The sequence below is a fragment of the Papaver somniferum genome, chromosome 2, assembly GCF_003573695.1.
Source record: "Papaver somniferum cultivar HN1 chromosome 2, ASM357369v1, whole genome shotgun sequence".
In the NCBI taxonomy this organism is placed as follows: domain Eukaryota; kingdom Viridiplantae; phylum Streptophyta; class Magnoliopsida; order Ranunculales; family Papaveraceae; genus Papaver; species Papaver somniferum.
Window position 1 is genome coordinate 215,369,478 of NC_039359.1, and position 72,089 is coordinate 215,441,566.

Genomic DNA, 72,089 nt, shown 5'->3' on the forward strand with positions numbered 1-72,089 from the left:
ATAGTGAAACTACCACCACCAGCGACGCCACCACCTCCAACACCAGCACCACTGCAACCATCACCACCATGCCCGCCACCATCGGGCCACCATTCCACAACCATAAGTTGGGATTCTTGAGCTTGAAATATAAATTTTATAAAATTACTCTTCACAGGATTCGACCTTGAGACCTATTACACCTGACTATAACTCTTGAACCACTATTCCATGCTTTATTTTTGGTTAATGTTATCCATATAAAATATTTATCCTCATTAAACAATAAACTATCGACCTCCACCACAACCTTCGTTGTCACCGCCCACCTACAACACAATATATTGTAGTATTTCTACATATCATACCACTTGTTTATTATTTTTATTAGATTTGAGTTTCTATTAAACCTGAGATAACCATCCATGATCTAGTGCGCAAAATTGAATCAACAAGTAACTTGTGTCGGTCTAGAGGTAGGTAATCCTTTTGAAATGATTCCAGATAACTAGTTATGTGGAAAAATAGTAACAGTTGTTTTATAGAAATGTCATGATAAGGTCAACTATAGTGACATATTAAATCTGTTACAGTAACATTGGTATATGATAACTGTTGGTATAAAAAATGTTACGATAATTTCAACTACGGTGACATATTAAATGTGTTACAGTATCATGGGTATATAGTAACAGTTTTTCTAAATAAATGTCACGATAATGTCAACTATGGTAACATATTAAATCTGTTACAGTATCATGGGTATATGTAACACTTATTATAAAAACTGTTACAATATACAACCTAGAAAACATTATGTAACAGTTCTTACAAAAACTGTTACCATTATTTAACAACCTAATATTTAGTAACAGGTAATTTACGAACTGTTACCTTATGAAAGCTTGAACTGTTACTAAATGTCACTTTTCTACAAGTGGTTGTTCATAAGATATGCAATGAATAACAATCCCAATAACGCCTGGCGGTTTCCTTTTCGATTCACAAACCAAGTTCATGAACTTACTTCCTTAAAACACATGTAAAACATTGTTTCCTAGGATGGAATCCTCACCTTATACACATACATAATCACAATAGCATTCAAACGATTATGTCGATGTCTTATCTACAAAGTTTAATGGTTAAGTAATAAACCTCGTATTGTATTCCTTAATAATTTGTCTATCTAGAGTGTTCATGCTTTGCAGTTTTGTTTTCAATATGCACGACTTGAAAGATACGTTAGGGAATGGAACAGTTCAAGTCAAATATCACTAACCTCAAGTGGAAGGATGATGTTGTGGTTGTATCTCCTTAATTCTTCATTTCTTCAAGTTTTCGCATTACTTGTAATGTCTCATATCCTAATACTTTCAAGCTAACCTATACGAAGTTGACTCTAGTACATTTAATCAAGCGACTCTTAAATGAGTTTTGGTTCATTAAAATATGACAAACAAACTTGACATACCAACGCTTGGTGGGTTCAATCAAGCTATGCTCTAACAATCTCCCCCTTTGTCAATTTTAGTGACAAAACTCTACATCAATGGATAAACAAATTACAAGAATTCATTAAACATACGCTTGATTCCCGAATTCAACAACACATAACCTGTATACATTCAATCCTTAAAAATGCAACAGCGGCATTATAATAACAAAGCTAATACTCCCCCTAAAGGTGAGATAGGTAGATTTTAAATCCTCAGGTCTTTGTTATACCAAATCATATGCTATGTTACTCCCCCTTAGTCTATGCTTTTCCTCTTTCGTTAGATAAACGTTCAAGCACCAATGTCCTTCTTCCCTAGTGACACCAATCAATATAAAATTGACACCAGCATCACTTGTTTGCTCCATATATTTCTCCCCCTTTTTGTCACAAAATGACAAAGAAACGAAAAAATAAAGGACAACACGAAAAGGATCTTACAAATCTCAAAATAGACTTGCAACCTGTTGAGTCAAGCGCGAGGGTTCCACACATCATTTTTGATAACCAATATCAAAACTGAAACTACAAAGTAATTATGTTTTGATATGTTATCATGGAAATAATTGCCCGAAGCAATTTTTCCAAATAGTTTAGAAAACCAAAAATCAACTAATCACATTAGTTCCTTTGCTAAACCGATTGTCAAATATAATCACTTCATTCGATAAGACCAAAATAAATATAACTCTATTTTTCTCATCAGGTTCTAATAACTTAGACCTTTAAGTTTTAAACAAGCCAAATACTGGGTTAGTTAACTAGCATTTCTTGTTAAGGCATTTGATTAGACTTGAATAACCGAAACCTCCACTTGGATAAGTCTAACTAAGATCAGAATTAACTTAGTTTCTCTTATCCGGAATCGAATTGGACTAAACAATTCATCCCGTAAACATATTATTTTGTCAAGCCATAAATAATTCTTACAAACCAAAACAAATCAACTTGCATAATTATTCACCTCAACCGGAAGCAATTGAAACAACATAAACATTAAAGCACTGCAATTGAACCGAAAATTTTGTAAGCCTAAACAATTGATACCATACAACAAAGTAAGATAACAATAGTTTTTCTTAACCGGAACCAATTGAATCGTACACACATCCATACACACATAATGGAATAAAACATCAATTGTACCTAAATTTTGTTAAGCAAAAACAAAAAGATATAAGCAATAAAATTAGGCTTTTCTTAAACTGGAAAACAATTAACTAACAAGATTGTACCTCAATTTCGCATCCACTTCTCCAATATGATCGCATCTTCTTCTTACAGGGAGAATTGATATCGAAATACCATTATGTTGTCATCCTTATGCAAAACAAAAGAATAACAACAACCAACCTTTACCAGAGAAAGGTTGAAAACCAGTTTTTAACTATTGCAAGCAAAAGTTGAAAACCCACGAAACACATATGCTTTTATGTTAAACCAAAACCGATTCAACATATTGTGACTTTTTCACATATTGTTTCTATCAGAACCCCTCATGATCCTTTGAAAAAGCCTACCAACATGGGCTAGAACTTAATCCTGCTAAATCAAAAAGTCACCCAAACCATAAGGGTTCACAACATTATGAGATCGAATATCAAGGTAATAAAACCGAAATCAAACATTTCAGAAACATACATAGCAATAAATAAAGCATTCAAGCACAGGCTATGTAAATCAAAAACTATCACAAGAAAAATTATAAATCAAATAACTTTATTCATAATAGTTTTTTATTCATAATATACTTAATACAATTAATGAAATAAATCAAAAATAGTAGTCTATTTACTTATATTAAATATTACATCATATAACTTAATCTCTATTGGTGCTCTTGTTGTTCACTGAGGTTTCTTCAGTGTTCAAACTGTTAAAGCATGTCTCAAGAGACTTGTCTGTAACCACTTCTTGTTTTTCAAGATCTTCAATTAAAACCTTAAGTTCAGCAAGAGTTCCTTTCGACCCTTCGATCTTTTCTTTTAACCAATCTTGATGTCGAACAGTCATAACAAGATTGGTTTCTAGTTCCTTGTAATATTTTTGGTTTCTCGGTTTTCGGTCCGAAAGTTGTTCCTTTTTGTAAAAGGGAAACTATTTCTTACCTGTATTCTGATACCCTGATCAATCCTTTATATATTTATATATATAACCGAGCATGCCTCCAATAACTCTCAGTATCTCAAAGACTAATAAGGAGGAAGCCCAAAAGGTTAGAGATTGTCAAGGAATCGATAGAGAAAGGAAGAAGAGAAATATATCAAAAATAATGTCTGATTATGATTCTGATAGTTCAGTAGGATCACAAGATGACTCATGTCTGTTGGCTTACAACAAGCAAGATCCAACCAAAATCAAGTGGATTCGTTCGGATAGTATGTCTCAATATATCCAAGAACGCTATGAAACGTTAGATTGTTTATATCTAATGGTTTATATCATTGTTTACGTGTTGATTTTGCAGACTTAATATTGTGTTTGGCAGAATTGAAAAATTCTAGGGAAGAAATTTCAACTTCAAATAAAGTGTCTCCATAACGATTTTGCAATATTTCTGCTTCCAAATTTTGATTGATTTTTGAGATTTTTTTCTTCATTTTGGGTTAAGGTTAGATAAAATCTATTTTTCATATGAATGTACTGAAGCTTCTAATGGTTTTCTTTAGATCAAGAGGAAATTGAATTTTGATTTGTTGATGTGCTATAAATCAAACGAGTTTGATTCATTTATCTGTTTCTTTTTAGGAACAAAGTTTGTGAATATTAATCATCATCGATCTTCATATATTAATTACCCACTCCGGATCTGGCATGATAATGGTGATTCACCATTTTTCGTATTTGAAAAGTAGTCCCTCTTAAACCTATTATTTGGAAGACGAAATGAATTGTTCTTGATTTTCATTAGTAGGAGAAGAAACATTGCTATCACCATCTCAAGAAAAAATGTAATTATGAATTTATGATTGCAACAATAAAAGAACGATTAGAGAGATTATTTTTAACCTTAGTCTTCAAGGAAAAAAGAAAAGAAAAAAGAGATGAGTTTAAACCCTGTACAAGTACGAGAGGATGGAACTGGCAAAGACGAATGACATAAATACCAATAAAGAAATGATTTTTCTATAGACAGAAAGCTGATTATGGTGGTGAGCGTGATGGTCATATAGATGATGAGATCAGTATGTACTAAATTTCATTATATCCTTAAGATTTTGCATCTCCTGGTCTCAGAACAGATATAAACCAAACATGGAATAACGGTAGTTAGACGCCACGTCGGTTGAATTTTTCATCCGTTCGATTAATCACATCTAATGGTTAAAATTTTTTGTCAAATGTTTTTGTCGAACCATTTTGTTACAGGATCCCGACCCTTCAATAAAAGTACAACAAAAAACAATAATTGAATAACAGAATAAAAAATTCACAACTAAGTCATAACAAAATTTCAATCTTATTTATACAATACTCTTAATCCAATACAAAGACACTCCACCAATGAAATCAATATTAAAAGCAGACAAAAATTATTTTATTTCAAGCTAACCCAATCACTAAATTCAACAACAACAAATCTTTAACCATGAAAACGTTTCAAATTTGTACCTATATCCAGAGAATGTGTGTAACTAGAGCTAATAATTGGGGGACTATGATTTTAGAAGATTAACGTCAAGAAAACGAGAGATTGTAAAAGAAGAATGGATTACATATAAAGATGAAAAGAAACAAGTATGATATAAAAAGTGGTGCACAATAAGAGAGATATAAAACATTTGATGGCTTTATTGTTGAAGAATTAACACTAACATGCATTATTTGAGAAATGCTTTGACCAGAGCACCTAATTGACTAACTCGTCAATGACCCCTTCTCAAAACTGGACAAAATTATAACCAAAACACTAAATCATACCAAAATTTACAACCCAAAGACAAATAGAAAACAATATATACGTGGATATACTAATTAATTACTACTTTTACATAACACTAATTATTTTATTAATTTGAGTTTCTAACATTATCTTAATATCAACTAGGTATGGGCCAGTTACTGTAGGGGAAAACAAAATTTTTATTTGGCATGCCAGGTGGGCTGAAAAACTATATGCACCACTATGGAAAAAGTGTGGAGTAATAGACATGCTAACAACGATTCAAAAGCAATCCCTAGCGATAGAGTCTTCATCGCTAGCATTAGAGTCTATGTTACTCGACATAATTTATATCGCCAACGGTGGTGTAGATTCAAGTCATGGTGGTGTCCTTTCAAGTTATGATGGTTAAATTCAGTGAAGTTTGAGAAGTCGTGGAAGTCATGGAAGTCAAAGAAGTCGTGGTTCTCCTCCAAATATAGTGATAAATACTCAACTAGAAACATATGATAAATTCATTGACATAGAAACAACTAGCGGGTATTTGTTTAACCAATATTTTACTATCACTTTGATTCTCGATTGTGGGTTGAACATTGAAGCAGGTCGGAAATCTACTCTTTATACCCTAATTGCCTCAACCAAATCAGCGCATTTCGCCAATTTTAAGAATACTATTGTGTTCTCCTCCGCACAAATGATCCCCTCAGGTTACTTTTCAAGGGTTTGGAGATGATTCTCTTGATGAGGCTGTTTGTACCCTAAATCATTTTTAGGAACAAACACGAGATTTGACGATGATTATTGTGATTTAGGATAAAATTAGGATTTGAAACGAATTGAAGGAAAACATGAAAGACAAAGAATTTAACGTGGTTCGGCATTGTTCCTACGTCCACGGATCAATCTCCCTAAGGACAATTATTTTATTGATTTGATTACAAGGGTTTCAGGTTTTTCTTGGTCTCCCCTCTTCCCTATTAGGGTTAAGATTCCCTGTATTTATACAATAATCTGGATGTTCTAGAACTTTTTTCTAGGGTTTTAGATGGAAACGGGCCTGTAGAAATGGGTCAGCAAACTGCACCGATCTTTACTGGCTACTAGGCTTGGGCCGACAAACATTTCCCGCTAATAGTGATGTACTTAGCCCGTATCGATACCCGAATATTATGGTACAAATAGAGGCTCAACCAAATGAAACTCAAAATAGTGAGTTCTCTGCTATATTGAACACCACTCTTGATCCAGAAAACCTGACGGGATGTATCTTTAATACTTAGGGAAATCGGTAGTTTATGGATGGAATTTAATTTTGATCTTTCTGATTATGAATGAAAATTATCTTAAAATTAATGTTCAAACCCAAACTTGTTTTACATGTTATTAGGTTTTAATTATACCAAACATTTAATTAAAAAACGAAATCGCATTATATAACAATTATTACATAACATATAATCAACATTAAATCCTTGCACATGTATCTTATTGAGTTCCTAGAATTCGAAAAGGAGAGGATAACTAGTACACCACTAACTTATTCGTTCGGGAACCTATATGAACATTCCTTGTACAAACTATATTTGGTTGCGAAATTGTATTTAAGATTGTTTTAACAAGGTAAACCTAATATATACCCAAACTATTAACGCACCGAGTTCCAACAAGAACAAGTCTTGTAATCTATATTTCAAGATAAGAATTCAGCAAGAATGATTCTTCTAGGTTCTTCACAGTTGAGTTAATAGTACTATTTAGGTTTAAATACATACAATCTGTGATATTTCAATTATAATGATAGAACACTATAATGCGGAAAATAAATAACACGGACACAAAAAACTTTGCTAATGAGGAAAACTATAATTTTGTAGAAAAACTCAGGGACCTAGATTGAACACACTGATTTAAATCGTTACACCAATTACTTACTACCAGGTTTCCGACTAGATATAATACTTGCTTTAGTTGTATCCGTACACCTCTAAAATTCCTATCAAAACACTGATTCTCATTAGGAATTACTCTTGTAAATCTTCTAATAGAACTACAATTCTCTTTTGAAGATACTCTTGAAAATTTTCTAGCAGAATGTTAATTTTATTTTGGAAGATGCTCCTCAAAAATTAGGTTTTACCGTTCCGTCACTTAATTGATTTTTTCTCACAAGATCACCTAGAAATAATCAAGAGATATCTTGATCTAACAAATATAGGGTTTGTGAGAAACACCTAGAAACATGTTTCATAACTATTAAAGAATATAGCCCCCCCGCGCTTTACGATCCCAAGGTAAAGTCTTTTGGAATCTCACTCTTGTTCGTGAAGGACAAAGATATCGAAAATAACCTTATGCAACAAATACATAATTTTTCAATGGATGGTTTGCGTGGTTACATGAAATATCTATTTATAATGAATGATCAAACTAAGTTTCTTGGAAACAATGCTACCTTGTTTAGGAAAGGAAACACCAAGTATTTGACTAAAATAAGCCTTTAGTCACGTACACATGGTTTTAGTTCGCGAACTGTTGCCAAAAGTTAATGTACAAATTCTATTCACAAAATCAATAATTATCCACACATATAAGTGTTGCTTTAATAAATCACTCATAACTTCTTCGTTATAACTCGAAATTGAGTGATTTTTAGATTGTTGGATTTGTATACTCATCACTATAACATAAGGACCTTTTTAGGAACAAAGGTCATTCTCAAAAAAGTATTGGTATCACATATCCTTGAGAGTATACATAAATGTATCTTTACCATCATAAGAATTATTCCAGAGAGTGAGAACTTGTTTCAACAGATAGAAACGCAAAGTAAACAAGATAATCAAGTGTTTGTTACTAACCTTTAATGAGGACCTCCAAGATGTCTTTGTATAGTCTTCAATCTCCATTATTAAAGGATAACTTTGATTCCATACTCTACTACTTGAACCTAATCCACTTCGAAACTGACTTTAGTAAAATAAATTAAAAATGTTATTTGGCATCTAAATTTGACAACTGAATTGGCATACTAACGCTAGTGGTTTCAACCAAGCAGTGCTTAGACCCTCTTCTGTTGGCTTCAACAAATTTGGAATAAGCTCTTTTTGAAAAATAGATAAATAATTAGTTATCAGATTATAAGAAAATAAAACTGAGTTGTTAAAAAAAGGTTATTAAATGCTTACTAGTACGTCGATAGACAGTTCAAGATGACCCCCCTTTACCATCCACAATATTCTCGCATAATTTCCCACTTTCTTAGTGGTAAAGGAAAATTCATTTTGAAGGCTCTTATTTGTTTTCTTAAATTTTCATTACAGGTTAACACCTTAAACATTTGAAACACACTGTCCCATAAATTAAAAGTGGTTACATTGAAATTTCCGTCGCTTGCAACTAATATCCATGATAGAATAACAGCAACATCTTCTTCTCGAGTGAAGCGATCACTGGCCATTTCAGTGTAGAGGTGGTTTAAGTTGAATTGTATGAGATTTGATATTTATAGAGGATTGGGAACTACACGTTGGATGATGAACTACTAAGCAACGAACATAACATCGAGCGGCATATACAAAGTCTCCGGCGTTATAATGACCATCGGGCGGTATAGTGACCACAAAGAAATAAGTCTCTATAGCTCGGCAGGGACTATGTTGTACCTGGATAAGTGATATGTGTTGGAGAAAATGATTTTATTGTTTTTTTTTATAGTCTTGGTGGGAATGGAACTTGGGTCTCTAAGGGCACTTACTCATTTTCATATGAGTGAATGAAAGTCCCACATTGGGTATAACTAGATAGTTAGTCCACTATATAGCTATTCCATTATGGATAGTTAGTAAAACAATGTGGGTGGAACGGGTGGGGCGAAATATTTTCGTCGCCACTAAGGCATGGGCGTATGGCTCGGGCTCGGGCCTCCGTCACTGACTGGTCAACCAAGACTTATCATTTTTGGACATAATTAATTTGAATTATTTCCTAAAACGTTTTGAAAATTAAAATAAATTATTTCTTAAATGTGGGGGGCGTGTGACCTGGGAGAATTTATTCTCTTAATGAAAACAAATTTTCTAACGAATTTATTTGCATGGATGTCGACATTTCTTACCGTTTTTTGACTGTTTGATGACCGAATTATGTCGACATCTTGACAACATTATTTCGCATGCAGAATTATTTCGCACATTAATGTGCATTGATTTCACCTCCTCTGTTCGCCTATAAAAAGAACTCTTCTTCTTCATTTCTCTTTGTGTCCAGAAGAGCTACTATCCTCTTCTTTTCGTCTCTCTCCCTATGTGTGGTTTTTTTTGTTCTTCCGTGCTTTGCTGTTAAGTTCGTATGAGTGGGCAAGTATTGTAGTGCTAACAATACTTGTATCAGGCAGTTTTATCCTGGATACAACTTGACCACATGGTATAAGCATCACTCATTCTTAAGGCGTACCGGTCAACTATTGTGTTAAGGACAGCGTGTTGAACACGTGACTCTGTCCTCTGTTTGCTGTCCATTTGAGTGTTTATTTACCTTCCAGAAATTTTAATTCTAACATCTTCACATCTTCTTTGAGTGTTTTTTATTGTTACAGCCGCAACAATATATTTGCCACTTAGCCAATTATTCTTGCCACTTTAATGTACCCATAGTCATTTTACTATATGTCCGTAGTGGGTGCAATAAGACAAACTGCATGTTTTTATATATCCGTAGGAATCGGCCTTATGCTCGAGTCATTTATGTGCTAAAGTAACATGCTGTAACAGTTAATGACCATAGATTATGCAACATCAATAACTATTGCAATACTTACATAGGTGCACTGGTTGCGGATATGAACGTTACATGCAAATGACAGGATGATAAAATACATGTACATTTGTTACTTGTTTTTATTTTATATCTTTTAAAATTGTAAAGTTTTTGATTTGTTTGGGTTATGAACTTACATTAACTAAAACTTATGTTTAAGAATAATTTCAAAGAGACAAAATACTTTCACTTTGTCTTCAATTTGGTTGTGTTAGTAAGATAATACTTAAACATGAGATGGAACTACAATTTGACTTAACACTTAATATAATCTTCGTGGCTACAATCAGTAGCGACAATCACACGATAAACATTAACCACTACCGGCAATCGGAAAATACATATAATCACACCCAAATACTTGCATTTGCCACCTCTTAACAACTGATAAATATCAAGAACTCAAATATACCATCGTTCAATTCGATTTCCAATTTATTTAAAGACTGTAGATGTAATACCAGTATACTAGTTCTGCAAATTGCAAACGAACTATGAAGTCTACTTAGCTAAAGATTCAAGATTATTTAAGAACTTGACGCGAAAAAAAAAAAAAAACGATTCTTGCGCGATCGCATTAATGATTTGTATTTCTATTTAGATCTAACAAGATAATTAGTATATAAAGTAATCAGATTCAAAGTAAAAATGGGTCAAACCTTAAAGATCGTCCGAACAGAAGAATAAAAAAATTTGTATTCAACCCTTAGATTATTCATCTTTTGTCCCCGCAATCTAAATAATTCAGCAATATATCTTTGATGTTTTTTGGTTTGTAAGAAGACGCTGAAAAAAGAAGCTTATTTCCACCTGGGCCTTGTTAACCCAAAGTGGGTCTTTTTCTGCTTCCAGATCAAAGCCATCCCCCTAATGCTCAGTTAATTATCAACTTGTGTGAACTCAAGGGCATTTGCATCCGGGTCTCGAGCAAAGATCGCAGGTCTTCCAGATTTACTTAATGTATAGGGAATGCCTGCAGAGAGTAAGTAGCGACTTTAAATGAAAAAATTAAAAAGAAGTAATTAACGATTTAAAGACGTTAAGATTATATATTTCTTACTAGAGAACGACTATAAGTCAGAGTGACCAAGGGAACATGTACAATGAAATTCATTACTTTTCACTATTAGAGGTGAAGAGAAGTACATTACGCTAATAAGTCGGATTTTCAACCCCTAGGGACGACTTTGATTTGGGTATGATGAAAAAGCTAACCTGCTTTATCAAAAACAGCTTTGAGCTTCGATACATCTCGAACTGCGATACATGTATGACGGTCTCTTCCTCCATGTTCAGGACGTCCTGCTAATGGATCGGGATTTGGAAGTTCCATCAAGTGAATCATTTCCGAACCTACCCAGAACCAAACACCTTTATAGGGGAGTTTATCATTTGGCCTTGCTTCATTTATCTCAAGACCTGCATTGATGTGAAAAGTAAAAAAATCTCGGATTTCAAAAAGAGATAAGTTAACTTCAGGGTTTTGAAAGTGGCATACCTAAAAGATTCTGATAAAACTCAAGTGACCTCTCAAGGTTTTCACATAGCAGTCCAACATGGTGGATACTAAGAATGCCAATATCTACAACATTAGCAACAAATAAATATTAACACTTAAAATCTCTCAACAAGAGTTGAACTGTAACGACGTAAAGATGAACATGTGAGAATCCTCATCGAATTAGATGTGAATAGTACTAACCATTACCACTTTTCGCAGCTCCAGATTCTTTAACTATAGTCTCCTCACCAGCAGAAATCTTAGACACTGCACTCAAATGGCGACTTCTTCTTCTACTATTTCTGGCGAGTGCTTTGTAATTCTGAGTTAAAAGTGTATTCGTTGGCATGGCACCAAACCTAACATGATTTGCCTGTAATTTATTAAGAAGTGCTTGTTATCAGAGTTTGAAGTAGTCAAATATTCACAAACTGGTATTACAAACAATTATAGCTAAAAAATTAGTGTGTCATGGTTTCTCATTGCACTTTCAATGAGATGATCACAAAGGCCGCACAATTTAGCAATAAGTAAAGGAGATCGATCCACTGAAGAATGTTGCTAACAGAGAAGGGGAGAAGGACATCATGAACTCGGAGGGGAGGGACCTTAACAACAAGAAAACAAGGGTGTGCATATCCAGATAACATAATTGCATCTAACCTCACCAATCTACTACAGAACGCTTCATAAGCTTCAGGTGGTTATGGTAGCGGCTGCGATGATGATGGTGGTGGTAGCGGTGGTTTCTGGTCGTGATGGTGGTAGTGGCCCCGGAGGTGGTCCCTCTTTTATTTTTTTTTTATTTTTAAAAAAAATATAAGGTTAGGGATATATCAACTTCCGTTGATGATGGTGGTGGCAGTGGCCGCAATGGTGGTCCCTCTTTTACTTTTTTTTTTTTTAAAAATATACAGTTAGGGATAATTCAAACTCCGGTGACCGGCCAAGATGCTCTATATTGATTAAAAATTAACGATTTGGGACATTTCGGCTTTTTCTGCGAAATCGGAGCATTTCTCAAAGTATACCCCTAAAGTTGAGACATTTCAACTCTTGGCCCTTAATGAAATTTCTCAAAGCACCTATCAGTATATAAGAAGTGGATTGAATCGGTTATTTCTACTGAATGGATAGTGAAAACTCTGAATCACCAAAATCTAATACAAAGTTGTGTCATTTCATTATCCAAATCCCAGTTTCATATTTCAATTTTACACCCTCCCCCTTATGACCAAAATCATTAAAAATATGTCTCTGATCATCAATCAATCAATAACCCTTGAAACTAAAGCACATATAGTTCATTCCTAACACAAAATATCACAAACTTTAAAGATCAATTTTTTTTATCAGAAGACATGATTTTCAATTTTCTGCTGAAAATATTATTATGGGTTAGGAGAATATGAGTTACCTGATCATTCAGATGGAGAGAAGGAACAGAGAGTAAGCCTGCTGTGATCAAAGAAGCAGAAGCAGCCATGGAAACAACCCTTCGAGAAAAAAGAAACAACCGTTTGAGAACTCAGGAGAAAAAAAATGTTTACTCTCGGGAAATAAATGATAACCACTGACTACTTGATTAAAAGTACGCGAACAATTCACAATCAACTCTACCGTTTGTTTGTTAGTATCATTGATTCAAATGTCATAGTCATAGTGTTTGTTTTTATCTGATTCGAGGTGTGACTCGGCTCATACGAACTCCGAGCTCTTTTAATCGGCATCACTTTGATCTTGATTCCTAAATACGTATCTGTTTGTATTCAAAAGCTTTTTAATAATTATTATACTCTATTATTTTGTAATTTTGAGTCAGATTCAGACAAACATTTCTTTTGTTTGGGTTTAATTCGTAATTTGAATCTGACTCGGCACGAGTCAGATATCAGAAGGTTTATTTTTTCATTTTTCTGATGTATGTTTGTGCCTGAATAGCTGAGCACATATCTGGCCGGATTCAAAAAGTTTCAATAGCTCCACTAATTAAATTTTTTTGAGTCTCACGTAATGAATCAGATTCAAATGTAACGAGTCAGATCTAGACGAGTCAGGTGCGTCAGAAAAAACAAACACCGATTTTCTTTTGGAAATCTTCTCCTCCCACCAGGAGAATTGAAGAGTCAGCCGCTAGATTTGCTGCATTGGGAAAATTCCAGTAGGTGGTTCAAAAGAACTATTGGCTCTTGATAGGTCGCCAAAAAACCGTACCTTGTATCTCATCTTAGTACTATGTAATTATGTGCTAAGCTTGAACATCCAGAATACGAATTTGCTAATTTACTATGTTGTTGTCCTTGGTTGAACTTTGGATCGATGATCAAAACTTTCGCCATTTAGGGAACAAATTGCAATCATCATTTGGTTCATATGGAAATATAGATGTGAGGTCGTTTTCAGGAAAACGGTTCCGTATCCCTCCTATTTAATTCACCAGATAAAAGCCTTCATCCAGTCTTCAATTATCAAGGAAGAGACCAAATTAAAAGGCATCCGAAAAACGAAGATTATCAAGAAAGAGTGGAACAACTTAAGGTCGGATTGGATAATATTCATTGATGCGTTCTTTAAAAAAGAAAATTTATCCATGGGATATGCCTTCATTCTATACTCGGCAGACCAAGAAGCTTTCCTTCATATTTCAGCAGGCTCAGAGTGGGCGTCCTCAGCGTTACACGCGGAAGCTAAAGTCCTGGTAAATGCTTTAAAGCGGCTAAAAAATAATATCCTTTTTAGCGTCTATATAGTCACAGACTGTAAACTCCTTTGGGAATCTATATCCAAAAAGGATACATGAGCTTCATGAGTTGCGGAGAATACTATTAAAGAAGCAATTCACTTCTTGGACAACCTTCCTCAAGCTTAGGTAAATTTATAAACATGGATTACAATGCTGCGGCAGACTCCATTGCAAAAGAAGCAAGGATCAGAAGACTTAACCACATGTCAACACAGTTGTGCCAACGTGTGCGAAAAGAGAATATTAATTCTAATATTTTTGATGAAAATGAAATTGTAGATCTTCTGTATTACATTGCTTAAGTTAATATATTAACCTTTCCCATCAAATTTTTTTTTTTACTATGTTGTCAGGATGGAAGCATAGAACAAATAAGAAAAACAGAAAGACGCCATGATATACAAACAATACCATTGTTCCATAGATATCTTACGGTAATTATTGCACAATAGAACTACACAGACCAACCTCTTACTTGCGTAGTTATCACAATGAATGGACGAAAGCTTTAGGGATACAGTAAAACAAGAAGGGTGCACGTGAATTTACATTATTGACTATCCAAATGTATCAGCAAATGAAAATTCTGTAATCACCAGCAACTTTGGTTCCAACATTCAAGTAGTTGACATCAAGGACATTGTCTCCCAGATCCTCTGGTTATAAAACAAACAAAAAAAATAAAAATCAATTCACTCAATTTCATAATCCAATACACCCCTGTTAGAATCTTAATAGGATTGAAAGCAAGCTAAATTGCACAAAAAAACACAGTCAAATGCTGACCTTCGTAGATTGTCCTGACGATATGGGCATATTCTGGAATGAGATCTTCGTAAATTATTCCTCCTGGATGGGCATCAAGGACCACCAGCACTCCTATAAATAGGAAAACATATGGTTTCTGTGCTTTAGCGAAATTATATCATCAAAAGCACTTATTGAACGGGAATTTCAACCGTTCCCTCTGCTTTTTGCACACATGAAAAGAGTTAAATTTCATCTAATGTTTAAGTTTCTGTGATTCCCTACAGACGAATAAGTGCAACTCAAACAATTACTTCGACAGTGTTAGTACTTATTTTTTGGAGGTAGAATTTAGCTTGGGTAATGCTCGTTGGTCACCTTAGAGCGGGTTAAACGTAGTTAGTATGTCATACATATCGATAACAATATACACGCTCATCTTATGGGAAATTTAGCTTGGATAATACTCATAATCACTATTAACCAGGGTTAAGAAACTACTTTTTTCTGGATATAGTGGCAGTGTGGAACAATATGCTTGTGGTTGAAAAACTTGAATATAGTTCAGAGACTTACCAGGCGCCAACCAATCTTTGGAGGAAGTACTTGGCAGTGGTGCAAGCCAAAGGATATTCCTAAAATTCATTGATTCGTCGTACACCATATTGGATCCTGAGATGGAAAACCAAAATAACAAGGTTAACACTGCACTTCAGCAGCAAAACAAATATTAGAAAGTCCAAGATGAAATAACATAAGACAGACACCATTCATGAACGTAAGCTGATTCTTTAGCTAACCAACCTTTCTGACAATAGCCCATGTTGTAAGGAAACACTTTATCCAATGCTGGGTGCTCTTTGGCATGAAATCTGGCAATATTAGTAACACCATGTCAGAACCTGCCTAGTGACACGAAATCAAAATTTCTGGCGAATCTGACATCTGTTACAGAAAAAAAAACATTTCGGACACTTGCACACTAACACAAGAATATAAGGTTGAGCAAGTTTCAAGCCCTCATCGGCTGTCATTTGAGTACAAGTCTGCAAGCAGAAGCCTGGTCACATTAAAGACCTGTATAAGGGAAAAGAGCACCAGCTCTGCATTAGCTTCCACTGAATTGATCATTCACAAACCCGGAATAACCTGGGAACATTGGATTCAATTTTTGGCAACTCTCAGAACTACTATTTATTAATTAGCAACCCTCAGAACTACTTTTGTTTATGGCCATTCTAAAGAATACATGACAATCAGTAATGAAGCAGTATTGTTCTAATTCGATACATTGCAATCAACCAAATTCTCCTAAACTTTCACAAGTGTTAACTATATTCATTGATGAGGGATAACATCAGTATACTCACAAGATACCAAGTCTTCCCGAATTGGTCGCAAGAACGAGATGTCCATGAAATAAATCAAAACGGTTTAACGACACATTAAATCCCACCTCCGGACCACGAGAAGCAATAAGCTCGAACAAAAACGCAAAGTACTTATTTATCTCCTGCATATTAACAAATGTAGCTATCTAAAAATCAACAGTACAGTGTCAAGATGGATAATGTCTAAAGCTAAAGTAACACCAAAACCACCATTCCAAACCTCAGCTACAAAGAGTCTCCCATACGGAGTTCGGGTAAGTTCACATCGACACTCTTTCGATCCTTCCACATCAGGTACCTATATACAACTCTTAAGACAATACATTTCAGTAATCTAGCTTAACCGAGTCCTCTGAGTTAACTCGAGCGAGTCGACTCGGCTTAAAGAAATTGAAAGACTTACAGGGATAATTGTTGGATCAAGGGCACGATGAATACAACCAGGATCTCCACCAGAATCAACTGCAATACGAGCTAGTTCCAAGATTGAATCGGGTGGTGACCAAATCAGCCCGTTTTCAATTTCAACTCTTCTTCCTCGACTTTTTCCAGAATCCCATAAACTGAATCGATCATCATCATGATCAAGGTCTCTCCTCTGTTGAATTGGAGAAAAGGGTACGAGAAATTTCAAACAATTTTGAAACTTTCTGGCTTTTTCATTGTTAATGGTGGAAGCTTGTTGTTTACTTCCTAGTAGTGAAATTAAATCTACGGCACATTGTTTACGAGATGAAGATGATGAAATTAATGGGTTTCTAGAGAAGGTTGAAAATGATGAAGTAGAAACTGTGTATGAGAGTGAGATTATTAGCATGAGTTTCGTATACAGAGAAGGATTTCCCATCTGTTTCTCTAATTTGTGGAGGGAGAGAGGTTCTGATTTGGGTATTAGTTGGGCTCGATAAATTAAAATTTAAGTTTGGGCCCACATAGGAATACGGACACGATACGCGAACGCTAGGCGATAGGATACAGGGACACGGCAAAGAAACGGAAAAAAATGCAGGAACTCTCTTGAATAGTCCTGATGCTTTGTGATGAATGTACAAATGAGTGAAGATAAGAAGACTCTCGAAGGGAACCAAGAGCAAGAAAGCTTGTTTTTAAAGAAGGAAGAGCGGTTGAAGACTCATGGGCGCACAAAGGAGGAAAGGTTGTAGACTCTTTGGTGAACAAAGAAGATTGGGGGATAAAATTTTCTCATCACCGAGAAATTGAGCTTGTGACTGTGGGATGCGAGGCGAACAAAACTAGTGAATAGACGACAAGACCGTCGATCGCTATGTTTATTAGCCATAAGTATTACAAGCATAAATCTTATATATTTTAGTGAATTTAAATTGGACTAGGTTTCAGGGTTTTTTTCCTATAGTATTTTTCTCGTTAACAAATCTTTCGTTCCTATGTTTCACGATTCTTTTAAAATATTTTTTTGCGTAACTAAAATTGCATAATTTATAAAGGCGTACCATTCCATATTGAACAAACAGATCCTAACATATCCTAACGGCCAGATGGTACAAATATTTCCCTCCTATTAATGTTGAATTGAACAAAAAGATTTGCTGGCAGGGGCGGAGGCAGTCCAAGACAAGAGTAGGCACTTGCCTACCCTTGAGTGCCCCATTTGCCCAACAGGCTTATAAAATCAAGCCCAAATGCAGGGGAAAAAATGTTTTGCCTACCCTCCTAAAAATAGATTTGCCTACCCTTTCGAAGAGGAACGTATTGAGTCTACTACGCTTGCGAGAAATCTCCTCCCGGTAAGTGATAAAAATTGAGTTATTTCATGATAACATTGAAGGCTTGAATTATTTAGAGCTCTAACAGTATTAAATCTTTATTATTTTTGTTGATCAGTCATTAGTGTCTCATAATTTACATCACAAGGGATATACCTTCTCCTTCGTGGATATTTGAAATATTTTACATGATCGAATCAAAGAATAATACATGATCGAAGAACAAAGAAACTAACATGCCTTTAGTGTTGTATGATTTGTTGCTATTGAACATTAACATGTCTTTAGTGTTGTACGATTCGTTGCTATTGAACATTGTTAGGTCATTACGACACATTCTTTCATGTGCAACGGATTTTTTTCTTTTCTTTTGCACCACCTCTCTCGATATCCTGGCTCCGCCACCGGTTGACATTCGCTCATTTTAAAACCATCAGATTGTGATATGTTAATGTTGTAGGTTTTCTTGCTTTTAGTCAATTTAATCCAGACATTGTGGTTGACTTTTGTTTTCTCTTCTGCAACATGATTCGTAAAGTGATAATCAAACCTACTATATTGCTTTTATAAATCTGAAAAAGCACTAACAAATTTCAACGGTTTTCTTCTTCATATTATGGTTATTGTCTCCATTGTTTCTTAGTTTTTTTTTCCAAATAATTTTTTCCATAAGATTTGTGACGTAATTTTTTAACTTAATCTTCTTCAAGATTTACCTCATTTTCTTTATATACTCTTTCCATTTCTGGATAACAGTTACTATCACGTTCTCAGTTTGGCTTATTTTTAGGTTAAAATAATAAAAAACGATAGTATCTCTTTTCCAGAAATGAAGGTAGTATAAATTAAAGTTTTTAAATTTTAATTCAAATATGAGATAGAATTGATAAATAAAAAGGATCGTAAAGGAAAAAACAAACCTATCAAATCAAATTCAGGTGAAAGTATAAATCCACTCATTAATCATCAGGTACCTTAAACCCAAAAACCCAACAAAATCATAATATATCTCAAAAATATATTTATGTGGCTGACTGATATGGCTCATCATCATTTAGCTATTGCATTTCTTTTTCTCGTTGCTGGTCATATGTAATCAATGGTTTGTGTATATTGGTTCATCAGCATCCTTATATGATACGAAGATCATTATATCTAATATTTCATAGATATTTAAAGATGACTATGGGACTTCATGAAATGAAAGTATCTGTAACTACTTTAATTGTATTTGTTTTTGAAATGACAAGGGTACCGAGTACGACGCAGTTTCGGTATCAACCTATACAGACACACCTTGTCTATATAATCTTGCGTAAATAATAACTGCCAAAATATTATTTCAACAAAGTGTAACTTGGTATATAGTTAAAATTCAAGATCGAACTAACTACGAGGTTTTACCTAGTGGATTAACGTACAAGTATATTTACTTTAATTATAAAGATAAACACTATAATACGGAAGTAAACTAAAAACAACACACAAGGTTTTTTTAACGAGAAACCTGTCTGGCAAGAAAACTCTGGGACGTAGTCCAGTTTTGAATACTCTCATAATTAAGCTTCTGTAATAAATTGACTATGCAACTTCGTATAGTTGAGCCCAAGTAAACACTCCTCCATAACTCACTTCCTTCAATGTCCTTGCTGAAAAAGCGGGGGTCTAACAACCTCACCCAATATTTCGCTTAACAATCTGTATGGACTAACTCCAATATACTTTTAAGATAATCAACTAGACAGTCAGGCTCAATCTTAATAAAAAGTATATCAAAGAGTTATATCTCAATTTCTCGATTCAATCCTCACTCAAACAAATAGAAATCTGGAGCCTGGCTGAATACAAGAGAAATAACTTGAACGATACCAAAGACCAATGTTCAAGGATCAATCAATTTCAATCAACAACCAAAGGTTGGATTTAGCAATTGATCGATACAACACACAACCTGTGATATTTCAATTATATAACAAAATATAATGTGGAAAATAAATAACACACACACCAGAAGTTTTGTTAACGAGGAAACCACAAATGCAGAAAAACCCCGGAACCTAGTCCAGATTGAACACCACACTATATTAAGCTGCTACAGACACTAGCCTACTACAAACTAACTTCGGTCTGGACTGTAGTTGAACCCCAATCAATATCACACTGATTCAAGGTACAGTTGCGCTCCTTAAGTCTCTGATCCCAGCAGGATACTACGTACTTGATTCCCTTAGCTGATCTCACCCACAACTAAGAGTTGATACGACCCAATGTCGAAGACTTTAATAAACAAATCTGTCTCACACAGAAAAGTATACAGGAATAGATAGATCTGCCTCCCACAGAAATACCTACGAGTTTTTGTTCCGTCTTTTGATAAATGAAGGTGAACAGGAACCAATTGATATACCAGACTTATATTCCCGAAGAACAGCCTCAAAATATCAATCACCTCACAATAATCTTAATTGACTAGCGAAACAAGATATTGTGGAATCACAAACGATGAGACGAAGGTGTTTGTGACTACTTTTCTATGTTTCCTATAGGAGATATAAATCTCAAGCCAATCTTACGATTGCACTCAATCACGATAGAAACAGCAAGATCAGACCACACAACTACAGAGAAAATAGTTGGGTCTGGCTTCACAATCCCAATGAAGTCTTCAAGTCGTTAACCTACTGGGTTTTGGAAAAACCAAAGGTTAAAGGAGAATCGACTCTAGTCGCAACTAGTATCACATAGGAGGTGTGGGATCAGGTTTCCCAATTGCTAGAGTTCTCCCTTATATAGTCTTCAAATCAGGGTTTTCAATTAATGTTACCTTGGTAACAAAGCATTCAATAATCACCATTGGATGAAAACCTGATTAGATTCAAGCTAATATCTTTCAAACGTTAGATCGAACTTAGCTTGCTATACACAAATGAAATGTGACTTCATTTAGGTTTGAGTAACCGTACCTAAACGTATACACTTAGTTGGTTCAACAATAGTTAACCAATGGTTCACCATGTGAGCACTTTCATATCAACCTTATTCATCTTCACCATAACTAGTTCAATTGACTCAAATGAACTAGTTAGAGAGTTTTTCAATTACTTAAATCTTATAGAAGCATACAAGACACTACACAAAAATGAAGAATATGTAACATTAAACCGTAACATGCTTCTAATGTTACGACATCAGTAATATTTTCTCGTATCCCGTAACATCTTTAGCTATTACGGTTTCGGATGTTGTTTTAACGGGCTGTAACAGTATAGTACATGTTACGGATTTTAAAATACACTAGCTAGCAAAATTCACAAGATAAAATTCTATCACACACAGTACACTAAGCGTGCTTTTCTGCACTCTCTCTCCACATTCTTTTCAATTTCAGAACATGGTTTCCCTCTTTCTTTTCGATTTTGGCATGAAAATTTCCCTCCCAAAATATTCTCCACTAAGATCGTGGGATGTTTATCACGATCTCAATTACAATTTCTCTTCTGATAAACCTATATATTCAGTTTCCACAGCAAAGTTAGCCCTAGGTTTAGGAAAAACGAATCAGAGAAATTGGTGAAAGCAACCCCTTTGGGTAAGTGAATGATGTTTGGTTCCGATTTTTAATTATTAAGATGTCCAATTTTTTTCTTTTTCCTTATTTTATTTTCGATTTCTATTTCTTTAATGTATTCAATTTGACGATGAAATCATTGAAATTGAACAACATTGAATTATTGAACCCTAAAAAGTTTGGGTTTTCTCATTAGTTGCTACTGATATATGTAATTCATTGGTGTTAATTTCGTGGTTTGATTTTAAAGTCACCCAATTTAGTGTCTATTACAGATTGACTTGTGAGCTGTTTTGATAGATTTAGGGAGATTGGGTGTTGGTAGATGTTGGTATAGGGTTATTTCAAATTATCTGTTTATCTGAAAGACTTACCAGTTTGTTTGATTTGTTATGCTTAAATTGGGATTGATTATTATCTGAAAGACTTACTTTGTCTGTTTCACCTACGAATGTTCCAGCAACATCTTCTGGGAGCTGCGAACTAAGGAATATGAACTTCGAAATAGTTGCTATCGCAACCATATTCACTGATGACACAAAGGGTATTTGCCATGGTTATAAGTTAGATTTAGATCGCGAAACAAAAGTTATTCTAATCAAGATTGTGATGCCTAATACACCAATTTACAAGTCTGGAAAACAAGATGGTGCTAATATATTCGAGGATGTGATGGAAGGTGGATACCTGGTGTGGCCAAAATCGTTGATTACATACTGATGTCGATGTCAAGTGCTTCACTAAAGTTTATGAATTCTAAGTGGTTAATTTCTTAGTTATGTAGTTACCATTAGGTTTTTCAGACTAAAATGCACTTGAACCTTGTTTAAGCGTGTTAACATTGACTTTCTTTAAGTTTGGTTATTTATGTTTCATAGTTTTATTTATAAGACTTCTGTTGTTTAAGTATATATGTTTTTCTATAATTATTATCTATATAATTTGTTATCTGTTAGTGGAAACACTTTTTAACTCCGTCAATGCAAATGCTTATATCATTTCATTGCCGGTCCCAAGCCCGGATAAAGGAGGAGGAGGGAGGAGATTAGTCAGGAAGGATTCAAGTAATTGTGGTTGATGTTGGACCATCCTCAATATCGTCACACGTATAAGAGGTAAAGTTGGTTGGTTGCAAGTTTTCTTAAATTTATTTGTGTTGGTTCAATTTATTAGTTTTAGGGAGCCGTGTTTGTTCAAAGTACACGAGTAGGAAGAACTGTCTGTAGCAACCTAAGGCTATTGGGGTGTCAATCTTGTCCAGGTGTAACAAATGCATTAGGTAATTCTTTATTTCGATTTTAATTTGGAACTTTATGATTCCAGTGATGTTTTTTTACATTGTAGTTTCCTGGTGTAAAATGCCTCATTTCAAGTAATAATTCTCCTCTTGTGAATAATTTCAAAATTAGTTGGTTCAATAAATCGAAATTGCTTAACACTGTGCATTTTGCAGATGATCCTTCAACAAATGGAACTTGAGATACATTATCTTTCATTACAAAACATCAACCTTAGAGTCCAAAGGCGACCTATAATCACTGCTCAAGAAATCAGGTGATTTTGATATTCCCTTATGTTCTCAAGTTTGAATACGGCTATAGTCTGTACCAATACTATCTATTCTAGGGTTTCTTCTGCAAATACAATAATCTAGTTTATGTGAAGATGGAAAAACTAGAGATCATGATTAAGCTTACTTCTGCTCTGCATGTAGACCAGGTAATGAAATTTTTTAAATAACGTAGTTTCTATTTGAAGAATTCGTTGTGCTGCTATGGGTTTTTGATACCTCTCGGCGTGTATTCTCTTTTGAAGCTCTGTTGGAATTCAAGGAATATGCCGCGAAAGTTGGCGTCGATTTTGTCAGAAAAACTATATGTGATACTAGTCAATGTGTCATCAAGTTAGAAAGAGCAGTTGAACGCTGTATAAGTGTTTGCTTGAGATCATAACTATGTCGTTCATGAGGCTATCATTGTCATCAAGGGTATCTTTAGGCGATAATCTAACACGTAAGTTACTGTAGCACATAAAGTTTATGTAATTGATGGTTCACATGTTAAAACACTTATTGGAATGGAGTTCTATTTCCCCGTAGCTATGAATCCGTTATTTCAGCACTTCGTGAGACCGAAGATATGTTAGATGAAAGCAAAGGTACCCACATTCCTGAAGTTAACATTAAATGTCCAGAGTTAGGAGGCTATCATTGTCATCAAGGGTATCTTTAGGCGATAATCTAACACGTAAGTTACTGTAGCACATAAAGTTTATGTAATTGATGGTTCACATGTTAAAACACTTATTGGAATGGAGTTCTATTTCCCTGTAGCTATGAATCCGTCATTTCAGCACTTCGTGAGACCGAAGATATGTTAGATGAAAGCAAAGGTACCCACATTCCTGAAGTTAACATTAAATGTCCAGTGTTGAATCTCTCAGTTTCTAAAATTTATTCTTTAATATGCGATGGTAATTTTGTTTTTTTAGATAAGCATGATCTGGATAATTTGTAAAATACGTTGAACTAACTGACAATGCTAATGCAATCCTGATAGGTTTCTTGGAGAATTTTCTAGAAGATCTTGCTCCGAGCATTTTCAACTTCTCTGTTGCAGGTGGTCTTGAATAATGCTAATGTGGAGACAGACACTCCAGATCTACGTGATTGAGCCTATAATTATTGGGGTCTTCTATCAACAGAACCTGAGGTACAATCCTAGGGTCTTTTTACCCGTAGAAGAAACGATCTTCAGACTATAAAGCTGGTGGATAAAGAGTATTGGCAGGCTTCAGAAAACTAAGCGGACAAAACTTACATGTTAGGGAGGATGTACAAGTTGAAGCTACTCGCAAATACCATTAAAAAATATGGCGACTGAAGGATACATTGACATAATCCTAATGAATTTAGTTGTCTTCTTATTTTTGTAAAGAACAAAACTAATCTTTCTTTTTTTAAAAAAGCGCACAAGTGACGGAACATTTTTGTTTTATTTAAACGTGACTTACAAGAAATAAAGTACATTTTTGTTCCTTATCTTGTAATTGATGTTTGAGAACTGTACCAGTTGCAAATTGTTATAGATGACCTAATATATCGGCTATTTTAGTAACATCCAAATATCCAATTTTGGAACAGTAATATCATGTTACAAGAGAAAACCACTGTAACGCTAGTCAAGTGTTCTAGTCTGTGAAGAAGTGTTACTGCCGGCACAAAATAGTACAGATGGGGGAGGCTATTTAAACGTTACTATTTAAATCCGGAACACTACAGAACTGTGACAGAAAATCTGCCACACCCTCAACAGTAACGTTTATAAATGTTATTAAAGGCATTTGTAACACATATTAGACGTTACAAATGGGCTGATATGGTGTTGTGAGACACAATCAAAGCAAAATCGGTTTTGATTCACTCGAATCGATTCATGAACATTATAGCCACGGTTTGCAAAGATTGCATTCCTTAATACATAAATGTTTTAGTTTATGAACAAACCGATTTTAGAAAGTAACCTACCTAAGTATGCATACGGGTACGCGTACTTAAGTAACCGGATTGAGTTTGGTTTTCACTTTCAAACTCCAGCAGAAATTCACGGACGTGAACTTTCCACCAGTACGCGTACGAGTACGCATACTGTCCCGGATTTCCAACAACCGCCAGTACACGGACGGGTACACATACTTTGGGTTCCCGGTTTTGTACTTTTACACAAATGTGAAAACACACCATGTTTATATCCAAAGATGGTTACATATTCTAAACTCTTATTTAAATCATTGAAACATTCTTAGAGGATGTTATATAGTTGTTATTCACAAACTATTTTTCATCAAAGCGATTTTCAAGATATTGAAATAACCAACATGACTTTCGTTACGAGTAAAGATGAACTTGGCTAAAGCGAAAGCTTACCAACACATATTTCGAGAAATAGATAAGGGAGATAAACTCGGATCAAAACAACAAATGCGTATAATCGAATTCTATATAGCAATACGACTTTTGTCGATGAAGTTCAAGTCTCCACGTACCTTTATCTCCTATAATACGACTTTTTTCAATGAAGTATTGCTAGTTCAAGGATCGAAATAGCAATATGACTCTATCTCCTATAATCAAGATAGGAGATAAAAAAGATATACTTTTGAGTGATAGATAAGTTCAAGTATCCACATACCTTTTTGTCGATGAAGTTCCACCAGTTCCTTGAGTAGTTCTTCGTCTTTCCATGATGAATGGCGTGGAGTCTAGATCTCAACTACACTTACTATCCTAGTCCGAGACTTAGCTATAAGTAGACTAAAAATCAAGACTTATAGTTTTGGCAACTAAACTTGACTAACAAACTTGAGATAGCAGCGCTTGCGAGTTCGACCGAGCAGTGCTCTAACACCTGCACCCACAACCAATCTAGTTTATGCGCATGAATTCCAAGATAAAGTCCACTATCTATAGTTGTTTAAATTGCTGCTAAGACTTCCACTCTCAACTTCTTTGGACCGTAACCCGAAACAACAAAGGATTAAATTTTTCTTAGTAACCAATTCACTTCTCAATATCCCAAATTAATGTTTAGATTAGAGAAAAAAAATAGAATAAAGGATCTCTCATTCAATAAATATAACTTCTTTTGTAAATACCCGCACCTTTAGCATGATGCATGCTCAAAGATGCGTCGTTGAATATATATAGGATGAATCTTTCATATCAAGCTTGTGTTGCGCGTATCGGGCATGTTGGCCCAGGACTGAAACTGCACCATAATGGTGCATTACGCCAGTAAAAGGCCAGCCAATAGCCATAATACACCACCATGGTGCATCACGATAGTGGTATGCTGGCCAAGAGCGAAATTACACCGGTATGGTGCAATTCGGAAGTTGAGCATTAGACGAGAACTAGTTATGCACCACAATAGTGCACCATCCAAAAATCGTTGAGCATTAGGTGAATGTTGTGATATTTCACACCCGATCTAGAAAATGCATACTTTCATATTAAATAGGTTGTGCCTCATTTGCGAAACACCCTTTGGCCTATATATTTTTCTTTTGTTTGGCCTTGTAACCCAGGAGTTATTGGCTTTGGTTGATAGTCCTGATTTGGATGAATTACAGTCTGTTCTTGATCCCTTCGAGCACGTAGGTAGCCGCAATGAGTTGCAGCATTAGTGGTCCAGCATATGGTCGCTCATATCATCTGGTTGTGAGGTGATTACGAAATTTTGGTAACTCATATCATCTTGATCAACAATGTGATGCAAGAGATGATTGTTTCCATACTTGATAAGGTAGTTGCAGTCTATTTTATGGATGATCGTACTATCTATCAAGATATCGACATAGGCATGCGCCACCTCCGAATTGGGCATGGCCAGGAAATAAAGCTAATTAACCAGCAAGTTGCCACTTGCACCACAAGGATGATGCAAGGAAAAAATTACCGAGGCATCATTGGCACGAGAAAGATCAGTGCATGCTTTCAGCAACGCCGAAGTGAAGTAAGAAAGTTGGAAATAAGATTGTAACAGCCTATGTGCGAGTCCATGGCATGCCTTATGCTTAGAAAAGACTTCGAAGTCAGTGATGCATGTAAATGCATCAACATTATCCTTTATGACCTTGCGCCATACCTTCGCGGAACTAGGGTAAGTTAGAATTGTGAGGAGCTAAGTTTAAGTTAGATCCTCACACTTTTCGTTGGCCATTTCCAATCATGCTTTCAATGCATGAATGAAAAAGAAAACGACGTGAATTTGGATGGTTTATTTCGAAGTATTAAAGCCCGGTCACTTCGTCAAGCGTTTCATACAGGTAAATTTCGGCTTGCGTGTCAGGGAGTGATTTTCTGATCAATCACATATTTGGTCAAAGATCAAACCACAACAAAGATTATCGAAATAATCAACCTCAGTAAACAAGCTCTATCCAAGAAACTTAAAAAAAAAAATAACTAGAAAGTTTGTTTGATCTTTACACAAGTCTTGTGTTTATCAAGATTAACTTCCATTTTTGGGTCCCAGAGAATCAAGTGTTCAAGAAGTCATAAAGATCAAAAACCGGAAAAAGAAAAGTCTTTAATCTTCAAAGTAATCGCTGCTAAAACAACTTGACTATTGATCTACATACATAAAGAAGAGTCTTCTTACGTTTATTGATCAACAATTCTATATATAAATCTTGAATCACTATATACAATGGTCAAATCCTCAAACAAATTTGATTGACCTTATTACAGAAGAAAAAGCACATAAAATAAATATGTTTGATTTATTTTTTATGTCTTTTTTGAAATTTCAAGATGGTTGTCTATGGGTAAAGCTAGTTATAAGCTGTTTTTATCCGGATTTTAGTTGATCATGAGTTACACAAAGTTTTACCTTTGATCTACGAGAGTTTTTGGGTGTCGGGTTTAAGGTTATATTAAGAGTGTCATCTAATGATCTTTTAAATCGGAAAAATCCTAGTTTTTAACTTTATGCTTCCTCTTCATTTTGGAAATTTTCCTTTGTGTCAAGGCAATTATCAGATTTCGACTACATTTTATTTTAGTGTTAGTGCTGAGATTTCTTTTTGCTGATAGGCCAAGCATCCAATCGCTCCTTTACCGTAGTTCTATGTGTTCAAGACTGCTGCATTCTTGTGATAAAATAGTCCCAAATGGCTCTAGAGAAATTGCAATGTTGTACTGTACATGATCCAAATACTCTTTTAGTGTGGTTTTACAAATTTTCGTTGTAAAATAGTTTAAATAGTTTTACAATGAAATTTTCTTTTTTATTTTACCGTGTCTTTTACTCCTTTCAATTGTGGTCATATGCCAAATCTTGACGGGTCCTCCATGACCTCACACGTAGATAATTTTTTCAGTCATGAATACCACCTTGGCATGAACCATGTTGAGCAAAATAGTGACACTGCTAATAAAGGGCACCAGTTTACTGAGAAAATACGAAAACCTATATATGACAAATTATAAGGTGCTTTGTCTTATGTGAGAATTCGTACCCTTCCACAGTAAAATAATCCTATTATTGGGGCATTGAAAGCAAATGGTCTTTTGGGGCTTTTTAGGGTCATGAAATAGCAAATGAGGTTATCCCTTATCACATCATATTCCTAATGTCTATTATACCCTTACCTAAATTTCACCATTCATTAAAAAAAATCCTAAATCTATAATCTTCTCATTCTCCTTCTCATTTACAATCATGATGAAGAAGATGATCATGATTTCATCATGATGAAGATCATAAAAACAATAAAAAACTAAATCTATTATCTTCTCCCCACCCTTCTCTTCTCATTCATAAATTGTGAAAAGATGATGAGCATAATTTCATCATGATGAGGATGATGATCATCAAGAAAACCCAAAACTATTTTCTTCTCCTTCTCATTCAAAGATCATGATAAATATGATGATCATCATAGAAACAAAAAACTAAGAAAACTCACTATTTATTTTTGTTCTAAATGGTTAAAAAATTCGATGAATTTCAGGTAAAAAAAAAACAGTTTCTGAAAGTATTTACGGCTGGGAGTTCTTAGATTCCCAACCATGAATCAAGATTACGGCTGGGATAGTTTGTCGACCCAACCGAGAGTCCATGTTTCGGCTTGGTTTTTCCAACCGAAAGTTTTTTCGTTTTTTTTTTTTTTGGTTTTCAGAACCAGTTACGGCTAGGTTTTCCCAGCCTTAACTGCACTTCGGCTTAGTTGTCGGCTGGGATAATTTATCGACCCAACCGTAAAACGAAAAAACGGTTGGGAAATAATGGTGTTCCAAGCCGTATTTTTTATTTACAGCGGGGAAATAAAGAACTCCCAGCCGAAATCATTTTTCTGATTATTTTTGTTTTTAGAACCAATTAAGGTTGGGTTTTCTCAGCTGTAACAGCGGTTTCGACTGGGTTTTCCTAGCCGTAACAACAGTTTCAGTTGGGTTTTCCCAGCCGTAACTGGTTCTGAAAATCAAAAACTTCAGAAAACTGATTTCGGTTGGGAAAACCAAGCCGAAACATGTACTTTCGGCTGCCGTAATTACTTTCAGAATTTTTTTTCCCCAACCGTAATATAAGATTCACGGTTGGGAAAGTGTGAACTCCCAGCCGTTACAGTTTCAGAAACTGTTTTTTTTTTCTCAAATTAATCGAAATGAATTTTTAAGTCAACCAACAGTAAAAGTAAATGGTGGGTTTTCTTAGTGTTGATTCTTTTCATCATCTCTACGCGATGGAGAAGATGAAGAAGAAGATAGGAAGAAAATAATAGATTTTGGTTTTTTTTATGATCAACATTTTCATCATGATGCGATGAAGAATCACGATGTGATGGAGAAGAAGAAGAAGTAGAAGAAAAAAAAAACAAAGTTGAATTATAGATTTAAGTTTTTTAATTATTTCATCATGATGAAATTATGATCATCATTTTCGTTATGATGAAATCATGATGAGAAGAAGAAGAAGAGGAGAAGAAGAAGATATATATATATATTTTTTTATAATATGTTTATTGAAAATGATATATTTGACTTTTACTATTAGCTAGGTTTCCCCTATCCATATTAGGATGTTAGAACTCAAAAAAGTCCCCAAAACCCGTTGATTCTAAAGTCCCAATAATATGATTCCAGTAAAATGGTACCTCTATAAGCACCAATGCAATTATCGATCCTCTCGGAAGGGGAAGAAAAACAGTAGAGGGGAAGAAAAACAGCACAATCTCTGCGAATTAAACATTAATATTGGTTCAGACTCAATTAAGTGAACAATATCTTATAGTGGTATATCCAAAGTTATGACCATGGATGACCAAGTCCATAACATTGTCAACAATGACATCATTAAAACTAAAGTAAAATCATAGAATAAGCATATATGGTCTATGAAGGTGGAACAACCAAATGCTTATCTTTTTTAAAGAAACCTATTATTGGGCTTAAAAAGGGTGGGTTTTTAGGGGCTTTTTGGGAGTATGAAATAACAACCTATATGACCCCTTATCTATATTTTTTTCTAATGTCAAATCTACCCTTAATTTGATTAGTGTTAATTAAATTGATTAAACTAACTAATCAGTCTTAGTGAATCGATTAGATTAATCCAAACATTAATTTTTTTGTAAATCTAAACTTGATTTTTTTGAGTTTTGAAGAAGGAAGAATGGTAATTTTGGTGAAATTTTTTTGACAATTTTTTTTGACAAATGACGAAACCCTTCATCACAAAACTCAAGATAATCTTATAATCAACTCCCAACATCAATTTTATCAGTTCAAATCCGTCCAAAATCTGAAGAAAAAAAATCTGGAATTTTCTGCAGTAACGGCTGGGTAAACTTGTCGACCCGACCGAAAATCAACACAACGGTTGGGATATTAGAAATTCCTAGACGTAACACCACAAAACGGTTGGGAAATCAGGAACTCCCAGCCGTGATTACAGAAAACAGACAAGAATTTACAAACTTCTGGCCGTTATTCTTCTCTGAATAACCTAAGTCTGCAAAACGGCTGGGTTTACAAAACATTCCGGGCCGTAATTAGATTTGAAAGTTGATTCAACATGAATTCTTTATACGATTGAAAATTACTAATACTTTCATTAACTAGACCACAATAAAACTCATTACATGCTTAATATATCCCCATTACAAAGTTGGTTTTAATAACATCCCTTCCGATGTATCAAGAAATCTTTGATGATGGTCATTTGAGCTTCGAAGTTGAAATTATAACCTTTCCATTTTGTCCATTCCTTGTTAGCTTGAGCTACGACTTCTTCATCAGTTTCACCTCTAAGTCGAAGTTGCTTGCACATACGAAGTAAATCCATATACTCTTCCACTTTTTTGCGTATGTTTGAGAATCAAAGATACAATTCAATACCATCGCGGTTGCTAGGGTTACCTGTTTCACTACAAAAAAATTCAAAAATCTTCTTTCAATAAGATTGACTTGGTACACCACCATTCCTTCGTTCTTCTCCCTTCTTTGGTTAGCATAGCACAAAATTTTGACAAAGAGATAAGTCTTCATCCAAACTAAAGTCGGGTTTATCCTTTGAGTACATTGCATTGAGTTATTAGGAGTTTTACTAGAGCTTGTAGGTGTGATTTTGATTTGTAATGGGTGGTTATATGGAGAACAAGTTATTTCTAGTTTAAATAGGTGGTTGAACAGCTAGAACCTTCTATAGATTAGTCTTCAAACGGATATATTTTTCAAAATTCAAAAACCTAGCCGATTTGAAGTGGTACAAGTGAAATTGTAGAGCATTACGGATGGGAAATGCAAGGCATACCAAGCCGTAATTCTGTATGACCTGCTGAGTTGGTGGTCTGTCAGAGTTACGGTTGGGATTCCTGGCCGTAATCCGGATTTTTTACTTTTAGCCAGAAATTACGGCTGGGATTCCTGTCCGTGCTGGAAATTACGGCTTGTATATGTAGCTGTTTCTAGGAGCCTTTTTTTTTATTTACCAGAGTACTATACGGCTAGGAATGTCCCAACCGTAAACTTCCACGGATGGGTTTCCGAACCGTATCCCACATAACGGCTAGGAAGTATCTAGGTCGACCAAGACGTAAATATATTTACAGATATAAGACCTAACCGTGATTTTAACACGACTTGGATATCTAGCCGTAAATATGACTCATTGTAGTTCAGGGAATTTAGACCAAACAACGGCTAGGTTTTTCCTAACCGTGAAGAGGCCACGGACGGGTTTCCTAACCGTGGTGCATTTTACGACTGGCAGTTTCTAACTGTTTTCAATTTTACGACTATGAAAGTTTATTTTTCTACATTTATAGGAATTTTCGGCTAGGTTTTTTGAAGCAACAACCTAGCCGAAAATGCATTGAAAGAATAACATTAATTCATAAATGCAAAGTTATAAAAATCCATCCATCTCAATCCTTAACCAAAGAACGAAAACAGTAAAATTTCAAAGGCTTAGATAACAAAATATTCATGAAGTAAAATACTAAAAAGCGAGTAGATTGTCATTCACTTGATTCCTCCCCAGAAGACTCTTGTAAAAACGCATCCAAATCGTCCTCTTGGTCCCGTTCAACAATTGGTTTTACAACTCTAGCCTTTTTACCTCCTTTTCCCTTACCATCTTGAGTGGGAGTTTTTTTACCTCCACCACGTCCACCTCGAGCATCACTTGTTCCACCACGACCTTCTTTTTTTCCACCTCGAGCACTTGTTCCAGCACAGCCTCCTTTTTTGTCGCCTTTTCCTTGCTTTGATGGAGCTTGCTCACGGGGGGGGGGGGGGGGGGGGGGGGGGGGGGGGGGGGTACCCGAGTCGTCGCTAGAAGAAGGAGACCTATCCCTCTTATTTCTCCTTGATCGGTCATATTCTTGAGGATATAAACCTCCTTTCTCAGGCAGTATTATTCCTTGGACTCGATTCCGAAGTAATCTTAGTTCAGGGACGATTAACTTCTCTCCCGAATCAATCATACGGGTGATGTCCTTGGACACCCAATTAACTCGTTCAACCTATTTTTCATATCAAATACACATATTCATACCTAATCAACAAAAAAAAAAACATTTATAAATATAATTAATAGTATACGTACCACCATCTTATCCCATTCATTTTGTTCATTTATCTCTTCCGCTGATTTTGAACTCTCTTTTGCCGCCTTCTTAAAATATTTCCGCGCCTCGGGATCCAAATTTTCCACATAAGGATGAGCCCACTCCTGATACCATTCCATGTAATTAGCATCCGCTTCGGAAGTCCCATCAGCAGCTTCAAGCCCTCTTCTACTCATTTGGTGTGCTTGTTGGGAACGAGCATTCCAATCTTCGATCGACGGAGCTATTGCTGTTGCATAGTTCAATTTGACATCTTTTTCCTTAAACATGGAGTTGGCTACACTCAGTGGAAAATGAGATTCTTGAGGTACAATTTTCTGGACAATACCAATTTGGCGGAGCGTTCTACGAGGATCCAAAATGACGAACCCGGTTGAATGAAACAAAGGTCCCGTATTGGTCGCCACGTTAGAAAATACTCTATCACCAACTTCCTTATCTCCATCCTCATCAAGTTTCAAATATAGATCAAACACCACATCACTAATTGTCAAAGCATCCATTTTTCTCCTCATTTCGATCATTTCATTCTCTTTATCCTTGTGTTGGGTCTCGCTAAAGGGGTATCTTCCTCCTGTAGGTTTCTCTATAGACCATTTTTTATCCTGAGTAGGCCTCAAGGGAATGGTTGTTAACCCATGACTACGGAACAAAAATTAATCAATTATACATACAAACCAATATATATAAAAGTAAAATAAACCAACATTTGTTATATTAACACAAAAATATATCTGGATAAGAGCAACACATCCCGCAATTTGTGTTATGTTCTACCTAGAAGCTTTACAAAGATTCTCCATCACACTAGCAAGGAGGGAGGTGTTAGAGCATAGCTCGGTCAACCTCACATGTGTTGCTATATCAATCATGTTTGTCAATGCTAGTGATCAAAACTATAAAGTCTTGATTTCTAGCCTATTATCTAAGTCTCGGACTAGGATAGGAAAAGTGTAGTTGAGCTCAAGGACTTCATGGTGATTCAACGACAACGACGAAGATCTACACCAAGGAACCGTGGAACTTCATCAACAAAAAGGTATGTGAAGACTTGAACTTATCTATCACTCAAAAGTCTATCTATTCTTCTCCTACTTCTTATGAGACAAAAGTCGTATCCTATATAAACTAGATCATATACACTTGATATTTCGAGCTGAGTATTCATTGCTTATCTTTTACGCGAAATCATGTGTTGGTAAAGCGTTTCGCTTTGATCAGGTTTATCTTTACCTAGTGACGAAAGTCATGAAAGTTTCAATCACTTTGGAAATTGCTCTGACGAGAAAGGTATGTTGTTCTTCACGACTGAATATCGCCCTCTGAGAATGTTTCAATGATTGAAATGAGAGTTTAGATTATATAACCATGTATTCCTTGAACCGAAGTTTTCGAACTTTGTTGATCAAGAGAAATCGGTAAGATTGTGGAATTGGCTTGCCAAATCCGCGAACCCAGTCCGCAGACTCAGTCCGCGAACAGACGGAAGTTCTCGACCGAGAATTTCTGCTGGGATTTCCAAAACTCGTTTGTGATCCAAGTCCGCGAACTCAGTCCGCGAACTGGCGGAAGTTCTCGAACCGAGAATTTCTGCTGAGTTTGGAAAACTCAACCGATTAACTTAAGTCCGCGAATTTGTTTGTGAACTTAAGAGGTTACGATCTAAAGATGTGCTCTGAACATGAAACATTAATTATTAAGGAATGCTTTATGCAAACCGTGGCTATAATGTTCATGAGACGATTCTAATCGAATCGAATCATCTTTTTTTCAATTGTGTCTTGTGTAGTTACATAAGATCTCATAGCAATCGAACAACTCTTAGCTAGTTCATTTGAGTCAATTGAACTAGTTATGGTGAAGAAGAACATGATTAATATGAGATATCATGTTGAAACAACATACGTGTACTCGTTTGGGCATGGTTTCTCAAACCAAGTAAACATGTACCCAAGTGTGTGTGACAAGCTATGTATTTCGATCTAACGGTTGAGAGATATTGGCTTGAATCTAAATCAGGTTTTCATCTAACGGTGGATAGAGTTTTCTTTGTACCTAAGGCAAAACCCTGATTTGAAGGCCATATAAAGGAGACATATAGCATCGAGCAAACCTAACCCCCACACTTCTGTGTGCTACTAGTGCTCTCGCTAGAGACGATCTCCATTAACTCTTGAGTTTCTTCTCTAAACTCGAGTTAACGACTTAAAGACTTAATTGGGATTGTGAAGCCAGACCGATACTACTTTTATCGTAGTTGTGTGATCTGATCTTGCATATTCTATCGTACAAGTACAATCGATTGATTGACTTGAGATCGTGGGAGTTCTTGATGGACACATTTTTGTGTCTAATTCAATCTCAATACTATATATTCTTGGGACTCGATTTTGAACTAATTGTGGTGTTTTTGTGTATGTTTAGGTGTTTTTAGAGAAATAAACATGTGTGCAAAATTCGGCTCAAAAAAGTGCTATTTGGAACCCGAGAGGAGATTTGTTACACGGACTCTCAGTTTGGATAAGGGGCACACTAGCTGCTATTTACACCCCACTGGTGGGCAGCTGCTAGGGGGACTCCCCTTTCTTCTTCGTTTGAATCTAAAAATTGGCGGGAATATTTGAGCTTCACGGACTAGAATTAGGGATTGTAAATTGAAGATGTTAGAAGGAGATTAAAGCGCTGAAACTCTTGGGGATGACTTGTTTTAACCTAACAGAGATGGTATGGGCTTTAGAATCGCTAAAATTTGGCTGGATATTGTTTCCCAACAAAAAAGGAGAGCCTAGTTTTCTCGGGTTTTCTGGGAAAGTTTGGGGCAGAGATTTACTTGGAGATTTTCATAGGAAAGGCTTTGTTTGGGCTTGTGATGATGAAACAGGTCTGGTAAATCCTTTGGTTTCGAGAAAATAGCAAAGTTTACGTGGATTTAAAAAAACAGAGAGGAATATTCTCCCGTGAGATATTCTCGAGATTATTGTTATTCTTGGTTGATTTGGGCGTGGTTGAGTGTGTTTGACAACATCAGCGATGAGTAAGAAGCATGCTGGTAGTGTTCTGGCAGAAAACCAACACGTGAAAAGAAGAGAAATGAAAGATATTATTGCCGAGATTAATTTTCTTTACTGTCGAGTTATGGGAGATCTTTTGGAGTTATGAGGAGTAATCCTTGGTCCTGACGAGTATATATAGCGTACTGGTGGAGCAGAAAAGGGGGATGGAGAGTTAGGGGAGAAAACAGAGGCTTAAAATCGAGTTGCATACAATCACCATTGCTGCGACGAAGAAGAAGAGAAAGAACACAAAACAACACATATAGACAGTCGCAGAAACCGTTGCCTTTACTTTCAAATTTGATTGTCTTTGTAACAATTTCTGTAACACTTAATCCAGTTCGCAACAGTCTGTTAGTGTTTCTTTGTAACAGTGGGTTCTGTAACAATTATAACTGTTACAAACACACTGCTTTATACCTTTTCTCCTTGCAAACACCTTTTTGAGCAATGAAAAATTTATTTGAGTGTGTTTTCACCATGTGGAGCTAGAACCCATCACTGGGACGACGGAGGAATCTGTATTTCATCCTTGGGGTAATTTAATAAATTCATTATTTACTTTTTGCAAAATTTTTAAATGATTTATGATTTCTATTAATCAATTGTTATCTTGTTAGATAGTGTATGCTTAGTCTTAGATGCTTTAGATACACTATGCTTGTAATTTACAATTGATGCTTTACGAAATCTACTTTGGCAAAGAATAGAGTTATTGTTTCTTTTGTTTTGAGCTATAAATGTTTAGGATTAATTTATGAACCCCATGAACATGAAAAGCAGTGGAATCCCGAGTCCCGGTCTCTCTTCATCCTGTGACAAAATTTGTATACATATTTTCTTATTTGTAGTATTTTTATTTTATTAAAACTTAAAATCAATCCAACAAAGTCCGAGTGAACGACAACCTTTCTTACCACTATATAAAATACGATAATTTTTGGCGCCGCCGACGCGGACTTGTGTATAGATTTGGTTTTAGTTTTTTTTTTTTATTTATTTATTATTTTTGTTCTTTTTTATGCGTTTTGGTATTTCTTGTTTGCTTTCAGATTTGGAGCTGAGCTAAAGAGAAAGAGAGAAAGTGAAGCTAAAGAAGGAAACAAAGAAGGAATCAAAAAGGAGTGAAGAATAAGATTTTGTATATTATTTTATTTTATTTTTTACAAACTATAATTAAGGTTTTTATTTTTGTAATATTTTATTTTTGGACAATTTTTTTTCTTTTCTTTCGGACATTGAACATTGGACTTTATTTTTAAAACCCTAAGGAAGGGTTGGTTTAAATATAAACTGCACAGGGAAGGACGACAGTTACGATACTGTCTCGGCCCCTCGGGTTCGTACACTGACATTGGAGTCGTTGGCCCGAGTCGACTTCAACGGTTCATCCCCCGTCTGGAACGGGAGGTAAGAATTCTAAACACGCGTCATTCATGTGGCGCTTGTGCAGTTGCATCGACTGAGACAAATCCTTCTCCCAACGAATGATTCGGTGCTCCAACCTCATCATCTTATCATATATTCATCCCTTGGGATGTTGACACGTGGCCGTCGGGTATTTTACCCACACATTTTGCTCCTTTTCTTTGCAACTTGTCGAGGGCATGATGGGAAGAAAACTATGTAACCGTCGCAACTTTTCCGCCACGTCCCTGGTTTACGCCACGTCTGCATCTTTAATACGCTTTTACCCGTTGGACTTGAGGCGCCGGTTGGTGATCCTTCAGTTTCTTATAAAATCTATTGGGAGGAGAGAATGTCGCCTTTAATATCTCTTTTCAGAGTTCAGAACTTTTTCATTCTTTCTCTCCTTTGTCTCTTGCTGTTTCTTCTTAACTTCTTGTCTCCTATAAAGAGATTTATAAGCTTTGGAGTTGGGATTTCTAGGTATCAGAAGAGCGTTCAAGATTCTCAGTATCTGTCCAATTTGGATCCTCCTGTTGCTACTCAGCGTACTATTCGTAAGACTCACGATCCCAAGTTGCCTGTTTCTCCTATTCGAATTATAGGCCCTTACATTTATGGTTGGGATGAGAATCTTGCCCCTGTTTTTTGCCTTAGCATCCAATGTATTTGTGTTGTTTGGCAGAGGAGAAGATTAGATGATGGTGCTGGGCCATCGAATGCTCCTGCTGCTTCTATTGAACATGCCATGGAATTGGATGTTGATGATTTGTTTGGTGAGAATGAAATGTTGGATGTCACCGATTCATTCTTTGAGGACCTTGATCAAACTCTGTTGGCTGATCCTACCGATCCTGGTGCTGCCTTTGGATCAGAGATAACTCTGCCCCAGTCGAGGGATATTGTTGACAGGGGTGCAGGTGTTGGTGGCGAGGTAGGCGATGGTCTCATTGTGACTCCGAGTGTTGGTGGTGGTACCCCAAGTGTACCATGCAACTTTTCTAGTGGTTTTCCTTCTGCTCCAGAGGGTCCGTCTGGTGCTTCTTCTTCTACGCCCTGGTTTAGTGGCGGATCCGAGTCGATGAAGATCATATGCTTGGATAGGTATGCTCAGTTGAGCGAGGACGAGCAAGATCTTGTCCTGACGTCTTTGGATAGGTCTTCACAACAACAACTGGTGCTATCGGTATGCGGTGTTTAACTTGTTTCAGTTTTTCATCATTGTCTGATTTGTTGTTGTTGTTGTTGTTGTTTTTTTTTTTTGCCCCAGTCTTGAACGCTATTGTTGTATTTTTCGAGCAACAATTTGAGGATTGGTATGCTAGACGAGTCTCGTGTTTCTATGAGGAAGGCCAAAGCTGCTGAGCAAGAGGTTCAACTACTTCGTACTGCATTGGTATTGGCGAGGGATGAAGTATTGACCTTTCGTCAGGATAAGAAAGAGTTAGAAGGTATTTATATGTTTCTATATCCTAAATATTGCACCTTCTTGATAGGGATGAGACTTCTGAAATAGTCCCTGTATTGGTAGTTATGGTAAAACGATTGGAGGAGCAGTTAGATAATGTTGGTCATAGACATGCTAGAGAGCGCAGTGACCTTAAACTCGATGTCAGCGCGCGCCAATGTAAGATTGACTCCTTAGAGCAAGAGAATGCGATGTTGCGTGAGGATGTTGAGGTACATCGAAAACGCACTGTGGAGTTACGGGACTTGCTTGAGAAAGCTAAGAGAACAACTGTGGAGCATTCAGATGAGATCAAGGTACTTCGAGCGCAGAAAGATGGGCTTATTAATTGGAAATGCGATCATATGCCCATCATAGCACATGCTGAAGGTGATAGGGAAGCACTGAAAAGGCTAAAGCGGGATTATGTTGCCCTGGAGAGGGAGCGAGATAGGCATATGATATCTTTTCCTTATGGTGATATGTCCGTAACTCCTGTAGAAGCCAGACTTAGTGCTCTAGATGCCGAAAAGATTCGATTAGAACATAATTTAGCCGCCGTTTTGCTTGAAAATGAAGGTCACTTATGCATAAGTTTGTGTATTTTTTCGCCATGATACTTCGCATGAGTTAATCTTTTTGCTTTGTTCTTGCAGAGGATTGTAAGCAAAAGGCTGAGTTGGAGCGTCAATTGGAGGAAGAGAGGGTGGCTAGGCAGGGCCTTGATCAGGAGCTTAATGAGTTGGTGAGCAGTCATGAGGAAGAATTAGCTGCTGCTCAAGCGGAGAAGGATGAGAAGTTAAATAACCTTCATGCGGAGTATAAGGTTCTGATGACAAAATCTTGTAAAGCTGCTGTCATTCGAGAGCGTCAACGAGTCGCCGCCGCTGCTGCTGCGGACATCATGGTCCCTCCGCCGGTTGTCAAGTCCGAGCCTGTGCAGAATGTTACTAACGTCGAGGATGAAGGGGGCGACGATCAAGGGGCTCCTGATGGTGAACAGACTTGAGCTTGCCCATCTCTTTGTGCAAGCGATATCTGCTTATTTTAGCCTCTTTCTCCTAGTTTCTCATGTTGAACATAAGTCTGTAGGTTTAACATTGTTATTTTGTCTTCAGTTGTGGGAGGCATGACTCTGTTGTTATTTTGCGGTAAGTCCTCGTATGTGGGAGGCACTTTTAACATTGTTACTAATTGCTTTTGACAGTGCCGTTTGGCGACTGCCTTCGTTTTAATCGTATGATATTTTTATCATGATTTCGCTGTGAAAGAGTTTCGATTGTACATTGTTGGTCCAACCTCGGGTAACATATCCAAGGAGTGATCAATTCCTTAATTGGACATGCTATCTCTTATGGTGTTAGACTAGGATTGTAGCAACTTTCGTTTAGCCTTGTATGTTTTGTTTAGTGCCAACTGTAGGAGCACTTGTTCCTTGAATTTGATGTCGAAGCATATTGTCAAGGGTGATACCTTGGTTGATCAACTCTTACTGCGGCGTAAGATAGGGTTGTCAAATCTGGGTATCTCCTGTCATATCAGGACATCGTCCGATATCATGATCGGGACGACGTTACCTTAGGTCTGTTTCCCGTGTAAGATAACTTGGGGTAATTTTACCCGCGCTGTTTTGTTGTAAAATGGGAGGTGTGGCCAGCACCGTGTCGTAGCTGTTGAGTGTATTTGTGTGTTTGTTGGAAGTGAAAGTATGATGCAACTAACCTACATGCATATATAAATCAGAAAGGAAAGATAAACACATGCGATGATAAGAATTTAAATCTATATAACGTAAACAAGCAATACGCAAAAATAGTAGTTTTATTAATTTCAAAAGAGGGTGTGAGCCCTTAGTACATTTAGAGGGAAGTCGCATGACCTTCTTACAAGTAGGGGCTCGAAGCCCTGACTTCCAGATATCGACCTTCATAGGTTGTAAACTGTTATTAGTGAGAGATAAGCTATAAGTGCGTTAATGCTTCTCACTAGTTTGAAGCAACATTTTGGGTTTTTCTTCCGGCCTACTTTGTGAGGTAAGCTTGCTTGGTGGCCTAATTGGGCTTGGTAACATTTGTGCCTTCTTGATGGATGGACAAGGGCTTAATGTATCGTCGAGGACTTTGGAGAGGGTGTGCCCTCGTCTTGTGCATGTTGTGCCTGACTGAGGTGGACATCTTTGTTTAAGGAAAGTTTTAGACTGAAGGTGGTTCTGCGTTTTAAGCTTGCTAATGCAAGGGTTATAACTCGAGTAACTATCCAATAAGGATAGTAAAGCGCCTGTGGACGCAACGTCTATAATCCGATCAGTAGCAAATTTTTGGGAAGATTTTCCCATGCGTCCTGTTGACGGCTTGTTGTTGCCAGATGGTGGTGGCTGTAGCATAATATGTCGTGAGCTTGGCTGAGTTATCTCCTTAAAAGTTGCTCGTTGGTTGTGTGGCAACATTATCCATTATAGGTTGATTCATGTGTCCATGACTTTTCTTAGGGGTGCCTTGGACCTTGTTATGAAGAGGTTTGATTTCTCCCTCATCGGGGAGGTTCTGTGATTGCTATAAGGGTCGTATGGTCGGTCCCGAGGTTATGGTGTTACATGAGGCTGGGGCGTCATACAAGCGTGTTGGTGTGTCGCTTATTGCAATATAGTCATGGGCTTCAATCGAGTTATCAATACCTCTAGCCCTCCTCGCCTGTGTTTTTGAAGAATTTACTTTGTTCTCGCCGTTTTGGACGTCCATCTTGTAGCAATACTTTGCTTCGCCAGAGTCTCCAATAATTTCTGCCACTCCATCAAGCGTAGGAAATCTTATCCTTTGATGGTCAGTCGAGGCCACTCCTTTGATTCTGTGAACCCAGGATCGTCCGACAATGGTTTTGTAGGGTGACAGTACATCTACCACACAGAAAGTGGTTAGGGTAAGGATTCTTCCAACCCGTATTTCTAATGTTATCTCTCCTCTTGGACGGGTTGATGACCGTTGAAGCCAAATATGTTGTAAGTCGAGGGTATGAGGCACTCGTCTTTGAGGCCCATTTGTTTGAATGTTTCATAGAATAAGATTTCAACAGAACTGCCACTGTCGATCAAGATTTTAGGCATTGCCCAGGGTAGTGCTTTAGTATTTGCTTCCTCGCCCTCGTGCCCGGAGAGTGCGATGGACATCGTGACCACTAGTGGGTCGTTATGGCTTTTCCCTCCTTCTGGTACCTCCGAAGCTGAAAAGCTGATGGGTGATAGACACATTTTTGTGTCTAATTTGTCCTCAATGTCTGAATTGTTGGAACTCTATTTTTGTACTAATATTGTGTTTTTATGTATTTTTAGGAAATAAACATTTTTGGAAAATTCGGCTCGAAAACTTGATTTTGGCACCCAGAGGACAAGTGTTATTCGGACTCTCGCTTTTGGATAAGGGGTAACCTAATTATTAAGGGGCACCCCCAGGTCACCCCCAAGGAAGCTGCTATTCGCACCCCTACTCTGGATAGGGGGATACCAGTTTCTTCCCCATTTGAAACGATTTTGGCGGGAAATTTCTAAACAGTTCTGGCAGAATTTCGATCGTCAAAATGAAGGGGTTATGGGTCGATTCAATGGCTGAAATTTGGTAAAGAGATGTGATATAGGTTAAGGAACATAGTATGGGTGACATGATCGATCAAATTTGGCTGGAATTTTCGGTATGATTCAGACACCCAAAACAGAGCACGTGTACTGTAACACGAGCAAAATTGAAGTTCTTGTGTGCATGGGGGAGTTCTGCTGGCGTTGGAAGAGTGTTGAGGCGTGAATAAGTCGAATTGGAGCGTGCTGGACCAGAGAAAACGCGTGAAAAGTTAAAACAGGAAAGAAAATATTCTAAAATATTTTCTTTCACTGCCGAGGATTTGTGGAGTTATGGAGGAGATTCGATGCATGCTTCGGGTTTAAATAGAGTCCTTGGATCTCAGAGAAAGGTTGTCGAAAGTCTGGGGGGTTGAGGAGAGCCAGAGAAGAAGAAATTCGAGTTTTTCCCAAACTCGGCTGCTGCTGCCGCTGCTGATGATGAACATGAAGAACACGAAGAACGGACTTGCATCAGCAGTCGTTTTTCAACAGTGAAATAGACTCACAGGCGTGGGTCGTAGGTGTGGGTATTAGAGCCACATTAACAATAGCACTTCTTCTGTGTCGTTCATTTGGACGCTTTCTGTGGGTCGCACATTCACTGTTTTATTATTTCATCTCCATTTTCATCCTTGTAAATACCCTTTGAGCAATAAATAAATACTTTGAGCGTGTTTTTATCATGATGAGCTAAACCCAACACTGGGACGACGGAGGAGGTCGAATTTCATCCATGTGGTAATTTCATTAATTCTTTTATTTACTTTTTGCACTAATTTTAATTGAATTAAGATTTTAAATTAATTACTTGTGATTTCATTTGATGGAGTATGCTTAGTCCTAGGGATTTTTGATATGCCATGCTTAAGAAATACAACTAATATTTTATAAAATCTATCTTGACAATAAACTAGAGTTAATATTTGTTTTGTTTTTGAAATATAATTGCTAGAATTAATTTCTGAACCATTTGAAGAAAAAAAAACGGCCGAATCTTTATTCCCAGTACTCTTGCCCATATTGTTAATATTTTTTGTATATATTTATTAAATCTTAAAATTCCATTTCCTTCACAAGTCTGAAACGAATCCTATTTACTACAACCCCACGAAAAATCTATAATCATTTTGGCGCCGCCGACGCGGATTTGTGCTTAGGTAGAATTTTTAGGTTTTTATTATTTTTCGTTTACTATTATTTGTTCATTTTTACGTTTCTTTTTGTGTCTTTGATTTACAGGTTCGAAGTGGAATACTAAGGACTTGGGAACAAAAAGCTTAAAGCTAAAAGCTAAAAGCTGAAAGAGAAGAAAAAAAAAGACATAATTTTTTTTTTTAGGATTTATAAATAGGCTCTATTTTTCACAATTTTTGTAATTTTTGGACTTTTTATTTGGACTTTATTCTGGATAATTGGACTTTATTCTTTTTTTTAACCCTACGGAAGGGTATTATTATTAAAAAAAAAAAAAATTATATAAACTGTGTGCAGGGAAGGACGACGATTACTATATCGTCTCGGCTCCTCGGGTTCGTACATGACATAAGAGTCGTGGCCCGAGTCGACTTCAACGGTTCACCCCCCGTCTGGTACGGGAGGTAAGTCCATCGAAACACTCGCGAATCTCCTGTAAGCGAGTTACTGTATTCCTTAAGGTGATTCATTGATTGAGGACGAATTTGGATTGTTTTTCAATTCCTAGTAAAGGGAAAGTCCTGGCCAATACAAGATAAGGGTTCGGATTTCATCACCGCTCCCTTCTTTCCCGCCTTAGGAAAACGAAACCTAACGCGAACCCAAGCTTAAAATTTGATTAGAACGAGACCGATAGGGTAACGAGCTTGGTAGGAAAATATTTCGAAAAATATTGGTTACTCTTTTTAGCATACTTCGAAGTTCATGATGGTTTATGTGAGTTGAATGCGTGACTGCGCCGCCTTGTGATAGCGGTGAGGCCTTGGGTATCAAAGCTCCACTGAGCTTCCCTCGCCTCAATTCAACTTACTTTGACTCGGATTGATTCCAGAGGGGTTTGCTTAAATTGTAACGAATTCCCTTTCGAAGGATTAAGTTGGTATAGAAACAATCTAAGTGGAGCCATCATGCTTGTTTTTTGCTAGATTTTATAGGTTTGATTTGGTCGAGTCAGCCTTGTTTGTGATTGTGTAGAATTCCCTTGCAATTAAGAATGTCGAACTGGTATGATAGAAGCCAATACAATGATTATCGACCTGAATTTGAATATGGACATCATCCTTTCTATGACCATGTTGGGAATAGTGGTTGGGAACGCCATCCTTTGGAAGGATATGGGTCATACCCTGGTGAGCCCAATTACTATCCACACATGCATCAGTCTTACGAGCAAGAAGATTATAGTACTAGTTCTTCGTCTCTAGAGGATACAATCAAACTATTGAAAAGTAGTCCTTTTTATGATCCCTATGTTCCTATTCCTCCTTTAGAGAGTCCCTCAGGGAGTTAGCTGAGTCGACGCGTAAGTTAGCTGAGATGAATAGTGTAATTATAGACGAAAGAACTACAATAATGAGTGAACTTTCTATAGAGGAATCCCTCAAGCTGATGGCTGAGACGAACGAAAGACTTGCTCGAAATAATCTTACTTTCCAATATAGTGTTTCCAATACCCTTAAAAATGAGAATAATTATTTTCATAATCAAGATGACAAGGTTATAATTGGTAGCACTACTTGTTTTGATGAGGTTCGATCTTTTTCATGTTATTATAATGATGATTATGATGAGGATAGTATCGATGAAGAACATGAAATATGTAGGCATAGTGATCAGGAAATGGTTACTCAAATTGATCTTTACAATGATAATATTATTTCTAGTTCAAATCCAAATAATTTTAATAATTATTCACCTATTCAAAAGGACGAGGATTTGACTAGAGATACCCTCGTTTTAGACGATGTAGTATTTCCTGTTTACAAAGCCGATAATGATTTAGAGGAACGAGTTTATTCTGAGAATAATGTTTTAGAGTCTAGCGATTTAGAAACAATAGTCTTAGAAGAAGAATATGAACTCGTAGAGATGAGTGAGGATGAACCTGACTTAGAAGAATCAATTCACCATTTCCAGGAATTTGATGACCTAGAAATTAGGGAAATTGTAGCTAGTCTATCTAGAGATACCCAAAACTCTAAGTTTGGGGGTGATTATCACCTTCCTAGTGCCTTACCTTTAACTCTCAGAAAGTCCCTTCACTTAGGACTTGATATCTCTGCCTCGACAATTTTACAAGATTACCTTCATACTCGTTTTCCCGAACCTAATGATGTCCAGGAAGAAGTTCCGTCGTTAGAAACCCATCATATGGTTGATGTGGTTTGCCCAGGCTATGATCCCCAGATTGACTTTGTTTTCCCACCAAATAGTTTTCTTCCAACTGTGGGAACGTTTATATTCCAAATGTGTCGAATATTAAGTTGTGAGACTAAACCTAAATGCTTTAGGAAATTAGAATCGACACATTTGCTTAAGAATGACCACTACTCTCATTGTGGTCAATTATGTAAGTCAAATCTTATTGACTTAGAGGATCCTCAGTTATTTAGGTTATTATTGTGCGCTTCTAAGATCATATTTGAGTTTTTCCAGACTCTAGGACCTAATGATTCGGATCCCACCTATGAAGAAACGCAACCAATGAAAATTTTCTATTTAGACCCTTTCGTAGAACCTGAACCTGAACCACAATTAGATATAAATTTCTTAATCGGGAAACTAAGTAAGGGCATGCTAATCTTGTTCACTTTCTTGGTTCATTGCAGTTTCCTTTGGTCAGCTCTATTTAGTTTTGAAGACCCACAGTTATTTCGACTGTTACTTTATGGTTCGAGTTGACTAATCCTTTCCTAAGTCTGGATGAAGACTTTAAACTTAGCACTTCTTGGGAGGTATCCCATGCTCATGCAACACGGTAATATCTTTCCTTAACTCTTTCGCTTCAAATGGTAACAGTTTCTCCTTGTTCATGCTTTTAGTTTCATCTTTAGAACATTGAGGACAATGTTAGATTTAAGTTTGGGGGTATGGGAGAAACTTTTTAGTTGCAATTAGTAAACTCCAGAGCCTAGAAATTTATGCCTATTAAGGTTTGCACTAACCAATCTAAGTGGATGGGAACATCTTGGTTATATGAGTTGAGGAACCAATCTGATTAGATGGAAACATCGAAAGAGTCTATTCATAAAAGCACATAGCTCAGGTGTTAGTAATAACATGATAGTTTCACCATATCTCGTGGAGTCCTTTTCATTTCTTTTTTTTATTTTATTTTTTCTTTTTAAACTATGTTTCTCTAAGTGATTAGGTGGGGCCCACGATTCAAGTTGTTACCACTGCTAGGGTGAATTAGAGTGACTGGGTTACTAAAAAAAAAAGACCGGACCAGTTAGACCAATCGGAATAAGTATTAACACTTGGATAGAAATATGCGTGTGTTCTCCCTGTTTCCGTCGCCTAAGCAAGCGTGGAATGCAGGACCCGTGGGAACTATTGTGTAATCTGCTGACAAGAAGCATGCGCTTGGATCAAAAAGATCTATTCATGCCGTTAAGTTAAAAAAAAAATGGTTATTGTTCTGTGTAGTCAACTGCGGGTTCCCTTGTATTTTCCAGTTTTTTGATCTAGATTTAAGTTATTAACCACTGGTTCCCTTGTATATGCCAGTTGTGTTGATATTAGTCAGACCGGTATCTCAGTCCATTAGGATAGGTTCATTTTGGCAGTGGCCTTCAGACAGATATGTGAAACATCGATCATTTGGTTAACATCAAAACCATCTACATTTTTCTATTTCCATCTCCTTTTTCTATCCATATGATTAGTTTGACTCCGAATATGATGTCCATAGTGCAACTATCTGAGTAGAGTTCTGTCACTTTATATGAATTTTAGTATGCTTGAGTGTAAACTCGTGTACAACAATTGGAATTTCGCATCAGGGTACTTCCTCCTGTAGTCAGTGATTGTAAGCCAACCAAGGAGATTCTTTAGTGCCTCCAAGGTTCTGCGTAGATAGCTAGGGTCTGGAGTAATAGTTTTGTGGGAACACCTCTGGTAAACCCTCCCGAGATTAACTCGGTTTTATTTTTTTTTATTAGTTTTGCTCGAGGACTAGCAAATAATAAGTTTGGGGTATTTGATAGACACCTTTTTGTGTCTAATTTGTCCTCAATGTCCGTATTGTTGGAACTCTATTTTTGTACTAATATTGTGTTTTTATGTATTTTTAGGAAATAAACATTTTTGGAAAATTCGGCTCGAAAACTTGATTTTGGCACCCGGAGGACAAGTGTTATTCGGAATCTCGCTTTTGGATAAGGGGTAACCTAATTACTAAGGGGCACCCCCAGGTCACCCCCAAGGCAGCTGCTATTCGCACCCCTATTCTGGATAGGGGGATACCATTTTCTTCCCCATTTGAAACGATTTTGGAGGGAAATTTCTAAACAGTTCTGGCAGAATTTCGATCGTCAAAATGAAGGGGTTATGGGTCGATTCAATGGCTGAAATTTGGTAAAGAGATGTGATATAGGTTAAGGAACATAGTATGGGTGACATGATCGATCAAATTTGGCTGGAATTTTCAGTATGATTCACACACCCAAAACAGAGCACGTGTACTGTAACACGAACAAAATTGAAGTTCTTGTGTGCATGGAGGAGTTCTGCTGGCGTTGGAAGAGAGTTGAGGCGTGAATAAGTCGAATTAGAGCGTGCTGGACCAGAGAAAACGCGTGAAAAGCTAAAACAGGAAAGAAAATATCCGAAAATATTTTCTTTCACTGCCGAGGATTTGTGGAGTTATGGAGGAGATTCGATGCATGCTTCGGGTTTAAATAGAGTCCTTGGAGGTCTGAGAAAGGTTGTCGAGAGTCTGAGGGGCTGAGGAGAGCCAGAGAAGAAGAAATTCGAGTTTTTCCCAAACTCGGTTTCTGCTGCTGCTGCTGATGATGAACATGAAGAACACGAAGAACGGACCTGCATCAGCAGTCGTTTTTCAACAGTGAAATAGACTCATAGGCGTGGGTCGTAGGTGTGGGTCTTAGAGCTACAGTAACAATAGTACTTCTTCTGTGTCGTTCATTTTGGACGCTTTCTGTGGGTCGCACATTCACTGTTTTATTATTTCATCTCCATTTTCATCCTTGTAAACACCCTTTGAGAAATAAATAAATACTTTGAGCGTGTTTTTATCATGATGAGCTAAACCCAACACTGGGACGACGGAGGAGGTCGAATTTCATCCATGTGGTAATTTCATTAATTCTTTTATTTAATTTTTGCACTAATTTTAATTGAATTAAGATTTTAAATTAATTACTTGTGATTTCATTTGATGGAGTATGCTTAGTCCTAGGGATTTTTGATATGCCATGCTTAAGAAATACAAGTAATATTTTATAAAATCTATCTTGGCAATAAACTAGAGTTAATATTTGTTTTGTTTTTGAACTATAATTGCCAGAATTAATTTCTGAACCATTTGAAGAAAAAAAAACGGCCGAATCTTTAGTCCCAGTACTCTTTCCCATATTGTTAATATTTTTTGTATGTATTTATTAAATCTAAAAATTCCATTTCCTTCACAAGTCTGAAACGAATCCTATTTACTACAACCCCACGAAAAATCTATAATCAATGAGTAGTTTCATCCCTTCTTCGATTGGGGGTTCTCTGGTTACACTGAAAACTTCATCGCCTTTGAAGTTTCGTTTGTGAATTCTTCTAGTAATATTTCCTTCTCGTACGGGGGTGGTTATCGTCGAGTGTGATATGGTATTATAGCCTAAGTATTGTGCCTCGCGGGGGATCTCCACACGATGTATGGGTGCCCCAGTGGTCGGTGGGGCTGTCGGTTGTGCAATGTATTCTTGGAGCTTTCCCTCGTTAATCATGTCTTGTAGCACCTTCTTTAAGTCCCTACACGAGTCTGTCGTGTGGCTGTGAAATTGGTGGAATTCACATAAGTCAGTCATATTTTTAGTTCGTTCTGGTTGCTGACCTCTGTTTCATGGATAAGTGATTTTATGCTGTCCGTCGATCTTCTTGAGGATCTCGGATATGGGTGCATTCAATTCTGTATAGACTGGATCAATGAAATTGCCCTTCTTCTGCTAGGACTGGTCTCTTTCTTTCCATCCTCCAGTCCGATGTTTGTCGAACTGGGTTGACCCATTGTTGGATCGCCCTGCTCCTTGGGCTGGCACTGGAGGGTTCTGTGGTTCTACCACATTTGCTCCTCTACTAGTTCCTTTTTCCATCTTGTCATAAGTTCCATCCTGGAGTTCCTCCAAGGCTATGTAATCCTCTTGGATTTCTCTTAATTTTCCCAAGCTTTTTGGCATGGTCTCTGTTAGAGCATAGCTCGGTCAACCTTGCATGCGTTGCTATATCAAGCATGTTTGTCAATGTTATTGATGAAAACTATAAAGTCTTGATTTCCAGCCTATTAGCTAAGTCTCGGACTAGGATAGGAAAAGTTTAGTTGAGCTCAAGGACTTCATGGTGATTCAACGACAACGACGAAGATCTACACCAAGGAACCATGGAACTTCATCAACAAAAGGTATGTGGAGACTTGAACTTATCTATCACTCGAAAGTCTATCTATTCTTCTCCTACTTCTTATGAGACAAAAGTTGTATGCTATATAGACTAGATCATATACACTTTATATTTCGAGTTGAGTATTCATTGCTTATATTTTACTCTAAATCTTGTGTTGGTAAAGCGTTTCGCTTTGATCAGGTTTATCTTCACCTAGTGACGAAAGTCATGAAAGTTTCAATCACTTTGGAAATTGCTATGACGAGAAAGGTATGTTGTTCTTCACGACTGAATATCGCTCTCTGAGAATGTTTCAATGATTGAAATGAGAGTTTAGATTATATAACCATGTACTCCTTGAAGCGAAGTTTTCGATCTTGTTGATCAAGAGAAATCATTAGGATTGTGGAATTGGCTTGCCAATTCCGCAAACTGACGGAAGTTCTCGACCGATAATTTCTGCTGGGATTTCCAAAACTCTTTGCGCTAAGTCCGCGAACTGGCAGAAGTTCTCGACCCAAGAATTTCTGCTGAGTTTGGAAAACTCAACCGATTAACTTAAGTCCGCGAACTTGTTTGTGAACTTAAGAAATTTTGATCTAAAGATGTGCTCTGAACATGAAACATTAATTATTAAGGAATGCTTTATGCAAATCGTGGCTATAATGTTCATGAGCCGATTCTAATCGAATCGAATCACATTTGTTTCAATTGTGTCTTGTGTATTTACATAAGATCTCATAGAAATTGAACAACTCTTCACTAGTTCATTTAAGTCAATTGAACTAGTTATGGTGAAGAAGAACATGATTAATATGAGATGCTCATATGGTTGACCTTTTGGGTTATCATGTTGAACCAACATACGTGTACTCGTTTGGGCATGGTTTTTCTCAAACCCAGTAAACGTGTACCCAAGTGTGTATGAAAAGCTATGTATTTCGACCTAACAGTTGAGAGATATTGGATTGAATCTAAATTAGGTTTTCATCTAACGGTGAATAGAGTTTGCTTTGTACCTAAAGAAAAACCCTGATTTGAAGGCTATACAAAGGAGACATCTAGCATTGAGCAAACCTAATCCCCACACGTCTGTGTGCTACTAGTGCTCTCGCTAGAGTCGATCTCCATTAACTCTTGAGTTTCTTCTCTAAACTCAAGTTAACGACTTAAAGACTTCATTGGGATTGTGAAGCCATACCGATACTACTTTTATCATAGTTGTGTGATCTGATCTTGCATCTTCTATCGTACGAGTACAATCGATTTATTGGCTTGAGATCGTGAGAGTTCTCCGATAGGCAAGATATAGAAGTCACAAACATCTCCATCTCACTGTTTGTGATTCCTCGACAAACTGCTTGTGTAGTCAGGAAGGATTGTAGAGAGGTGATTGATTAACCTAGGCTGTTCTTCGGGAATATAAGTCCGGATTATTAATTGGTTCATGTTACCTTGATTTTATATCTAAAGACGGAACAAAACATAGGGTTTATATAATAGAAATAATACAGGTTGTGCGTTCGTGATCATCAACTTTTCTAATCCAACTTTTGGTTGTTGATTGTAGTTGATTGATCCTTGGACATTGGTCTTTGGTACCGTCCAAGTTATCTCTCTTTGATAAAGACTCTCTATTGATTTTAGCTTGAGTAGAAATCAAATCGAGAGATTGAGATAATAACTCTTTGAGATACTTTTTATCTAGATTGAGCCTGACTGTCTAGTTGATTCTCTAGCAAAGTATTTCGGAGTTAGTCCATACAGATTCCTAAGCGAAATATTGGGTGGTGTTGTTAGACCCCTGCTTTTTCAATTTGTATCAGAGCAGGCAAACACGTTAAAGACCTCATCAGTCTGTGTTTGTAGCAATCTGACTCTATGGACAGAGGTGTTATCTCTACTAACGTACCACCAGTCTTCGATGGCTCAAATTACTTATGGTGGAAAATTGCTATGCGAGATTTTCTTCAATCGCGTGATTTTCAATCGTGGGTATATGTAGCCAATGTCTATGATGCGCCTGTTGTTTCAGCCGGAAACGGAACTGTTCCCAAGAATATTGGTGAATATAATGATGCCGAGATTCTTGCTGCAAAGCAGAATTCTGAAGGGCTGAATACTATCATACATGCCATTGCCCCAAGTCTTCAACACCATGTGTCTAGTTGCACTAGGTCTAAAGATGCTTGGGATATCTTAGAAACCGTATTTGAAGGAAACTCCAGTGAAAAGGAAGCTAGGATTCAAAACCTTAATTCCGATGGGGAGAACCTTCGTATGGCAGATGAAGAAACATTTGATGAGTTTAATCACAAAGTGTCTGAAATTGTTAATGCATCTTTTGCATTGGGTAAGACTATTCCTGAAAAGGACATTGTGATGAAAATTCTCAGATCGCTACCATCCAGATACGAGTCTAAGAAGCATGCCATCGTTGAGGGGAATAACCTTAATAATCTCTCCAGAAACACCTTGGTTGGGAATCTAAAGATCTTTGATCATGAGCATACATCCAAAGTCGGTAAGGATGTTTCCTTTAAAGCACATAAGAGCACTAAATTACTTTCCAAAGGTAAAAGTCTTCATGTCTCGGAGGATGATCAGTCTGAGAATGATTTTTCAGATGAATACCTTGACAAGTCGGTTTCCTTGATCACAACACAGTCTAGGTCATCAGACAAACCTCACGGTCGCATACCTCCTAAAAACAGGGATGCTGACGAGGATGATGACGAGGACATGCCTCAGTGCTTTAAGTGTAAGGGGTTTGGCCATTTTGCAAACGAATGCCCTAATCACAGAAAATACACCGGGAACAAAGGTCTAGCTGTAACACTTGCTGAAATCTCTGAAACCTATGATTCCGATGAAGATAGGAAATCAAGTGTAGGGCTTCTTGGTGAAAACATCGATTTTGATACTTGTAGCATTACATATATCAACCTCAATGGGTTCAGGGAAGAAGGAAACCCAATCAAGCTGGAAGATTCGATTAATTTATCCTATGGAAACTCTGATCGTGATGTTTCAGAATCTACTATGTGTTTAGCCGCCATCGCACCACGGATACCTGAATATTATCCAAGATTGATGTGCTCGTTCTGTTCGATGAAGGGTCATGAACTATCAAGATGTTACAAGTACAATCATCAAATGAGGCACGTCAACAAACTTCGACGAAGAGCAGATCGATTAGCAAGAAAGTTGGAACTTCTCAGAAGACCGCCAAGGTGTGTAGAATCTTATATTCTTCAAAGAAGTTGGTTTCCAGGGATAGAATTAGACCATTTGAAAAGAAAGTATGGTCAAATCGTTTTGATAGACAGAAGCCTGAAGATTCCTCTCTTGAGGAAAGTGGTGGACAAATTGTTGTTCACCACATCACAAATTAATTGTGTTGTTATGCAAATCTTCTCTTATGTACCTGATCAAAAGAGACAAGATCGCAAACGTGCAGGCTTGTGGAAAAGTTTTTCTTTAGGATTGTTTCTTTTTGTCTATCAAACAAAAGAAAGGGTTATTATCGACAATTCTACTCTTTATAGGGTTTAGAGTTGGACGACCTCGAACCTATTTTTAGGTTTAGAACCCTACATTACTTTTTCCTTCTTGATATCCTTTTTATCTCTAGACCTGATGAGATTGTGAATTCCATCCACAAAAATCAGTTGGTTATAACTGTTCTCAAAGCATGTCTATGGAGATAAATGATGTCAACATGATTTTTAAGCCATCATTCAAGGAAAAAGAAAAATCTCCCGTAACTCCGTCCCGAAAAAGAAAAAGGAGGAATACAAGAAAGCCAAAGGCAGTGTCTTCTAACTCTCAGAAGTTTTCCGATGTTCTTGATGAGTTGAAGGAAGTAAGAAAGGAGATTCGTGAAATAAAGGCTTTTGTGTCAAAGTCCTTATAAATTCAGAGAGACCTGGTACGACATAGTCAGCCAAGACAGTTCGTTGATATAAACTCCTATCTTCGTGAACCGTATGTTCCAACGGTTGTTGACAACAAGGAGTTTGGGAATGATGCTGAATTTCTTAAAGGCATTGTCGCCTAGGATGTCTTCTTTTTGGATTAGTTGGTAGAATAAATAGTGCTTTGAATAGCAATGATTGTGACTACACATATATATCTTTGTTTCATTCTCTTATGTTATTTTTTAGGTTTATTGGTATTAAATTCTAAAAATATTTGGAGGATGATGATTATTGCAGTATTTTATTGGTTTGTTATATTGCAATATTTTTATGGGATATGTATTGTTTGCGTCCGTGAACTTGAAGGTCCCATATTGCGGTCAACAGTAAAGTCGTTCATGAATTGATATTCGTATTGATGAAAGGACGAATGGACTTTTGACATACACAAAATTTATGCCTATCCAATCATGTATTTGATGGAAAATAGGATTAAATCTTTTGTATGACAAGGATAAAGTCTATTATGTTGTTATGCATATAATGATGCAAAGATAGAATAATCCTTGTATGTTATCCACGGTATTGATCTTCATTGATCCATTTTATTATGTTTTACCGTGAAGGCTCCATTATGTGTCTTATGTTGAGCACCTTACAACTAAGTCGATTAACCTTGGCTTTGTTGGTTGTTCCGTAAGATGCTATATGTTGAGCGTTATGAACTAAATAAATCATCCTTGGTTATTTAGTTTTGTACTCCATAAGTCTTCCTTCTTATGTTGAGTACATGTGCGGTTAAGATGGTCATGTTTCATGATAATCTTAGTCGGGGTACCATAATCTCTTATGTTGAACCCAAAAATAATTAAATTGATTACCTCGGTGATTAGTCTGATTATTTGTATTCCGATTAGATTAAATATATGTTCTCTTGTAATTAATCTAATTGAGTTTTCATATATTCCACAAGCTCTTGTGTTGAGTATATGAACGGCTACATTATCATGTTCTTTTGGTTAATGTAGTCACGTATTCCGTAAGGTTTTCCTTATGTTGAGTACTTGAACGGTTAAGTTAGTCACTTCCATATGATTAATTTAATCGTAGCCTGTTGCTCCGTGAGTTTACTTATGTTGAGCACTTTCAATTAAATTGATCACTTTTATGGTTTTGATTTAATTGTGTATTCCAATTAGAATATTCATGGGTTTACTTGTGAGTATTTTGGTTGAGTTTTGGATATAAAAAATCATTCACATGGTTTTTGGTGTCCAAATAAAAATCCTTCTTTTCTTTCGAAATTAAGGTCGCTCTTGTTGTTCCTTTGAGAATGACATCAAATGGGGGAGAGTTCTTTTGAACTCGTGCTTAATGGTAATATCTTGCAGGGAGTGCGGCTGTGGAATTTTATAGGGGTTATCTTGCGTCTTAAAACTCCTTGATGAATGTTGTTAGCTTCGGCTATAAGATTGCATCTAAATTAAGATGATATGTTGTCTTTATTTTGGTCATGAAATGTCTCTTGTGGAAATTTCATTATGAACCCGTTCTTGTACCTTTCCCAATTTTATTGACAAAAAGGGGGAGAAATATAGTAGGTCACACTACAAATACATATGGTTTTCGGATCATTGTGTAAGGGGGAGTGGTTTCCATGATCGAGATGGAGTATTGATTAAGGGGGAGTGATACATATCACCATAGTATTATTGTTAAAGTCGTGATGCAATTGGACTTTGATGTTCATAATAATACTATGACACTGTATAATAATGATCGAGAATCTCGATTTCTCTCATTGTTATAGCTATGGATCTTCAACAACGGTAATACTAAACTTACAACCTTTGGGATCATTGGATTACTTGGAAGGACGAAGATTTCAAGGAACGTTGAAGATTGGACTATGGAATAGGAGCCACTAAAGTTTATCTTTTTTGTATTCCATATGTATTAATAGTTTTGTCACCAAAATTGACAAAGGGGGAGATTGTTAGAGCATAGCTCGGTCAACCTCGCATGCGTTGCTATATCAAGCATGTTTGTCAATGTTGGTGATGAAAACTATAAAGTCTTGATTTCTAGCCTATTAGCTAAGTCTCGGACTAGGATAGGAAAAGTTTAGTTGAGCTCAAGGACTTCATGGTGATTCAACGACAACGACGAAGATCTACGCCAAGGAACCGTGGAACTTCATCAACAAAAAGGTATGTGAAGACTTGAACTTATCTATCACTCGAAAGTCTATCTATTCTTCTCCTACTTCTTATGAGACAAAAGTCGTATTCTACATAGACTAGATCATATACACTTGAAATTTCGAGATGAGTATTCATTGCTTATCTTTTACTCGAAATCTTGTGTTGGTAAAGCGTTTCGCTTTGATCAGGTTTATCTTCACCTAGTGACGAAAGTCATGAAAGTTTCAATCACTTTGGAAATTGCTCTGACGAGAAAGGTATGTTGTTCTTCACGACTGAATATCACCCTCTGAGAATGTTTCAATGATTGAAATGAGAGTTTAGATTATATAACCATGTATTCCTTGAACCGAAGTTTTCGAACATTGTTGATCAAAAGAAATCGGTAGGATTGTGGAATTAGCTTGCCAAGTCCGCGAACCCAGTCCGCAGACTCAGTCCGCAAACTGACGGAAGTTCTTGACCGAGAATTTCTGCTAGGATTTCCAAAACTCGTTTGTGTGCTAAGTCCGCGAACTGGCGGAAGTTCTCGACCCGAGAATTTCTGCTGAGTTTGGAAAACTCAACCGATTAACTTAAGTCCGCGAACTTGTTTGTGAACTTATGAGGTTATGATCTAAAGATGTGCTCTGAACATGAAACATTAATTATTAAGGAATGCTTTATGCAAACTGTGGTTATAATTTTCATGAGCCGATTTTAATCGAATCGAATCATCTTTGTTTCAATTGTGTCTTGTGTAGTTACATAAGATCTCATAGCAATTGAACAACTCTTAACTAATTCATTTGAGTCAATTGAACTAGTTATGGTGAAGAAGAACATGATTAATATGAGATGCTCATATGGTTTACCTTTTGGGTTATCATGTTGAACCAACATACGTGTACTCGTTTGGGCATGGTTTTTCTCAAACCCAGTAAACGTGTACCCAAGTGTGTATGATAAGATATGTCTTTCGATCTAACTGTTGAGAGATATTGGCTTCAATATAAATCAGGTTTTCATCTAACGGTGAATAAAGTTTCCTTTGTACCTAAGGCAAAACCCTGATTTGAAGGATATATAAAGGAGACATCTAGCATTGAGCAAACTTAATCCCCACACGTCTGTGTGCTACTTGTGCTCTATCTAGAGTCGATCTCCATTAACTCTTGAGTTTCTTCTCTAAACTCGAGTTAACGACTTAAAGACTTCATTGGGATTGTGAAGCCAGACCGACACTACTTTTATCGTAGTTGTGTGATCTGATCTTACATCTTCTATCGTACGAGTACAATATATTGATTGACTTGAGATCGTGAGAGTTATCCGATAGGCAAGATAAAGAAGTCACAAACATCTTCATCTCACTGTTTGTGATTCCTCGACAATCCGCTTGTGTAGTCAGGAAGGATTGTAGAGAGGTGATTGATTAACCTAGGCTGTTCTTCGGGAATATAAGTCCGGATTATTAATTGGTTCATGTTACCTTGATTTTATATCTAAAGATGGAACAAAACCTAGGGTTTATCTGTGGAAGACAGATTTATCCTTTTAATAGACTTTTTTATGTGAGACAGATTCGTTTATTATCAAGTCTGTGATTTTGTATTGCAGCAACTCTTTGTTGTGGGTGAGATCAACAAAGGGAATCAAGTACGCGGTGTCCTGATGGGATCAGAGGAGTAAGAGTACAATTGTACCTTGTATCAGTGGGAGATTGGTAGGGGTTCAACTATAGATCAGTCCGAAGTTAGCTTGGAGTAAACTAGTGTCTGTAGCGGCTTAATACAGTGTGTATTCAATCTGGACTAGGTCCCCGGGTTTTTCTGCATTTGCGGTTTCCTCGTTAACAAAACTTCTGGTGTCTGTGTTATTTCTTTTCCGCATTATATTTTATATAATAGAAATAATACAGGTTGTGCGTTCGTGATCATCAACTTCTCTAATCCAACTTTTGGTTGTTGATTGTAGTTGATTGATCCTTGGACATTGGTCTTTGGTACCGTCCAAGTTATCTCTCTTTGATAAAGACTCTCTATTGATTTTAGCTTGAGTAGAAATTAAATCGAGAGATTGAGATAATAACTCTTTGAGATACTTTTTATCTAGGTTGAGTCTGACTGTCTAGTTGATTCTCTAGCAAAGTATTTCGGAGTTAGTCCATACAGATTACTAAGCGAAATGTTGGGTGGTGTTGTTAGACCCCCGCTTTTTCAGCCTCATACATGCGGACAAAAAGAGGGTCTGTCTTTCTAAGATATTTGAAACATGGAACGAAACGATTCTTTTGGTCCTCTAGATATTTGAAACAACGCATCAACTTCTGGTCAGATTCGACTGTTATGAATATATGTTTCTACAAATAGCTTGGATAGGTGAGAAAATGATTTGACTGAGCCTATAGGTATATTTTTATACCATAATAGGGTTTCATTTCTTAGGCTAGCCGGGAAAAATTTACACAACACCACATCGTAGTGGTCCCATTGGGTCAGTGTCATACGATAAGTCCTAAGGTGCTGAATTGCATCTCCTGTTCCTGTGAACGGGGGTGTGAACACCGGTAGGGAGCATTTCCTGGGGAATGACAATCTTAATAGATTTTCGGATAAGGGAGATTGTCATGCTTCTTGCATGACTACTGCCAACTTCTTATTCTCCTGCTTCCCTGTAGCTTCTCTACACATTGCTTCGAGTCGGTTGATTCGGGCTTGCAGTTCATCCTTATTTTGCCTGGTTTCGTCATTCTTTATTCTTCACAGAGCTCTCTCTGGCAAGAAAGATGGTTCATGGTGGCGATGCCATGATCCCCCTGAGTCATCGTCCGATTGTTCAACGTATGACACAATCTTAGAGCGAGTTGACCTCAAGTTCTCCCCTCGTTTTGGGTTTGTGGCTGCGAGATTCTCGGTCTCGTAATCAATATTTACTTCGTCGATTTGGTTCTTGTTTCGTTTATGTTTGGGATCAACATCTGATGACCCCTCGGATATGCTATCCTCGTGGTCGGGCACACCTCTGCTTCCCTTAGGAAATCGATCCGTTGTTTCCTCGTTCGAGGTGTCAGGGATGTTAATTCGTTCGTCTTCTTGCAGATACTCGAAGGGTTTTCCTCCTATGGGATTTCTTCAATGGTGGTGAGAGGTACCTTCTTTGTTACTTTGAGTTTTAGCCTGCGGTTTCTCCGTTCCAGCTTTCTAATTACGCCTTTCTAATTTCATCATTCTCTTTTCTTTTGCCTCTTGGGTTTTCAGGATGGATGCGATAGCAGCATTGGCATCAGCGAGGTCTGAAGGGACGTCCTTCTTGGCCTCATTGTTCGCTGCTTGTCTCGGCAAGCGGCTCAAACCTCCTGGCTGAGTAAGATGAATATCATCACGCTTCTCGAAGGGGTTTCCCTCGCCTTCAGATCTAGAATTATCAGTTAGTCCTTCCCGATATTGGTCATCGGGTTGTCCCTCGCCTGGCTCCATATCGTCGAGTCCTTCTGTTTGGGCTCCACCATTTTCTCCTTGGTTCGCACGAGTAGATCGTCGCATCACCATTACCTTCCCTGCAACATATGCAATAATACTTAATTGGACTTTTCTTTTAGAAAAGTGGGACCCTAATTTGCAGGTCACATGCAATTACTAAGTCATATCTCAGACTGGAAAGTTTAGTATAAGAAGACTTTGCAGTGGATTTTGGAGACATGTGAAAATGTCAAAACATCCCTCTTTGCATGAGGTGTTGATGATGGAGAAAAGGTGTTTTTCCAGTCCCCTTTTTTCGAGGAAATATCTCCTTCAACACGCCATACCCCTATAGGGAAAGAATCTAAATATGACGATTGAGTAAGTTTTCCCATTCTAGGAAATATATCTCATCATCTATAACTTATGATTTCAAACAAACTTTGAGTTTGATGACTGATTATATACTCATTAATTCCTCCCGATGACTTAAATTTAAATTTTTAAGAAAGAGATTCCAAGATTATGGTGAGTTTGATGATGAACATCATGAAAAGTTCGTCTTTTTCAACTCTCATAAGGTGATTGTTTCCTTACGTATCCTACTGACTAGCATCTCTTTCCACCTCTTTCATGGAGGAGATCGTTTGAGCACCAAAGCGTTTAAAACTCCATATTTACTCCGATATACAACTCTCCTGAGCTACTTTAGGAAGACTTTTAAAAATCTTGAAAATAACAAGAAATCTTAAAGAAAATTAGTGAAAAAACATAGATCTGTTGATCTCAAGGTTCTTTTAGACTTCTCAGATCGTGAAGATCATTTTTGAGTCCGAGCTCTACTCATTCATCTCAACAGAAATCTACTTTGTAGTGTGAAAACACTTCTCTTACAGAGATTATGAAAATAATATAGAGATGTTGTTAGGGAGGTAGATTAGATCTTCATACCTCCTTGTTTCTAGCGCCAAAATGTAGCTGCATATTTTCTGACTACTACACCCAAGTATGATTAAAGACTAAAAACTACTTAAACATACAAGATGTAAATAGCATGGAATGTAAAGATTAACACAAGCATATAACGTGGTTCGGCCATGAAGACCTACATCCACAGAGAAGAAGATGTTTTCTTATTGATTATAAGGTTTTATCCTTGAAAGTATTACAGATCTCTTCTAGATTTCTCACTTTCTCTCTATCTAAGTCTCTCTTAGGAATTCTCTGTAGAAAGACCATCTAAGATTACATAAGTTGTCCATCTCCTGGTACATGTACTGGTATTTATAGACAAAATAAACTCGTGGTCGCTTGATCGTCCGAGTTGGGTGAGCTGTCTTCCATCGTCCTGGCTCCATCGGACTCGTTCTATAACGTCCCTTGCGATGGCATACTTGTTCCTCCCTCCGAGTTGTCTCGCTCTCCCTTGGATTGTTCTGCCCTTCTGTGGAGAACCTCGTGCTCCATCGCTTCTGGGTCGTAGTATAATCGTCCGAGTCTTCCGTCACGATGCCCAACTACCCAGGTCATGTTCTTATCCTTCATTAAATGCGGTCTTGCTTTTTAGACTTGAACGTCTGAGCAGATTAGACCTTTATACACACGCGTCATTCATGTGGCGCTTGTGCAGTTGCCTCATCTGAGACAAATCCTTCTCTCAACGAATGATTCGGTGCTCCAACCTCATCATCTTATCATATATTCATCCCTTGGGATGTTGACACGTGGCTTTCGGGTATTTTACCCACACAAGTAGGCTAATGTATGTAGAGGCTTAATACAGTGTGTATTCAATCTAGACTAGGTCCCGGGGTTTTTCTGCATTTGCGGTTTCCTCGTTAACAAAACTTCTGGTGTCTGTGTTATTTCTTTTCCGCATTATATTTTATATAATATAAATAATACAGGTTGTGCGTTCGTGATCATCAATTGAAAATCCAACCTTTGGTTGTTGATTGATATTGATTGATCCTTGGACATTGGTCTTTGGTACCGTCCAAGTTATCTCTCTTTGATAAAGACTCGCAGATTTCTATTTTCTTGAGTAAAGATCAAATCGAGAGATTGATATAATAACTCCTTGAGATGTCTTTTTATATAGATTGAGTCTGACTGTCTAGTTGATTCTCTAGCAAAGTATTTTGGAGTTAGTCCATACAGATTGCTAAGCGAAATATTGGGTGGTGTTGTTAGACCCCCGCTTTTTCAGGAGGTGCCCCACGACTACCTAGGAACCTCGTTTTTTTCCGGATCGAGACTGGGAGTCTTCAACCACTGAAAATAACAATCATTTACCTTATTTCCTGAGAAATCGGGAAAAAAGACGGTCCCAAGAGCGTGCAACAAGTAAGCTATGTCCGTATGTCTAGCTCTTTCTGCGTCTATCACGATCTCCCCATTCTTGGTCTTACGGTCAGAATCCTCAAACTGCTCCCTTAGACGAACCAGGTTAATCTTCCTTGACATATTAGCTGTTTCACGACGTTCACCCGGCTGTTTAAATCCCCTTTTAGCACAAATTCACTTACTCCACCAACTCCAACTTCACTTGTATTCCTTGCGTTTGCACCCAATGGTTTTCCGTGACGAGGTTGCGGAGTGGGCTCACTAGAAGGTGTTACTTCTATTGATCTTTTCTTCCTCTTTTCGTTTCTGTTGAAAGACAAACCAGACAAGAATACAAAAGAAGATAAGTCACAACGGCTGGGAAATCTTGGAAAAGCCCAGCCGACAACATAAAAACGGATAGGATGTATGCAAAGTTCCAGACGAAAATACAATTACGGATGGGTTAATTATCAAACGACCAAGACATAATAAAAAAACGTCTAGGAAAAGTGAAAGTCCCAGCCTCAACATAAATAACGGATGGGATTTTGATTTATCGACCAAGCAGTAGAAACAATAACGTCTGGGAAGTTTTCTTTTCTCATTGCTTATTCATATTACGGATAGGAAAACCTAGACGTAACCACTACCTCTGAAACATGAATTCGAACACAATACACAGATATATATACGGCTAGGAAAGTCCCAGCCGTGATTAAGTTGTTGCGGATGGGATTATTCTACCTCGTACGCGTCGACTAAATTACGGCTGGGAGTTCTTTCCCAACCGTGAGAATATAAACGACTGGGAGTTCTTAGATATCCCAACCGTTATACATACAAACGGACGGGAAACAAACATATCTTAACCGTGATACTTATTTACGGCTGGGAAACAAGGAACTCCCAACCGTAAACAGTTTCTGAAACTGTTTTTTCAGACCTAAAATCTTCGAAACTTAATGAAAGATCGATAAAAAGCTTAACTAAAGAGTGGGTATTTCGATTCATACCTTATTGCTGTCATCTCAGGAGTGTGGGAGGCTGGTGCATCTCCTTCATTCAATTCCTCTTCATCTTCACTTACCACTTTATTATTTGAAGTTGGTTTCTCTGCTTCAATAGGAGGTTGCTTCGACGAAGAATGACCTAATTTTTCCTTTGCCTTCATTCTTTTATACGATGAGTTTAAGCGACGACGTAATTTTTTTTGAATCAACGATTAATCGTTGATGAACGGAGAAGAATGGAAGAAGAAGAAGAAGAAGAAGAAGAGGGGCAGAGAAGATGAGGGGCAGAGAAGAAGAAAGGGAATGAAAATCAGTTTTTTTTTCCCTTTTAATTCATTTGATTTTCAGTTTTTTTTTTTTTACATTTAATGAAAATCAGTTTTTTTTATTGATTAGATTAATCAGTTAATGGAAGGGTAGAAGTGTCTTAAATAAAAATATATGAGGGTGTTTTTGAACTTTCACATAAATCTGATATCCCCCCATACCATATAGTCTCCACCTAGCATTTTAAGCCCCCAAAGTCACACCCCCTCGAAGCCCCAATAATAGAGTTCTTTTAAAAGGTTGGTTTACGTGTACTATCAAATAAATTTAAATTTTATAGCGAGAAAAAACATGCCAATTTAGAACCTGGCTTGATGGGGTATACTCAATAAGACAAAATCTGGTTATTTTGAAGTAAAACCAAGCCACCCCTTAACCTTGTATTTTCTAAATGGCTAATATGCCCTTGTTTAATTAACACTAAAAAATCTGATTAGGTTAATTAATTGAGTTTAGATTAATTGAATAGATTAAAACTTAGGAATTGAAGTTATGAAATTTTGTTTTTGATTGAACTTTTGTGAGATGATTTTTGATGAGAATTTTTTTTTTTGAGAATATCTCTTGCAACGAAAATGAATCACACAACCGAAACACTTTTAAAAGATGATTGCAAATCTTTGGTATGAAATCATACTCAAAATCAAAGAAGAAATCCACACTTTCAGTTCTGAAAGTATTAAAGGTCGGCAGGGTCGACTAATTAAGATCATGCCGACCACTCTACGCGGCAAGGTATACGGTTGAAGAAGGTGTCGGTTTCCTACGGACGACAGGGAATGAAGAAGATGCCGACTGTAATATTTTTGACGCACATGAAACTGTTATAAATGCGCAGGTAGTCGGCATGGTATTGATTTATTACCTTGCCGGTTTTCTTGTCGTCGGCATTTATTAACTTTCTTACCCTGATGACCAGCGTTTAGCCGGCGTGGTTGTAATATTATAACCTTGTCGACTTTGGTTATCCCCCAAAAAAGACTGAATTCTAATAGATGCAATTCACTTTATTCATTCAATTTTGGTTACTACATTTATTGAAACATAAAACATAATCCTTGTCGACGGAAAAACGAATGCACTTAGCATGTGCATCAAGCCTTTGAACCCCTAGGCGACCCTAGTGGACGAGTTATAGTCTCGTGAGGGCTTACACAAAGGTATACCCACAAAACCTACACTAAAACTTCTAAAGCCATCAATCTTCCTCCGACGAAGACGATACAACATCCAAGTAGTTCAGGTTATCCTCCGGGATTCTTTCAGCCAAGAAGTAATAGATTGCATCGAACGCGAATGCTTCCCCCTTTTCCTCCAAGTAGCGCGCTTTCACGACTTCGTGCTACAAAAACAAACTTAGATTTGTTAGTGGTGTTTCATTGGAAGATAAAACAACATGGGTTACGTAAAAAAAACCACAAAATTACTCACAAATTGCGCAATGGACAAGGTGAAGGGCCGAGTGTTAAAAATCCGAGGTTGGAGAGCTAAAAAAACAAGTATCGCGTTTTCGATGACAAGGTGCCTATCATGAATTTGTTGAACACTTCTTTCATTAGGATTCCGACACTCTTGGCTAAATTTGTTGTGTACCCTATCCCAAAAGGTTGTGGAATCCACCCTTTCGGAGGATTGACGTCTAAGTCGTTTTTCCGTATACCAAGCTTTGGTGATTGCCAAATATTCATTAGAATCAAATGAATCCATTGTTATATGTATGTAGAGAGCTATTGGGTGAGTTAGATGGAGTGTATGATGATATTAGCTTTGGAGAGTATGCAAATAGTTGTGTGTTGTTTTGTGGAGATAAGTGGTGTATTTATAGGATGGTGCCCAAATTTGGCCGTTATAGTGTATAAGTACAAGTCAATCAATCCAATTGTACTTGCAAAAATAATTGAAATTGAAATCCATCGGCACTGTTTTATTTCCCCAGTATGCCAACAAAGTCAGGCCGGCAGGGTCTGAAATTTGTTACCATGCCGACCTGATGATGATTTTAGGCATCAGGAGACCAGTTTCTTCTGTGTATCCGCCGGAACTGTATTTGGTCATTAGCATGCCGGCTTTGATATGACCTACATGTTAGGAAATTATAACCATGCCGACCTTTGATGATTTTAGGCATCAGGAGAAGGTTTTTCTTTTGTGTATCCGCCGAAACCGTATTGGGTCATTAGCATGCCGGCTAGGATTCAGCCGGCAAGGTAAGAATTTTGTTACCATGCCGACCTTATATGATTTTAGGCATCATGAGAAAGTTTTTTTGCCACAAATAGCCGGCATGGTCGATAACATATTACCTTGCCGGCGAGTAAACAACCGGCTACGTAGGAATTGTATTACCTTGTCGACCCTGGTAACTACACAATTTCCATTGTCAGAGCCGGCATTCTGAAAATTCATAACCTTGCCGGCCCTGGAATAGTCGTCAATGTAACCTAAACAAAGCATGCCGGCATAAGTATTGAAACTTTACATGGCTAAACAAACCATTCATTCAACAACTAGAAATCCAACACTTTTTGTCTAAAATACGAAAACATGTCCCATAAACCTTAAAAAAACATTTGTCCACACCATTAACTTAAACATTTTTCCACCACAACATAAAGAAATAAACTAGGAAAGCATTCATTCACCACGACTACGACCCCGTTTAGGAACACTACCACTGTTGTTACCTTCACCACCACGACCGCTACGAGCCCTCTTTTTGTCAGCATTCAGCTTGGCTTGTGCTTCCCTCCTAGATTTCTCTTCCATCTTTACTTGAGCCTCAAGTTGCTTGAATAATTCATGGGCATCCTCATTGTCAACATTACAAGTGAGGGGGAGGCATATGGGAATCAGCTGGTTTAGTGATCACCCTCTTCTTCTTTCCGGTTTCACTTGAAGTTGAAGCTTCGGTTTGTTGAACGATAACTAGAGTTTGTTCTCCGGTTCCATCACCTTCTTCTTCTTCTTCTTCTTCTTCTTCTTCTTCTTCTTCTTATTCTTCGTCCTCTGCCTCTTCAACAATTTCATCCTCCATATACTTATCTTTATCTCCATTACCATCATCATCATCATTACCTCCTCCAACATTAGGTATTTCTTCATCACTCTCATCATCATCATTGTTACCTCCTCCAGCAGCCGGAGTGCTTTCATCAACATCATCATCATCACCCTTCTACCATATGGAATTGATTGGTCTTCATCCGGAGTATCGTCTGAATCACTGGGTTCCGATAGTGGTTGAGAATCATTCGGTACACGGATCTTGAGCGTTCCTGGCACAACATATGCCCCTCGATGTGTTGAAGTCAAGAGTTTATCACCAATACGAGGAGGTCTTGAAGGAGGACTAAGAGCTTTCTTAACTTTCTTCTTTTCCTTTTCCAACCTGAACAAGAACAATTAAGGAAAAAAAATTACAGGTCGGCATGGTCGACAAATATAACCTATCCGGCGGAACAATGGCCGGAAGGGTCTATATCTAAATTACATGCCGGATAAAGAGCATCCGGAAAGGTAGCATTCATATAGCCTGCCGGCTTATAACAAATATACTACACAGGAGATACAAAAATTTTCCACATTACAGGTCGGCAAGGTACATTACCCATACATTGCCGGCCAACCAACAGCCGGCATGGTTGTATCCAAACACCATTCCGGTTTTAAAAAATTCAAGGCATCAGGAACCAATGGTTCCAAAGCAAGTTATAACATGCCGGAAAAGTAAAAACTAATAACATGCTAGCTTCATTAAACAAAAAATTCCGCCGGCAAGGTTGCAGGTTGAATAACCTGCCAACCCTGTGGAAGCAGTTACAGATATTAAACAGCCGAAAAGATATTCAACCTAAGAGCTTGCCGGCCAAACCCTAACTATGAAAATTCGTCAAGGTCGATAACATAGTACCTTGCCGGCGTCGCAACTGCCAATTCACAATTTCGATTTTTCTGACCTAATTTAACATGCAAACATGAAATCGAAGTACTACAGTGAGTTTAAGTAAGCTCTTACTTTCTTAAGCGCACCATTTCTTGTGTTTCAGCGGCTACGAATTATCCTTCTTCGACAGTTATTTTCTTCACTTTCTTTTGAACCAAACTTGCAATTCCAGGGTTATACTCATTGGGTTTTCGATTAGCGCCTTTCGTACGAGTTCCCTTCCGTCGTGGTGGATCCATTGATGAAGATTAATCGGAGCTTTCGAATCGAAGATTTCAATGAATTAATCGACGAGTTTTGATGGAGGTGGGGGTGATGGAGGCGGTGTGGTTGTGGAGGAGAAGAAGAAGATGAAATGAAAAGATTAAAACTGATTTAGGGTAATAGGTTTTTAAAGGGTAAGGGTAGTTTTGTAACTTACCCATTAGGACTCCCCCTAAAATATTTAAAAAGAGTCCCTTTAAAATTGGGTATACTCCAATCTCGCAAGGATTTAGAACCACAGATGGTCCAGACTCCAGAATCCATATGGCTTGAAGTTGAGTAATACATTGGGATCTTCTGTGTTGACTAAGCAGGACTCGTAGATAAAAAGTGGCACCGGAACTGTATGGACTGACGTTTTCTTGTCTTACGTCCTCTATGACCTTATCCTTTAAGGCTCACGACCAACTCCGCTATCCCCACCTGGTTATTTCTCTTGCCTTTTTTATTTTCTTGTCACTTTTGGCAATGACCATGATTCATGAACATTGTCTCTGTTAAATAGTACCACATCGCCTATGGAAACCTAGGTCTCGTGCTTAATAAGCCTTGGGAAATCCTAACCTTGTAAGCAGGTTTTCAAGGTTAGTTAGGCCCGAGTATTCCTATGAAATCCCACGATTGTGATCCCGGTGAAGATCGAAAACGAGAGACCCAAAGTGACGAGGAAATGACTTTTCACTGTGAAGTGAGCTAAGTCTGCAAAGAAAGACCCGTGTCCTTTTCATAGAGTTCAATTTCAGAGTGCAACACTCTCGTAGTAGATGCATTATCTAAAGTAAGGTCCGTTTAGCACACAGCATACCAGGTTTGACGCGAATTCATCTTTCCCTTGGAATGACCCCTGACTTGGACCTTTGAGGCCTACTGACTCTTGAAAAAAGCAGTAACCTTGCTTTGGGTTGAGTTCGTTCGTACAAATACAGTTGTTTTCTTTTAGTATAAGAATGAAAATTTATTTCATTTTAATATAAATTCATTTCTTAGCTCGTGAAATTCACTTGTTCTTTCAACTCTTTAGTACTTAGGTTCATTCAATTGGTGCAATGGGAAAGCTATCAAATAACGATGGGGAGCAGATAACTCACTAGGCAAAGAAATTAGATTGAACTCAAGAGTTGTAAGCAAACCAATTAGCTAACCCATTTACTTCATTGTTAAAATATCTATATCTTTATTGCAAAGGGGACTGAAAGAGGTTTTATAATTACACGCCAGAGCCTAGAAATCTCAATAATCGGTAGGATCCATCGGTTCGCACACCTCCGTTACTCTTTCGGAGGTATCCTCCCCAGATAAACTACCCACCTCACAGTGTCCCGCCCATCTCCGAATTCTCGGTGCGGAGGTTAGGCACCCTTAGATGAAAGAGTGGTCTTTCAGGATTGGTTGAACCTCCCACCTATTCTACACATTCGATCAAGGTTCTCACTGCAAAGCTATAGTCACGGTGAACGGGGTCTTACCGTCTAGCCGTTGGTACTCCGCATCTTCACGGAGAATTCAATTTCACCGAGTCCATGTCGGAAGTTAGCCCACAGATGTAAATGAAATGACTTTGTAGGCGCAGGGGACCACAAAGCAGCGACTCTTATGACCTTCAGTTTAGGCGTCTCAGTACCGTTGGCGATGTGTTGATCTATTCTGACTCTCTCGTCTGGTCTCCGCCAAATCATGGTATCAGAGCCAGGCCCCTCTCAACGCTTCCCGTGTGTCCGTGGTTTCCATACCACTCCGTATCCCCGCTAGTGTGCGTCCGTGGTATTCCATGGTTTCCGTACCACTTCGTCTCCCCGTCAGTGTGTGTCTGTGGCTTCCGTGCCACTCCGTCAGTGTAGCCCTAGTCGTCCGTGGTTTCCGTACCACTTCGTATCCCCGTCAGTGTGTGTCCGTGGCTTCCGTGCCACTCCGTCAGTGTAGCTCTAGTCGTTGAGGGGGTGATAAATAGTACCACATCGCCTAGGACAACCTAGGTCTCGCGCTTATTAAGCCTTGTTGATAGACGCATTTATGTGTCTAATTTGTCCTCAATGTTTCGTATTGTTAGTACTCGATTTCGTACTTATTATGGTGTTTTTATGTTTGTTTAGGTGTTTTTGGAGAAGTACACTTATGTGGAAAAAGTTGCTCGAAAAGTGCTTTTCGGACACTGCCTTTGCAGAGTTCTTAAAGTTTACATAATTTTCTTCATTAGTTGTGATTCAATTAGATAGGTTATGCTTTGTTTAGATAATCTATGTTTAGGGGATACAATTAATATTTGAGAATATGTTTGATTATTTGTGAATTAAGATATAAAGGATTAAAAAGCTAATTAGAGTTATGAAATATTTGACATCATTCATTCATGTGTAATAGTGGATTCTAGTGTCTTGGTTATTCCCAATATCTTGAAACCAAATTTTGAGTTAAGTTTAGTTTTCTAGTCTAAATTCTTTTGCTTTCACAAGTCTCAACGAACCTTTTTACTACAACATTATTGAAAATCACATCAATTTTTGGCGCCGCCGACGCGGACTTGTCTTTAGGCTAGAGTTTTTATATTTTTTTTCTTTTTTAGGTTTTTATTTGTTTTTATTTTTTTTGTTCTTCCTTACGTTTTTGGGTTTTTGTCTTTTCCTTATAGAATTTGGAATTTGGAGCGAAAGAAAATTTTACCAAAGCTTTTGGTGAATACTTAAAGACTTGGAGTAAAAGGCAAAGCGAAAGGAGCGAAAGAAGAGGAATTTTTTTTTTATAAAAAAAAGAGAGAAAAAAAAAAGAGAGACATTTTTAATTGTTTTTATTTTTTTTATTTTTTTTAGACTTTCCTTTTCCCTTGTACTTTATTTTTTTGGACTTTGGACTTTAAACTTTGGGACATTATTTTTAAACCCTACGGAAGGGTAGTTTAAATATTAAATTGTTTGCAGAGAAGGACGGTGATTACGATATCACTTCGGCCCCTCGGGTTCGTACATGACATAGGAGTCGTGGCCCGAGTCGACTACAACGGTTCATCCCCCGTCTGGAACGGGAGGTAAGTTTGTCGAAACACTCGCGAATCCCCTGCTAGCGAGTTACTGTATTCCTTCGTTTGCATATATGTCGAGGAACTGAATTCTGCTTTGAATTTCCTAGTAAAGGGCAAGGACTGGCCATACAAGATAAGGGTTCGTATTTCATCACCGTTCTCTTCTTTCCCGCCTTAGGAAAACGATACCTACGCGAACCTAAGCTTAAAATACTGACTAGAACGATACCAATAGGGTAACGAGCTTAATAGGAAAGTCATTCGAAAAATATTGGTTACTATTTTAAGCATACTTCGGAGTTCATGATGGTTTCAGTGAGTTGAATGCGTGACTACGCCGCCTTGTAATTCCGTTGAGGCCTTGGGTATCAAAGCTCCACTGAGCTTCCCTCGCCTCAATTCAACTTACTTTAACTCGGATTGATTCCAGAGGGGTTTGCTCAAATTTTAACGAATTCCCTTTCGAAGGATTAGAAGCTGGTCTAGAAACAATATAAGGGAGCCATCATGCTTTTTGTTTGCTAGATAAATTAGGCTTGTTGTGGTCGAGTCAGCCTTGTTTGTGCTTGTGTAGAAGTCCCTTGCAGTTAGGATGTCAAACTGGTATTATAATAGCCATCAAAATGAATATGAATATCCAACTGAACAATATGGACATCACTCTTTTTATGACCAAAGTGTGAATAGTGGTTGGGGACGCCAACCTTTCGAAGGTTATGGGTCATACCCTGGTGAGCCCAATTAATATCCACACGTGCATCAGTCTTACGAGCAAGAAGATTATAGTACTAGTTCTTCGTCTCTAGAGGATACAATCAAACTATTGAAAAGTAGTCCTTTTTATGATCCCTCTGTTCCTATTCCTCCTTTAGAAGAGTCCCTCAGGAAGTTAGCTGAGTCGACGCGTAAGTTAGCTGACATGAATAGTATAATTATAGACGAAAGAACTACAATAATGAGTGAATCTTCTTTAGAAGACCACCTCAAGCGGATAGCTGAGACGAACGAAAGAATTGCTCGAAATTACTTGAA

At 37.3% G+C, this 72,089-nt stretch overlaps 2 protein-coding genes and 1 long non-coding RNA gene across 7 annotated transcripts; 1 reads left to right on the forward strand and 2 right to left on the reverse strand.

The window, feature by feature from the left end:
• Positions 1-10,727: 10,727 nt before the first annotated feature.
• LOC113350490 lies at positions 10,728-13,248 on the reverse strand. Of its 2 annotated transcripts, none has more exons than XM_026594635.1 (5): positions 13,097-13,248; positions 11,887-12,052; positions 11,677-11,760; positions 11,394-11,597; positions 10,728-11,151 (listed from the first exon to the last, which is right to left on the reverse strand). In XM_026594635.1, exons 1-5 carry the CDS (start codon positions 13,163-13,165, stop codon positions 11,057-11,059), a joined length of 618 nt encoding a protein of 205 aa, XP_026450420.1. In that variant the 5' UTR covers positions 13,166-13,248; the 3' UTR covers positions 10,728-11,056. The 2 variants fall into 2 exon arrangements, with proteins under 2 accessions (XP_026450420.1, XP_026450419.1); XM_026594634.1 differs by having other exon boundaries at positions 11,881-12,052.
• Positions 13,249-14,794: 1,546 nt separating this feature from the next.
• LOC113350489 lies at positions 14,795-17,612 on the reverse strand. The gene is made up of 7 exons (XM_026594633.1): positions 16,964-17,612; positions 16,781-16,858; positions 16,540-16,682; positions 15,974-16,041; positions 15,746-15,841; positions 15,209-15,301; positions 14,795-15,078 (listed from the first exon to the last, which is right to left on the reverse strand). Exons 1-7 carry the CDS (start codon positions 17,405-17,407, stop codon positions 14,993-14,995), a joined length of 1,008 nt encoding a protein of 335 aa, XP_026450418.1. The 5' UTR covers positions 17,408-17,612; the 3' UTR covers positions 14,795-14,992.
• Positions 17,613-21,645: 4,033 nt separating this feature from the next.
• Positions 21,646-24,937, forward strand: LOC113350491. 4 transcript variants are annotated; one of them, XR_003360884.1, is made up of 6 exons: positions 21,646-21,894; positions 22,334-23,592; positions 23,689-23,885; positions 23,972-24,119; positions 24,206-24,264; positions 24,432-24,937. It is a non-coding gene; the product is annotated as an uncharacterized LOC113350491 (long non-coding RNA). The 4 variants fall into 4 exon arrangements; XR_003360883.1 differs by having other exon boundaries at positions 22,334-23,152; positions 23,327-23,885; XR_003360882.1 differs by having other exon boundaries at positions 22,334-22,988; positions 23,327-23,885.
• The last annotated feature ends 47,152 nt before the right edge of the window (positions 24,938-72,089 follow it).

What these genes read in the sequence shown, in the direction of transcription:
- LOC113350490 (XM_026594634.1), bottom strand. Translation starts at nt 13,165, where the DNA reads ATGGCTGCTTCTGCTTCTTTGATCACAGCAGGCTTACTCTCTGTTCCT. An exon ending in CTCTCCATCTGAATGATCAG is followed by an intron (nt 12,053 to 13,096) that starts GTAACTCATATT and finishes AATAAATTACAG; the next exon opens with GCAAATCATGTTAGGTTTGG. An exon ending in AGCTGTTTTTGATAAAGCAG is followed by an intron (nt 11,152 to 11,393) that starts GTTAGCTTTTTC and finishes TACTCTCTGCAG; the next exon opens with GCATTCCCTATACATTAAGT.
- LOC113350489 (XM_026594633.1), bottom strand. Translation starts at nt 17,407, where the DNA reads ATGGGAAATCCTTCTCTGTATACGAAACTCATGCTAATAATCTCACTC. An exon ending in TTGATCCAACAATTATCCCT is followed by an intron (nt 16,859 to 16,963) that starts GTAAGTCTTTCA and finishes AGTTGTATATAG; the next exon opens with GTACCTGATGTGGAAGGATC. An exon ending in CGTCAGGACAATCTACGAAG is followed by an intron (nt 15,079 to 15,208) that starts GTCAGCATTTGA and finishes TTTTATAACCAG; the next exon opens with AGGATCTGGGAGACAATGTC.